Source organism: Tamandua tetradactyla, chromosome 17 (assembly GCF_023851605.1).
Source record: "Tamandua tetradactyla isolate mTamTet1 chromosome 17, mTamTet1.pri, whole genome shotgun sequence".
NCBI lineage: Eukaryota > Metazoa > Chordata > Mammalia > Pilosa > Myrmecophagidae > Tamandua > Tamandua tetradactyla.
Window position 1 is genome coordinate 56,621,869 of NC_135343.1, and position 72,089 is coordinate 56,693,957.

General features: G+C 35.1%; 1 long non-coding RNA gene across 2 annotated transcripts; it reads left to right on the forward strand.

Annotated features, from left to right (window-relative positions):
• Nucleotides 1-3,884: 3,884 nt before the first annotated feature.
• LOC143661629 (uncharacterized) lies at nt 3,885-31,225 on the forward strand. Of its 2 annotated transcripts, none has more exons than XR_013164754.1 (3): nt 3,885-3,943; nt 23,889-23,985; nt 31,031-31,225. It is a non-coding gene; the product is annotated as an uncharacterized LOC143661629 (long non-coding RNA). The 2 variants fall into 2 exon arrangements; XR_013164753.1 differs by lacking the exon at nt 31,031-31,225 and adding an exon at nt 24,594-24,722.
• The last annotated feature ends 40,864 nt before the right edge of the window (nt 31,226-72,089 follow it).

Here is a 72,089-nt window from a genome sequence, read left to right on the forward strand (position 1 = left end):
GTTGGTTATTCATGCCTTTTTAGGAACTTGTCCATTTCATCTACATTGTTGTATTTATTAGCGTAAAGTTGTTCATAGTATCCTGTTATTACCTCCTGTATTTCTGTGAGTTCAGTGGTTATGTCTCCTCTTCCATTTCTGATCTTATTTATTTTGATCTTCTCTATTCTTCCTTTTGTCAATCTTGCTAAGGGCTCATCAATCTTATTGATTTTCTCATAGAACCAACTTCTGGTCTTATTGATTTTCTCTATTGTTTTCATGTTTTCAATTTCATTTATTTCTGCTCTAATCTTTGTTATTTCTTTCCTTTTGCTTGCTTTGGGGTTAGTTTGCTGTTCTTTCTCCAGTTCTTCCAAGTGGACAGTTAATTTCTGAATTTTTGCCTTTTCTTCTTTTCTGATATAGGCATTTAGGGCAATAAATTTCCCTCTTAGCACTGCCTTTGCTGCGTCCCATAAGTTTTGATATGTTGTGTTTTCATTTTCATTCGCCTCAAGGTATTTACTAATTTCTCTTGCAATTTCTTCTTTGACCCACTCGTTGTTTAAGAGTGTGTTGTTGAGCCTCCACGTATTTGTGAATTTTCTGGCGCTCCACCTATTATTGATTTCCAACTTCATTCCTTTATGATCTGAGAAAGTGTTGTGTATGATTTCAATCTTTTTAAATTTGTTAAGACTTGCTTTGTGACCCAGCATATGGTCTATCTTTGAGAATGATCCATGAACACTTGAGAAAAAGGTGTATCCTGCTGTTGTGGGATGTAATGTCCTATAAATGTCTGTTAAGTCTTGTTCATTTATTGTAATATTCAAATTCTGTGTTTCTTTATTGATTCTCTGTCTAAGTGTTCTGTCCATTGATGAGAGTGGTGAATTAAAGTCTCCAACTATTATGGTATATTTGTCTATTTCCCTTTTCAGTGTTTGCAGTGTATTCCTCACATGTTTTGGGGCATTCTGGTTCGGTGCATAAATATTTATGATTGTTATGTCTTCTTGCTTAATTGTTCCTTTTATTAGTATATAGTGTCCTTCTTTGTCTCTTTTAACTGTTTTACATTTGAAGTCTAATTTGTTGGATATTAGTATAGCTACTCCTGTTCTTTTCTGGTTGTTATTTGCATGAAATATCTTTTCCCAACCTTTCCCTTTCAACCTATGTTTATCTTTGGGTCTAAGATGTGTTTCCTGTAGACAGCAAATAGAAGGATCCTGTTTTTTAATCCATTCTGCCAGTCTATGTCTTTTGATTGGGAAATTCAGTCCATTAACATTTAGTGTTATTACTGTTTGGGTAATATTTTCCTCTACCATTTTACCCTTTGTATTCTATATATCATATCTGATTTTCCTTCTTTCTACACTCTTCTCCATACCTCTCTCTTCTGTCTTTTTATATCTGTCTCTAGTGCTCCCTTTAGTATTTCTTGCAGAGCTGTTCTCTTGGTCACAATTTCTCTCAGTGACTTTTTGTCTGAGAATGTTTTAATTTCTCCCTCATTTTTGAAGGACAATTTTGCTGGATATAGAAGTCTTGGTTGGCAGTTTTTAACTGCCTTTAAAAGAATTTAAATTCTTTTAAAAGAATTCTTTTAAAGCATTTAAAAGAATTTAAATTTCTTTTAGTAATTTAAATATATCATCCCACTGTCTTCTAGCTTCCATGGTTTCTGCTGAGAAATCTACACATAATCTTATTGAGTTTCCCTTGTATGTGATGTATTGTTTTTCTCTTGCTGCTCTCAAGATCCTCTCTTTCTCTTTGACCTCTGACATTCTAACTAGTAAGTGTCTTGGAGAATGCCTATTTGGGTCTATTCTCTTTGGGGTGCACTGCACTTCTTGGATCTGTAATTTTAGGTCTTTCATAAGAGTTGGGAAATTTTCAGTTATAATTTCTTCCATTGGTTTTTCTCCTCCTTTTCCCATGTCTTCTCCTTCTGGGACACCCATAACACGTATATTTGTGCGCTTCATATTGTCATTCAGTTCCCTGATCCCCTGTTCAAATTTTTCCATTGTTTTCCCTATAGTTTCTGTTTCTTTTTGGAATTCAGATGTTCCATCCTCCAGTTCACTAATTATAGCTTCTGTCTCTTTAAATCTACCATTGTAGGTATCCATTGTTTTTTCCAGATTTTCTACTTTGTCCTTCACTCCCATAAGTTCTCTGATTTATTTTTTCAGTTTTTCTATTTCTTCTTTTTGTTCAGCCCATGTCTTCTTCATGTTCTCCCTCAATTTATTGATTTGGTTTTTGAAGAGGTTTTCCATTTCTGTTCGTATATTCAGCATTAGTTGTCTCAGCTCCTGTATCTCATTTGAACTACTGGTTTGTTCCTTTGACTGGGCCATATCTTCAATTTTCTGAGCATGATCCGTTATCTTCTGCTGGCATCTGGGCATTTAATCAGATTTCCCTGGGTGTGAGACCCAGCAGGTTGAAAGATTTTTCTCTGAAATCTCTGGGCTCTGTTTTTCTTATCTTGCCCAATAGGTGGCGCTCGTGTTGCTCATCTTTCTGCGGGTCCCACCAGTAAAAGATGCTGTGGCTCCTTTAACTTTGGAAAACTCTCGCTGTAGGGGGGGGTCACCAGCCGAAGCAGCTTGGGGGGGTGCCAGTCCAAATCTCCCAGCTGGCCCAGGGATCTGCGCGTGGGGAGGGTCACCAGCCTCCGTGGCTTGGGGGATCGCCTGTCCAAATTTCCCAACTGGTCCAGGGTGCCAAGTTTGGTGGGGGGACACCGGCCTCCGAGGCTTGGGGTAGCGCCTGTCCAGATTTCCCAGCCGGCCCGGGGCGCCAAGTATGGCGGGGAGGCGCCAGCCACCATGGTTTGGGGGAGTGCCTATTCACCATTCCCAGCCGGACTGGGAAGCCACGTGTTTGGAAGACACCCCAGTCGCCGTTCTCCGCGGCCTGGGGATCTCCGATCCAATTCTCCCAGCTGGTCTGGGGGGCCGCGTGTGTGGGGGGGGCGCCAGCTGCCACGGCTTGAAGGGGCCGCCTGTCCAATTCTCCCAGCCAGCCTGGGAATGAGGGAGAGACGGACTCCGGCCGCCTGCTGCCCCGGCCCGGGAAAACCCGTGCCCCTCGGCGATCTCACTGGAGTGGGTTCTCCCAGCCAGTCAGCCGCTCCAGAATGGGGTACACTGTCTTCTTGGTCTCTGTCGTGGCTCCAGGAGCTGTTCTGTATCATTTCTACTTCCCTAGTAGCTGTTCGGGAGGAGGAACTAAGACCCGCGCATCTTACTAAGCCGCCATCTTCTCCGGAAGTCCTCCAGCTCTCTTTTTGAGAGCCAGATCTTCAAAGGAAAAAAATCATGCCAGGGGGTAGGGGTGATATACAATAGTATGTACTGGCAGGAGTCTTCAAGCAGGAATAGCCTTTGACAGTAGGCTTAGTGTTGTTTATCATATCTCCATGTGCCTTCCAGTGGCTGAGATGTTGGTCCATTTGTGACTGTTGATTTAGCCACCACATCAGGTTCTACCAAAAGAAGCTGAGGGACCTCTGAGTCAACAAGTTCCTTTTATATGTAAAGTTCTTCTGAGGACTGACAGCTTTCTGATTAGTAACTACTAATCAATTATTACTAATATATATTAATGTTACTGACTTCCAGGGGCTTTTCTAGTATTAAGAAATATTGTTGTACATCATGTGCTTTCACAATCATATTGGGGTCTTAATGGACCACCCCTCTTAGTCATGTTTATGAATTTTTGCTTGTCTTGCTTTTATTTTGGATGTTTTTCCTGTTACTTTCGTATGTGAACATGAATGGGACATTGCAGAATTTTTATGTCATAATGTGGTTCCTCAAATCCCTCTGTCATTTCTTCATTGAGATCGAATGTTCTCTATCAGACCTTCCATTATTACTCATAGTAGTGACCTCAGGGCTTGACAGTGGGGGGATTTGGACCACAAAAATCAGTAAGTTTTGTTGAATGAGCAGTGAAATACTTTGCTTTGCTGATGATCTCTGGGTTTAAACTTACTCTGATGTAAACAGTCTGTAAAAGACAGTTGACAGCTGACTTTGAATAGACACCATCCAAAAAAAAAAAAAACTGCTCAATAGGAAACTTATAGCTTTGAAATATAGTGACGTTTTTGTCACTGAAATTTTCAAAAAAAAACAATCCAAAACCAACCCATCCCGACTTCCCAAATGGAAAAATTACACCTGATAAAATGTTGGTATTTGTTAGTAGAGATGTGATAGATAAAATTTAAGCATAAACTAGGTTCTTTGTTTATAGACCCTTAAAATTCTGTCCTAACCTTAATGTTTGTAATCACTGAATATGTGTCACTTTATTATTGCTAAAGGGTTTGTTTTATTTATTATTTATTTTAGTGTTTATAATCTGTTACTAATGACATATGGTAGCGTACATAGAAGCATCAAGTTTGTATACATTTGACATTGCATTGTTATGTGACATAACTTTTTTGTGGCTTTGAAGGTAATGCATAACCTTTGAGTTTTACCTTAAAATGAGGGTTAATAATATTTTGAATGGCCTGGATATTGATAATGGTAAAATATTTCAAAGTGTGTATATCAAAGTCAATAAAATTCATCTGGACATTCAAATTGTACCAGGTTCAACTAAGAGAAACATATTGTTATACCTGCCACCTGATATATGGTACAAAATATGATTTGGACACAATTTAACAAATATTTGTGTGTTCTGCTTAAAGTTTATTTTACTGCTGGTTTTGGAGAGGAATTTGGTTTCATGAACACAAAACAATACAAAACAATATGAAAGAACAAACAAAATACACCTACTCATAGATTCATAATATATACACCAAGTTCAAAACTCTGAAGTTTAGTATCTTCATCTATATGACATGGATAATAACATCCATCAAATAAAATTTTAGTTCATTGTGAGAATTAAATGTGATAATTATTAAGTCCATGTATGCGAAAGTTTGATTGAAGTGATATTTTGCTTTTCCCTCACATTTGATGTATTTGAATTTATCTCTTATTATAGAATCTAAAGAATAAATTATTTAATAACTACCCATTTAATTTCTCTGAACCATTTCATAAAAGATAAAAATGTTGTAAGAAGTCTCTAAGTCCCTAAACAACTAAGGCCTTTTTTAGCTAAGAACTCACTCATTTTCTACAACAGGCATATTCTAGCTGAGATAATTAGAAATGTTTCTATTCAGTATTCCCTAAATGTCATTGAATCTATTGTTTATTTGCAAACTTTGCATTTGAAATTTTATTTATTCTATTTACTAGGATTGCCCAGTTGGCATCATATTTTATTTGAAATTCTTATGTATCATTGTAGATATATTCCACCAAATAAAATCCACTAATTTGCTAGAATTTTAAATTTTTTCTTGAGATATTTTTCCCTGCTACTAACAACTGTTCAAGGATTTCCATTCTGAACAAAAACACAGGAAGCCTCTTCATCTATTCTGTCTGAGAGCTTATTGTTAAAATTCTATCCACAATGTGAATAGATGGCAAATATATCCATACATTAAGGGTCCTGTACTATTGTTGATCTATTACTGAGAAATAAATGGCTATTTACTGTTCTTGCTTAAATGTAATCCTAGTACTTGGTTTAGAAAAACATTTTAACTAGTGATGAATAAGAATGATAAAACTTTCCATCAAGAATTTTATACCCATTGTGATGACCTTGGTTAGTTTTTTTGGTTGTGGATATAGATAAATGTATTCTATTGTTTTTAAAGTTATATTTTATTTTTAGAACAGTTTTAGAACAGAAAAATTGAAAACATTGGAAAGAAAATTCTCAAGTACCTCACATACCTCTGTTCCTTATTATTAGCATGTTCCATTAGTATGATACATTCAACACAATTAATAATGGATATTGATAACATTATTAGCTAAAGTTCACTGCACAGTCATAATTCTTTGGATTTTGCTAGTGTATTTTTCTGTTCCATGATTCCATTCAGGATACTGCAGTACATTTAGATTTCAGGTCTCCTTGAGCTTCTCTTGGCTGTGAGTTTCTCTGGCTTTCTTGGCTTTTGATGATCTTGACTTTTTTGAGGAATACTTGCCTAATATTTTATAGGATGCTTCTTTACTAGAAGTTGATGTACATTTTCTCTAATGCTTAGATTAGGCGTACAGCTTTGGGGGAGGAGACGAAAGACAAAAAGAGCAATTTTCATTGTATTATACCAATGTGATTTGTGATATTTTACATCACCTGTCCTAAGTATATTTGTCATATTTCTCCACTCTGAAGTTACTCTTGTTTTCTACCTTTCTATAATCTATTCTTTGGAAAGAGTTTGCTATTTACAATCCACACTTATGGAGTGAGGATTTGTGCTTCTCATAATTTATTTGGGATTCTGTAAAATTTGTCTTTTTTATCTCATTCTTTCTTGCTTTATTTCTTCATTCATTCATTCAAAATTTATTTATATCAATATGGCTCAAGAATATTATGTTTTTACCTTCGGGCTATATGCGCATTGAACTTTATTTTAATAATTAAATTGTTCCAACTTTTTACATTGGGAGCCTTCATTTGACTCCTGTATTCCTTTGACATAACTCCAACAATGTCATATTTGTTTGATTGTTTGTTTTTTTATAAAAACTTCCTTACTGGCGCTTCAAGATATTCTAAACTCATCCTGTATATTTTCTGTCCTAATTCTAGAATCAGCCATTTCTCTAATGAACCTTTGTTCCTTCTATTGGAGAATGGTATTAGAAAGTATGATCTGAGTGCTGCGGACGCTTCTTGCTACTGGGATGTTGTTGTTTGTAGGCCCTCTCAGTTCACAGAACAAGGAAATACTTATGTGGCTATTAACCCTACTAAACTCTGTGTATATACATACCTAAACATATTTCTGTGGCTCTGACCAACTGTATCTGTAAAAAGATAAACCTGAGTTCACATGGATGTCTTCAAATCTCATCTGTTACCAAGTGATTATTCTAGCCTCCTTTCTCAATCATCTGTAAATTTCCACTCCCACCATAACATGCTATCCATTTATAAATTATTCAATTCTAGTGTACATACATGGTAGTATTAGAAGTGTTACCCTGTATCTCCTGGGAAGCAACTTTACCAAATAGAGAGCAGTGCACATGTGCAGTTACTTTTATCTTCAAGTATACAGACTCTATTCATTTCCACAGTTACTTAGCTCATCTCCTTTCATACATTTTAAATATAGTTAGATTCATCAGTCATGGTCTGCATATCTTCCTGGGATCCCCAAACTACTAATTATTCCTTTAATTTGCATATGTTACGTTCATTCATTGTGCTGTAAATGTGAATTTTGACAAATGCAAAATTCCATATATCCAATGTAAATTATCTTATAGAATAGCTTCACAACTCAAAAAATCCTGTGTGCATCACTGATTCAACTCTCTCTCCTCTCCACCCTGACCCATGGAAACTACCATTATTTTATTACCTTTTGTGTTTTACCTTTTCCAGAACATCATATAATTGAAATCATACAGTCCGTTGTCTTTTCAGACTGGCTTCTTTCAAAGCATTTACGATTCACCCATACATTTTTGTGGTTTGGTGACTCATTGTTTTTTTAACACTGAATACTATTTCCTTTTATGGATATACCATAATATATTTTTTCATTCACCTGCTGAAGGCCATCTTGATTGGTTGAAATAATTGGCAATTATAAATAAAGAAGATACAAAATTTGTATGCAGGTTTTTTGTGAACATAGTTTTCAAATCAGTTGGTAAGTACCTAGGATTGTGATTACTGAGTCATGTGATGAGACTCTGTTTTCCTTTGTACGAAGCTCTCAAACTGTCTTCTAAAGGTGCCGTATCGTTTTATGTTCCCAAAGACAATGTGTGAGAGTCCCTGTTATTCCACATCTTCACCAACATTTGGCATTGTTGCTGTTGTTGTTATTATTATTATTTTATTTGGATTTTATCCATTCTAATAGGTGTGTAGTGGCATCCAAATATTTATTCAATGTTCAATTCCCTAATGACAAATTCTTTGAGCCCTTCATTTTAAGTATAAGAACAGATGTTACTTGAAAGAAAGAACTGTTTCTCTCTCTTTGTGTGCATATATATATATGTGCACAAACATACATATGTACAATTAATTACCACATTCAGAGATACCCAGTGCTATAGTTTTGATGCATATACATACCCACAGTTCTTTATGCATTTAGAAAATAAGTGTAATGAATTTATTATCTGGATTTTGATAAAGCCTTTCAGTCTTGTGCCATTTTCATCAGGTCTGACAGGACTTGTTCATGGTTTTATTATATGGTGTCACTGTTGCTTTATTTCAGTTCTCACCAGCTCTTCACTAATACTCCTGTTAACATTTCCTATGGCCAGTTTTGAGAGACCTCATGGAAATCTTGCATTAACGTTTTCATTTTCTTTCAGAATAATTTAAAAGAGAACAAGCAACACTGACTTTTTTGGATGGCCAATCATAGCAATAATACAATTTAGAACTTGCAATTTGGTGAAAATAAAGGGCGATCAATTTTTGAGAAAGCTTGGTATCTTAGGATGCTTTCTAAGGAGAAGGAAGTTAAAAATGATTCATAATTGGTACAAGTTCCTTCTTTTCAGTTATTTTTCTTAGGAGAATATGGTAAACCATTACATGGGGTGGAGAGAGGGGGAATTAATTTCATTACTAAAGAAAAATATTATTAAAATTTCTCAATGCATTGTATTTTTGTATTGTTTACTGGTTTGAGATCAGTAGGCAGGAGGAAATTGCAAAAGTTTTTTGGCTAATGTGTACTAGAAAATTTCTAATCATCCATTGCCCTTTATGTTATGTGCATTTATTTAACTTTGCTATACTGTTTATATTGTGTACATTCTGGACAAATGAGTTCTAATTTTATAAAACCTAGTTCTAAATTAGCAAACTAGCCCATTTTGTATGCTTTGTGCAAAAATTCATATAAAGGCCGTCTTCTGAAAATGACTTTTGGAAATGAAATTGTAAAACCACATCTAAATGAACATATGTGCCTGTAACTCGTCCACTGGGTTGCGGTTGACAGAAGGAATGGGGAGAAATGAAGAACTCAAGACAGGAAAGTTTCTACTTGGAAGACACTTTTAGATATAAGCACTGTCACCTGTGTATAATTTAATTCAACATTACTCTGTGTAGAGTGGACAGATTTTAAGTCCTTGCTTAAACTATCTTTGTCTTTCTAGATGTTTGGAAGTGCACACAGCATGTTGGAAGTGGAGGTAGTGAAATAGCACATTTTATAGATATTCTTTGGTTAAAATTCATATGAAAGATCATTTGGAAGTGGAACGGTCAAAACAGCTCCAGACCAGCGCACTTTATGTCTGTGCTGTTTCAGGGAGGAGGGAGGAGGAAGTGCCAAGGGCTCTCTGCCAGTAAAGCTTTTGGTCAGGCATCATCATCCAATATGTTCTGTGCATTGTGTTTCACTTTACTGTGTATATAGCATAATATAATGGGCAAATGACTCCTAATTTTACATGATCTAGGCTTTCTAGATGTTGACAAATTTGCCAGTGTATGACGAAGTTAGTCAATGAATACATTTTGTTACATTTGTGTAAAAATTTATAGGGAAGATTTTGCTCTGGAAATGACAAAATTTTACTTATGGAAAAAATAATTGTTAAAAATCCCTCCTACGCATGGCAGGTGCAACCACTGGGTTGATGGACTTTGGAAGGGAAAGTGTCCTAGAAAAGAATGTCCTTATTTAGAAGACACTTTCAGATTACATCTTTTGTTACATGTTTGTGGTTTATCCAATGCTATTCTGTATATTGTGGACAAGCAAGTCCTTGTCTGAAACAGCTGGTCTTTCTAGATGCTTAGAATTACACAGTATATGTTAAAAAACAGAGAGTGTAAAATAATACCTTAAATACTGTTTTCTGTTAATACATAGGAATGGCTGTATTTGGGGAATGACATTGTTAAAACTGATATCTTCATGCAGTGTGCTGACAGCATGGTGGTGGGGGCATGGAATAAAACTCAGAGGAAAGGGTTCCCTATCCATGGTTTGTTAAAGAAGTTCAGATTGTTGGACCTTTTTCTTTATAGGCATTTTGTTATTTCTCTGTATTAAAAGACAAATCCTAATATCCAAATAATATTTTTAAAAGGGGTAATAAAATAAGCACTACAGAAATATCTTTGTGTTAGTTCCTGAGAAGGACTGTCTTTTGTGAGTAACCTTTCCTAATATACCTCTTGGAGTTAGATGTATTTGTGTACTTAGACATAGAAATGGTGAAGGAGGGAGAAGAGGATGGGCAAATGGAAGGGTTTTTTGCTAGTACCTCTATATCTAGGAGATACCTTTAGATTATTACCATAGTTTTATGTGAATTTTTTTGTAAAATACTTATGTTTATTGTGAATAGTATTCATTCTTTATTTCACAACATCTAAGACTTTTCGATGTCTTGAGGTGATAATGTATGATGAAAAATAGAGCTGGTAGAAAAATAGAGCTGGTGAGTTAATGAATTTATATATATCTTTTTATTAAATTAGTAGAAAAGAAGCATCTTTCACATGGAATTGCTAATTCACCTCTGAGCAGTGTATATCAGGACTTGTTCATTAGGGTAGCTGCAAAGCAGCAGAAAGAAGCTCATGGAGAGCAATATAGGCAGATATGTTTATTTCAGTTTTGATGTAACCATTGCACGTGCACTTTTTTTGGCTATAACATAAGAAAACATTACCAAATAATTAAATGGAAGCATACCTTTTTGCTAATATTTCAATGTAGATCTGATAATGAATTCTCTTAGATGTATAATACTTATTGTCCTCTAGCTTTATGTCTCATTTTAAATTGAGCATTAAGGAAAGGCAGGATTTGTAATTCACCAATATGTCTAGAAGCCAGTTTCCATTTTTGTCTTTTATGAAATTTTGTCCCCAAGAAAGACAAGTATACATTTTTTTTCCTCCTGGTTGAGTTTGTGTCATGTAGTCTTGGTTATCACAATACTCATGGCTTTGGGGCTTTTGATGAGAAAGCATGATACATTCTGCATCATCACAACTGCATAAAAATGTATACTCTGTTATGTATGTACCCATAATGGACCTAAAAGGATATGTCAAATTGTAAACTGGCTAGATTCTGAATGACTTTTGTGCTCTTCGCTTTTTGTGTTTTTCAGTTTTCTATATTGCACAATTAACTTAAAAGTTTGAAAACTGTTATTTTAAAAACCTTCAAAAAAGTTCACAATGCAAAGTTCTTACAGAGAAACTTTATTTTGCTGAAATTAACGTGATGTTATTGGTATAATTTAAAACTTTAAAAGCATTTTATCACATTTTGTCTTGTGAAGTATCAGTAAAAATAATTCCAGGATCATGAAGAGATGATCAAACTAAAGAAAAAGTGTTCCAAACAAACTATGTAAAATCTATAAAGTTATAATTCTTCAATTAAATATAGATTCAATACTTTGTAGTATAATTTCTCATATTGGATTTTAATTTTTAACTAAAATGTCAAATAAAGATCTCAATTAAACTTAATATAAATGCCACTAGGGAAAAAAAAGGAATAATTTCATCTCCCAAAGAGTGAACAAATACTTTTCAGCTTTTGTTTCCTTTCATCCTAAGTATATTCACAGCGATGCTAACATTTATTCCTCCTAAATCTTTGTTTCTCTTAAATCCTTGGAAGAAATAATTCCTAATGCTATATTAACAATTATACTATGGAAAACTTGGTTAAATGCTTGAGAAAATTAAGCATTATAGATGTTAATACTGGTCTTCCTCATTGTTAGAATAACCATCTTCTACTTTGAAAACTGCCAGAATGCGGCATACCATTCTAAACTTCTAAAAAGGGTAATTTATTAAGTTGCAAGTTTACAGTTCTAAAGCTGTGAAAATGTCCAATCTAATGCATCCATGGAAAGATACCTTGCTTCACGAAGGCCAGTGAAGTTCAGGGTTTCTCTCTCAGTTGAGAAGGAACATAGCAACATCTCTCCAGGTTTCTTCAATGGCTTGTCCAGGGCTCTGTTCATTCTGTTGGCTCTGCCAGTTCTGGAAGCTCTTATAGCAGTTTTGGTAGCTCTTGTAGCTCTCATGACTCTAAAGCTTTTTCCAAAGTAGTTCCTTCTTAAAGGACTCCAAAAAGCACCCCCACCTTGAATGTGTGGAGACAAATCTCCATGGAAAACATCTAATCAAAAGTTTCCACCCACAATTATGTGGGTCATATCTCCATGGAAGCAATAAAAAAGATACAACCCAGCAATATTGAATGAAGATTAAAGGACATGGCTTTTCTGGGGTACACATAGATTCAAACTAGCACATTCCACCTGTTGGACCCAAAAGACATATTCTTTCCAAATGCAAAATACATTCATTCTATCACAATATGAGAAAGCCTTAAGCCATTTCAGTAACAATACAAATACAATACAAAGTCAGAAACATTACAAAATCTCATCAAAATCAGCTATAGATATAGTCTGTCCTTAGGCAAAATTTTCCTCTGGCTCTGGCCCTGTAAAACTCAGAGCACGTTATTTGCTGTCAATATATGAATAAGGACATATATAGGATATGTACTCCCATTTCCACAGGGAGGGGGTCACCGGACTGAAGCTGCTTCAAAAACCTACAGGGCAAACCCCATTATATTTTAAAGTCTAAGAGTCATTTATCTTCAAGGTTTTAGAAAGCAGCAGTCCCACCCTTTCCAAGGGCTTACACAGTGGCCCACCTCTTTCTTAATGCAACCTTGGGGGACATTGGGGAGACTACCTTTTTCTTAGCTCCACACTCTCCAAGCATCAGGGCAACACCCAGGTTATCTGCCATCCTGGGGCACAAGTTCCTTCCCTTCACGACAATGTGGTGGCAGCCAGGTTCTCCCTAGTCCCTAAGGGATGTGCTTCCCTCTTTCCAAGTCCTAAGGCAGCAAAACTCTTCCACTGCATCGAGGTGGAAGGTCCTTCCTCTGCCTTCTGGGCAAACTCACCCTCTCTTACTTGCTTGGGTCTGCTCTCCTGGCAAGAGGTCTCTTCACTTCCAACCTTAGCCTTCATGGTTCTTTCTCTGAAGTTATTTCTCCTCCAATGTGTCCCTTTTCTGCCCCATTAGTTCAGACTGGCATTGGTTCCCTTTATACAGCTCCCACAACACTCTTGTTTGTTTCCTATGCAATGGGTTAGGATCATGCCCATCAAATAAAAGGACCCTCCATAAATCCTTCCTGGATAACTTCATCTTCAATCTTGGCTTTTTTCCAAAATGGTTGAATAGTTTTATGTTTGGTTAAATCTTCAGGTGGGGAACTATTCCCTGGGGTCTCCCTTTGTAGAAGCCAAGCATTGCCCAGACCATCAATGTCTGAGTTCAATTGTCAGCTTATCTCTTTCCTGTCACATTTCACTATAATCTACAAGGAGAAACTAGGCTATACTTTTTAATTTGGACAGCTCTTCTGCTAAATATCCAGGTTCATGACTGTTAACATCTGCCTTCCAGCCAAAGCCACTAGTTAATTTTGCTAGATTATCTGCCATTTTAAAGCAAGGATCACCTTCCTTCCAGTTTGCAATAACACATGCCTCATTTCTGTCTAGAGCCTCATCAGAGGTATCTTTACAGTCCACATTTCTACCAACAGTCTTTTCAAAGAATTTTAGGCCTTCCTATCAAGCTCCTCAAAACTGTCCCAGACTCTTCCTTTTATCCATTTAAAAAGCTGTTCCAACATGCTTGGTAATTGCAAACCACAGCAGCACCCCACTTCTCCAATACCAAAATCTCTTCTAGTTTGAAAGCTGCCAGAATATGATATACCAGAAATGGAACAGCTTTTTAAAAAGGATAATTAATTACAGTTTAAGGCCATGAACATGTCCAAATTAAAGCAAGACAATAAACGTGTCCAATCTAAGATATCCAGGGAAAGATACCATGATTCAATAAGGTCGATGAAGTTCAGGTTTTATCTCTCCACTGGAAAGGCACATGGCAATGTCTGCTGGCTTTCTCTTCAGACTTCTTCAATCAATGGTTTTTCTGGGACTCTATCCATTCTGTTGACTCTGCTGGTTCTGGTGACTCTTGTGGCTCTTATGGCTTTGTAGCTTTTTCCAAAATGGTCTCTCTTAAAGGGCTCCAGTAAGCAACCCTGCCTTGTATGGGTGGAGACATACCTCCATGGAAATCATCTAATCAAAATTCTCCACCCACAATTGGGTGGGTAGCATCTCCATGGAAAATTAAAAAAAAAAAAAAAAAAAAACTCCCATCCAGCAATACTGAATGAGGCTTAAAGGACATGGCTTTCCTGAGGTACACAATAGATTCAAAGTGGCATACTATTTTTATGTTTACAAAAGCACTTCAGGAACCATTAAACATAAAAGTTTCATTTGAGAGGTCTAAATCTAACTGAGGAGAGATGTCTTCCCAAACATGGAGTGTTCGAGATGATTGATATTAATTCCAGAACAAATACATCATAAATGCAGTTGAGCAGAAAACAATTCAAATCTTGGAGATCAGGCCAAGAAGATATATCAAATTCTTCCCGTATCACACAGGAGAATTATTAAAACTGCCCAAGAATCATAAAATTATTGAAGAATAATGCTTGTCTGTAGTATTTGTTTAGAAATCAGATACTATAAAGATTAATGCTAAGTTGTAGATTTCTTTGTTATAGGAAAAGTAACATCAAAAGGATATGACTATTATTATGGAACATTTAAAGAGTCAATGTTTAGTATCAATCATGTTCTGATTCTCTTATTATTTCTTCTATGGTTCTCCTCACGGACAGATTAACCTCTATTTCTCAAATGTTCTTGGAATCAGCTTTGCAATTTCATTGCTTCATTCATTAATGAAAGAGTTGAATATAAGTTTGACAAGTTCATTGTATACTGAGGAAAGCCATGTTTTTCACTTTTTATAAAACATACTTTGACAAATGAAACAGCTCTCTGAAACATTTTCCTTAATTTATTATTACAATATATTACATGAAGACATGCTTGTAAAAAAATACATTTAAAAACTAAAGTAAGAAATAATCCTCTTTGACCTTCAAAGTCTCATCCTTTTCCTCATAGATAATAGTTCTTATCAGTTTTATGTATTCTATTCCATGTGCTTTCATAGAGAATGAAAATATACACATATGCTTTTATCCAACTATAAATATGAATATATAAATTGCTTTGAGCAAAGATATGTATTCTCCTGTGTAGTAAAAAAATTAACCTTATCCAAAAAGAGCTCTAGATTTTTCCCTTGGCACGTGGGAGGTACAGAGCAGGTTGCTACAATGGTGTGTCATGAGAACAGACACCAGTTCAGAGCACAACAGAAACTTTCATCAAATGTTGTCTTTATTATCTGCACAGTATAAAGAATCCAGTAAGGGCAACTGATCTTTTTGTTACTTGCACAGTTCAAAGTCCCTAAGAGAAGGGGAAAATGTCCCATCATGGACCATCCCCAAGGGTGGCGAAAACTGCTCTGGGTCAGGGCTGGTAGATGGCAGCTCCACAAGCTCTACTTTACACTAGAGAAGAGAGAGACTAATCTGTACTGTTGCATGGATTTCATCCACATCAGGAGAGGGGGCCGTGTCACTGAGATTTCCTGTTTTTTTAAGGATCTGAAGCTGCTTGTTCCTAGTTTTTAATTTAGTCTGATAATAATATACATTTATATTTTTTCTTGCCCTCTCTTGATTTTAGTGCATGTGTTAAAGGGCCTCACTAATTATAATGTTTCCATTTCAAATTTCAATATGGATACCCCAAAATTTATTGAACCATTCTCTTATTATGTGAGTACTATTTCCTCAAGACCAATTAATATAGGATATTATTGCTAGTTTAAATGCTTTCCAAACAAATGACCAAAAAATGATACTAATTCCCTTTTTTTTTTGGTATGCTGTATGGTGGGAGTTCTATTTCATTCTTGAGACTATCCCCTTATTGTAGCACCATTTGTTGAGTTTTCATTTGTTTTTTTCAATTGTTTGTTTGCTTGTTTGTTTGGGAAATGCATGGGCATGGCCCGTGAGAATTCTGCCACTGAGCCATGGTTGCACTGCCCCCAACTCCTTTTCTAAATTCACGTTTCCTCAAAAAATGCAGGTTAAGCATATTTTCAGTTTCCTATTGGCCTTTTGCATTTCTTCTTCGATTTGCTGAGTTATATTCTGTGTTCATAGCTCTATTAAGTTACTTGTCTTTTCATAATTTATTTTAATGAATATGTTATATGTGCTCGATATTTATCATTTTCAAAACATATATTGTAAGTACTTTTTCTAGACAATTTTTGCTTTAAAAATTATATTGGGTGGGCCACAGTGGCTCAGAGGCAGAGTTCTCACCAACAAGTTCAATTTTCGATGCCTGCTTCTGTAAATAAATAAATAAATAAATAAATAAATAAATAAATAAATAAATAAAAATTAAAAATTATATTGATTGTAAATGTAAAGATTTTCTTTGTCATACTTTTTATTGTCTAAATCTGTGAATCTTCATTTTACTTCCTAATTTTTTTCTATGTTGTTTGTTGGGCTCACATTTCATTCTTTTTCCGAGTGAAAATTCCCTTATTTTAGCACCATTTGCTGAATGTGTGCCTGGTTTTTCATTTGTTTGTTTGCTTGTTTGTTTGTTTGTTTGAGAAGTGCATGGGCCAGGAATTGAACCTGGGTTTCTGGCATGGCAGGCAAGAATTCTACGATTGAACTACCCTTACACCCCTCCTATGTCTTTGGTCTATTTTTTTATTTTTTTATTTTGTTCCTTTATATGTAAAGATTAATTTTTTCATCTCATATTTGTTATATATCTATCAAAAATTTTAATGATAGCATATTTTATCTGAACTATATTTTATGGAATATATTATACAGGAAAAGAATTTTATTTTCCAGATTGAGAGCCAATCATCCCAGTAGTTGTTGTTGTTGTTTTTAAAAAGTGATTAGATGTGAATTTACATGTAAGACAGTATTCCCATTTATGCATATAAATTTATGTGGACTCTGTCCTGTTACATTGAACTATTTCCATTGACAAATAGAGAACTTTACCTGAATCTTGGTGTCCTGAGTTTTCTTATTCAGAATTTTGATATGACCTTTTGAAAAATAGATGAAGATGTGTTGGCAGTTAGAAATGAAACACATTGACAATCAGCAGAAATTAGGGTTTCAGTTTTTGTAATATTAAATAATCTTGTTCATATTGGAATATAACTAAAAATTTCCCACACAGAGAACTTTCCAAGCTTGTTTCATGTTCACCAGGAAGAGAGAAAATTCTTCTCATAAACAGTAGAATTTGAGGGAGTTCAATTTTTAGACTGTCTCTGTCAGATGAATTATTTTATTTGTGTTTACTTTTTAATATATAAACTATGCTGATAATGGAAATGCTAGTTTCCTTTTCTTCTACACCAAATAATTTCCTTTGAAATTTCCTAAATATATAAAGTGTAGTGCAAATTTGTGCCACCAGTACTTCAGTTATCTTTTTGATTCCTGGACAATTACTACTCTAGATATATACTGCATAAGCTGGTAATATTTTCCTAAAATGTATTTTGAGAGTGTCTGAATAATATCTTATTTAATATATAGTTTATTCACATGAAAAACAATAATTGACCATTTGATTCACCCTATCCAGACATGATATATAAATAATATATATATTTTAGGTTTCAGCTTAAGAACCTTTTTATAGTTTTCTGGTATATTTTTGTCACATATATCTTGCTAGAATTATACATAGTTATTATAGAGTTTGTATATTTGTTATTGAGGATTTTATTTTTATCTGGCAGAATTCATCACTGCTACCATTTTGGAAAATCCTATTTTTATATGTTAATCTTATATGGGAATATTTATTTTACACTAATATGAATAAGTTTACATTTAAATGTTTTGTGTATTTTTTTCATAGCAAATCATGTTGCCTACAGTGTTTATTCAATTAATTTTCCTTGCTTATTTCTTCAGATAGAACCTCCATGGAATTATTGGATAGTGCAAGTGATAGTGAATATTCTGGACTTACTTCTTTTTGATGGAGTTTTGTACCTAATTTATGTTTATTTTAAAATCTATGGTATTTTTAAAAAAAATAAAAGCTAAGGCATAGCTTATAAGTTATTTTTCATTACTAAGTAGTGAAATAATAGGGTTATTCACCTTGGTTCAATTATTGAAGAGAATATACTCATTTACGTATAGATGAGAAAATGTCAGTGCAATACTGGGAAAAGCTCTACTTGGTCATAATGTAATATGCTTAATTATACCTTATATATGCCAAGTCTTTTAACCAAAATTTAAAATTATCATCTCAAATTATTATCTACACATTAATTCTACAATCATCTTGTCTAATTTTAGGTAGTAGGATTATCTTTTTTTTAAATACTGGGGTTGAAAGTTATCTATATTTTTCTATGTTCTCAAAATTTATATGGCATAGAGCATATTTTCTTCAGAATTTGGTTGAATTCATCATAATATATTTGCCATATTTTAAAATGTGTCTTTGATGACCTTCAAAATGTTCCAAAGTTTGTGCACGCATCTGTTCAGGTTCCATACCTGGTTTTGTGTTATTTTATAGTTTATGATCCCTAAATTATCAATATATTAATCAAGATTTTCAAATTTATAATTCTATACATTTCTATGTATCTTTGATTATGCCCACTCTCATTCTTTATCTTTAATATGATGTTGTCTTAGTAATGTGTATTGTTCTCTCTGAAAAGCTATTATTTACATTACAAATTAATTATTTAAAAAAATTTTAGTTTTCTCTGTTTTGCTATTTTCTTCTTTAATTTCTTCAACTTTTTATGACATTTAGTTTGATGCTCTCTACCTGTTTCTTTAGTTTACTTGATAATTTATTTTAGTCTTTCTTATCCTTTAGTATTTTTTAAAAGGCATATCATCTGCCTTCTTTCTTAGGAAGCTTCTGTGTTTTTATTATGTAGTCCTCTTAATATAGTTCATTTTCATATAGTTCATAATCATTTCTTGTAAACCTTTGAAAAACATTCTATAAAAAGAGAGTGAATTTGCATGGATATGTGTACACATACTGTCAGCAATCATTGGTCAACATCAGTATGGTATATTTTAAATTACATGCGTATCGAAATTGAAGTTCCTAAAATGGCAGGATTTTGATCAAAAGAAAGTAATTAAAAATAAATTCATTCAAAATTCTAAATCTTTTCTTCCCTTAAGTTTTTTATATTAATAGTTGTTATAAATAAGAGCTGTAACCTTGGACAAAAATAATTCGAATTCTAAGTCTAACAATGATGGAGAACCAGGGTTGTCAAGATGATCAGTTGTCCCTCGAAGTGACATTTGCTACTCCTGTCCAGACATACATTGACAGATGTGTATCACAGCGTGTTTTGCAACTCCATGGAGCTATATTAGCCTGGTCGCATGTCTGCTGTGAGTCAAAAAGGACATGTTTTCTAATCCTAATTCTGACATGAAATGAGGAACAAATAAAGAGAGCTTGGTGGTAAAAATATAAAATGCATATTCTCCCCACAGTTGATAAGAGTACTTAAATTCTTTCTTACAAATTATTTCAACACCATCAATACTACTTTAAAAAATGGAACTGCATGTTAGGAACATTATATTAGTTTCTCTTATGCACTACTTATAAACCATTCTTTTCTCTCACAAATAGTGGCAAAGCAGTGTACATGATGTATATGTTTCTTTATATATATTTCTATGCCACACCATTTCTGGTTATCATATAGCTGCCTCCTACCACCCCAATTACAATTTTCAGTTCTGTTTGAAAGCCTGTACACAAAAATACAATTCTGAATTTTTTCTTAATCACAGTCGTGTCCCCCGATATAAATTTTAACATACTGCAAACTAGCCCAGAATGGTGATTCTGGGTTTCCCTACTTTTTTTGGTTAAAAAAAATGTTTTAAAAGAGTATTTCCAAAATAACTTCTATACTCACATCAGAATACAAAACAGAAGCCCCTATTTTTTCCAAGCTACTCAGATCTCTGATGTAACCAACTATTGCTGTAGCTGATAAACATATTGACTATGGTGAACTGCTGCTAGTGGCTCTCAAACTTGATTGTATTCTGGAAATGGGAAGGGAAATTTATAAAACCTTGATGCTCAGGACAAACATCAGACAAATTAAATAAGCCTCTCTACAAGTGGAACCCAGCCACCAGTAGTTTTCATGGCTTCATACCTACCTCAATGCACAACCAATGAGAATCACCGTGGTACTCCACAAATCTAAAATCTTACCCAAGAGTAACTATGTCTCTAAGAAGCTGGGGTTGTGTGTGTTTCATCATTTTATCATATTATGGGTTAAATTTCACCCCAGAAAGATATGATAAAGTCCAGTTCCTCAAATGTGATCTTATTTGGAAACAGGGTCTTCATAGATATTAGGCAAATTAAAATGAGGGTGTGGTGGAGTAAGGCAGACCCTTCAACCAATCTGATCGATGTCCCCATAAGAAAAGGAAATTTGGACACACACAGATGGGGGGATAATCCCATGTGACTAATGAGGCAGAGAACCTTATGTGCTGCCAACAAGGCACCACCAGCAGCCAGGAGAGAGGCACGGAGCAGGCACTTTTCTACAGACTTCAGAGGAAGCATGACCCTGATGACACTTAGAATTCAGAATTCTAACCACCAAAACTATAAGAAATAACTTTCTATTGTTTTAAGCAATCCAGTTTGTGGGGCTTTGCTATAGTAGCCCTAGGAAATTAAGACATCCTTCCCATCCCACTATTCCTAACTTTGCAACTCATATAGCATAAGGCTATAACTTTTGTTTATTGAAAATGTTTACGTACAAAATATGTTGGATGCTGGCAAGGAGGACTGGGTAAGGGGATATATGTGTGCATATTATTTTCCAGGTCAGAAATGGATAAGTAACTCCTTATGCATTGTCAGAAAATTAAAAAGATATAGAAAAGGGTGTAAAGAGAACAGCTTTAAAGAAAGTAACTGACAAAAAAGAAGACTTCAGCCAGATGATTAAGGTCAACATCAGCCGTGGGAAGTCAGGTTGATAGCACATAACTTTGACATTTTCAGGTTAAAAAGCACTGTCTTAGTTTGCTAAAGCTACCAGAATGCAGCATACCAGAGAAGGATTGGCTTTCAACAAGGGGATTTATTTAGTTAAAATTTTATGTTCTTCTTTCATCTAAGTTTCTCTGTCACGTGGGAAGTCATATGGTGATGTCTGCTGGCCTTCTCTCCTGGCTTCTGGGTCCAACAGCTTTCCCCAGAGCAGTTCCATTCTACATCTCCAAACATCTGGGCTAAGCTCCAAGTGCTGAATTGAAGTATGCTGAGCTAACTGAGTTCTCTTCTGACCTCTCTCTTTTAAAACTCCGGCTAATTAAATTAAACTTCACTTATTGTGGAAAGCACATCCCTTAGCCAACCACAAGTGTCATCAGCCATAGATGAATTTCACATACTGATGATCTAAGTCCACAGAAACAGGAAAACGGATCATCATCACCTGGCCAAGCTGACACTTGAACCTAACTACCACAAGCACCCAGAAAGCAAATAACCTCAGTTTAATAAGAGGAACGATATCTGGAAAATGTCAGTTGAGGGACATTCTATAAAATACCTGACCAGTATTCCTCAAACCTGCTGGTCATCAAAAATGAGAAAAATCCATGAAACCATCACAGCCCAAAAGAGTTTAAAGAAGCATGAACTTTAAATGTGAATTGGAAACTTAGGTAGGATGCTAGAACAGAAAAAGGACTAATAAAATGCTAAGGAAATCTGAACATATTTTGGAACTTAGTTAATGATGTGTCACCATTCATTCACTGTGACAGATTTATAATACTAATATTAGATGTTAATATGGGAATTCCTTTCTATAATAAAATCTTATTATGCTTTCAAAAAAGAGATAGAGGATGCAAAAAGCATTTTATCTACTTTACGAAGGCAATATTAAAGTTGGCTTTATTTGAAAATTAAATATGAAATTGATACTGCAAAATTACAGTTTTCAATAGTTCGGCCCACCCTATCTGGTGTGAAACAGAAACGAGTCTTTTGGTAAGAAGGTGAGTCTTTTTCAGATGCACATACAAGGAACTGGAGGAAATCTTTCCACGACTAGTTTGATGTGAGAAAAAGACTCAGGTTTTCATAGCTCAAGGAGACAAAGACAGGGCAAGGGTCAAGCAAAAGACAGAAAAGTAAAAAGAACAACAACAAAAAAGCAAAAAAAAAAACTTAGTAAGGGTCATAAGATTAATTAAAATTGATTAATGGTCAACTGCTTCATTCTTGTTTAGTAAGTATATCTCTTATTATTCTACCTCTGGCAACTTTAAGCTGTGCCCTTAATCACAGTGAGAGTTTATACACTGATATAAAGCTCCCATGGGAAGAGACTTGTTCCTTCTTTCTTTGTTGACCATCTCAGCTTCTCGGACCTTTGACCTTCAGGTCAGGAAGGTGATGATTTACTGGGCCAGATGGTGTTTCTGGCACTGTTCCAGTCTGATAGATGTTATCTCGTTCCTGAAAGTGAAGCTGAGAAGATACGGTTAATGTAAGTAGAAACAGAGGGTAAACTTTTCAGATTAGATCAACAGCAAGCTATTCCAGGAGGGCTTTAGACCTGAGATGAATCAAAGCTGCCCGAGTGAAGAGATTATAATAAACATGTTCTAGCTCCCAAAGTCTGTACTAAGCATTTTCCAGCAAAAGAATTATATCGAGCATCTTTTAAACTATCCAGCTAACAAAATAATGAAATTACTTATTCTGTGAACATAGTATGCACGGCAGTGGCAATTCACAGGTACTGGAAGTATCTACTAGGTTTACTGTTGTGCCAAAAACTTCCTTGTATTTGATCATTCTTTATTTAACTAAAACTTTTTATAAACTTCATGTGAATGATTTCCTAATCTATATCTCTCCATATGATACTCAAAATCATATTTCCTTTTGCTGCAAACTTTTTTTTATAGATTTGTTTCTCCTATATTTGCACAGAAGTAATACAGAAGGAACTGTGGAAATCACTATGTCCTTCCACCTGAACAAAACTGAATTTATTATTTCCTCCTTATCCTCTCCCCTCAAAACTGAATCTGCACCTCTCAAAATATCCCTAGTTTTCAAATTCAAGAAAATATTAAATCTATTATTCTTCCAGTCCTACATCTAGAGAAGTAATAAATTCTATTGACTCTTCCACGAAGATATTTCTGCTTTCCATTATTTCTGACATCACATTCAACATCCTGTCCTATAGCTACTGACATTTCTTTGAACATTCAATGAAGTCAGTTTTCTCTACCTTTAATGCAGTCTCAACCTTCACCATGACCTCTTCTCCACCAACACCTGCAATAACTTCCTTTTGTCTGTAATGTAAGGAAGAATTTCTGATCTTGGCATTTAGGGTTCTTCAGGTTCTGATCCCAACCTATCAGTTTTATTTCACGTTTTCTAAAACATGGGTTTTCCTGCTCTGAAGGTCAGCATCTCGTTGTCAGTAAACCTGTCATTTGTATTCATGCCACTGTAACTTTAGGTCTTTTTATCTATCTTGCAGGGATTCTTCCCTGACAATGATGCCTCTTCCCATGGTTACTGTGATGGTCATTTTTCATGAAAACTCTAAATATTTTCTAGCATAAATAAGATAACTGAGCTCAGTTTTGTTCTGCTCTATTCTAGCTGTTATTCCAATTTGAATATAATCTTCATGAAAACAGATGCTGTCTTAAATGGTTTTCAAATATCTGCCTCACTCCAAGGAGTTCTTTATGAAAATGTGAGTATCTCTGGAAAAGGTAAGTAATTATGAATAAATTAACATTCATTTGTATTTCACCAGGGACTACTTTTTATTTTTATAATAGTTGATAGATCCCAGAGGGGTTAGGAAATTAAATTGGGAAGAAAAAGTCCAAAGATTAGGGAAATCTAGGGGAAAATCATAGAAGTCTGGGGTGACAGATCCTGTCAAGCACAGCACCAATTGACAGGTGAAAGCAGTCAGGAAAGTAGAAACTTTCTCATTGAGGAGTTAATGAGAGCCCTTCTAGTGTGATCTCCTGTGAAAATAGGAAACGCTGGCCTGGAGAACCTGTTCTAACGTTAAGGAATAAAATACACTGATTTCTATCCTTGCATGACTCTCAACTAGATATGATTCTCTTGACTAATATTTTCAAATTCCTTAATTGTCAAAAAGAGGTGAAAACAGAGCTTTCATTTTTGAGTGATCCAAAAGGGATTGATAAATCCATTATCCTGACTTCAGAAATACTTCAAAAAGAAGCTCGCCTGGAAGCATATACCCTATTCCTGACTGGGGACCTTGACTTCTCTACTCACGCTTGTTTTCTTTGTTGGTTTGTTTGTTTTGTTTATTCTCAGATACAAATGCATCTATACCTGGAGCTTCTCTAGAAAATCACAAGGGAATATCAAAATTGGGAGTAAGATCTTTGAAGGAAAACTATGCTGCCAAACAACATTAACTTGCTTTAACCTCTACAATACAATTGGTACCTGAAACAATGTTTAGAAGTGATTTTCTCATTGCTAAAATGGTGTTCTTGACTCACTAAAATTTTCCATATATCTAGCTGCATTTAAAAAGACATTAGAAAGACTTAAAAACCAATCAGGGGTGAGGTGCCAAAAAGAAAACAGATATAAATTACAATAAAGTATCAGCCCCAAATTACTGACACTATATTCCTTACTTGATATAAATTAAGAGAGAACTTTGATGTTCCCCCACAAAAATGCATCTTTTGTATTTAGGAAAATAATAATAAAAATAATAATAATCATGCTTTTTTCTTTGAAGAGAGTGCAATTTACTTTTGCTCCTAATAAGAACATGCTGAATTTAGTATTTAACAGATGATTTGAACTTTAACATTTATTTTTTTAAATTTCCTTTGATAAAAGTTGGTCTTCTGAATGTTTGCTTAGTTTTGACTTTTATTTTTTTTATCAAATCAAGATAATCTGTGTATAGCAAAATATTTAAAACTGAACAATATCGATACTGAATTCTTTGAATCTGATTGGAGGACATTCATTTTCTTCCCATAAGCTAGAATTCATAGTATGTGTTCCATAAGCTTTGATTTACCGAGATTTATTTTTCAGTTTTATTAATTTAAGGTGCTCCTCTTCTCCATTTTGTTTTCCTAATAGTTTGCATAAATATTTTTCAATGGTCAAAAAAGTTTGCACCTTGTGGTGCAAGTCTGATAAGAGTAGTATAATGTTACCAGAAGGAGGAACCTCAAAAGTAACATAGCTGCATAAGAGGTAAGGCAGGGACCTGAAGTTTATTTTAAATAACCACAACCAAAGATCTTGCCTATTCAATAGCATTAATTTCTTGTCCAAAAAGTTTTCACCTCAAAGTAACCTGTCATCAATATGACCTTTTATTGCAGATAACATTTAATAACTTCACCGACCTTCCTTCAAAGTGGTAAACCACTGGAAATCATCTCTTTTTAATTATATCTTCTATTATTACCAGTGCATTGAATGCTAATAGGAAGAAGAATGAATAGGGAAAAAGTACTTAGTTTTAGTTTAATATCAAATCACTGATTGTAAAGGAGAAAACAAAGCTATTCTCTAACATATATTAAGTGTATTTTTAAAAAATAAGAAGGCACACCTTTAATTTTATGTTCTAATGGACAGTAAGTAAGCATTTATTCATTAGATTGCTGACTTATAAGATTTCAAGTAAATAATGAGTAGGTTAATGTATTAGTTAGGGTTCTCTAGAGAAACAGAATCAAGAGGGAACACTTGCAAATATAAAATTTATAAAAGTGTCTCACGTGACCGTAGGAATGCAGAGTCTAAAATCCACAGGGCAGGCTGCGAAGCTGATGACTCCGATGGATGGCCTGGATGAACTCCACAGGAGAGGCTCACCAGTCAAAGCAAGAATGGAACCTGTCTCCTCTGAGTCCTCCTTAAAAGGCTTCCCATGAGTAAATTTAGCATCACTAATTGCAAAAGACACTCCCCTTTGGCTGATTACAAATGGTATCAGCTGTGGATGCAGCTGACGTGATCATGACCTAATCCTATGAAGTATGCTCATTGCAACAGACAAGCCAGGGCTTGCCCAATCAGCTAAACACGTACCACAACTTGGCCAAGTTGACACCTGTCCCTAACCATGACAGTTAATAATTAATTAATTTTGCTTTCCAACTTGTTTTGAGAATGTGTGATTTATTATGCAATGGTAAACTTTTTCTGCAATTAATAGAAATTAAATAGATATAGGTGTAAAATGCCCTCCAAACATTGACTAAATAGCCTGGTCATGGAGATTGCCAAGTTGCCATAAGCAATTACAGTATATAAGCACCTTTAATATAAGTAAGGAATTCACAACAGTTATATGAAGTAAAGCACCAGTACCATTTTTCTAGACAGATGGGAAAAATTCCATTTTTTAAAGACCCTTTCCAAGCATTAATACCTGATAGAAAGAGACTTCTTTCAAGAAGCTCAATCTTTTCCATTTTAAAGGGAGGTATCTTTGCATCTTCCTCACCTTTCACATGTAATGTATAGCAAGGGCACATTATAGTTTTTTTAAAATCATTTTTGTTTTAGCTTAAAAGAGTAGAACTAAAGAGATATTATGATTCTTTGTCCTGTTAAATAAGCACACATTTCAATTCCTCTGTGCACACCTCCATTTACTAAAAACCAACAAATCTAAAAAATCCAAATAAAATAATGCACAAAACAGAAATAAAAGCTTCAGCTAAGCGCTCATCATATCTTTGAAAAACCAAAAGACAAGATACAGGAATTTAAAAGGAAACAATAGAATAAACTCGGAAAGCATATAACTAATTACTTATTTTGTAGATGAAATATTTGGCTATAGAATACAATTACTACTAACTAATTCATTAAATAGATTTCAAAGTCAACTAAGTCATTTGGTGATAACTGAGGATCTTTTGCAAAATGGAGAAAGGCTCAAGCTTCTACTCTGCTTAGCCTCACGCATTATGTCTAAAAGCCTTTCCTGCCTCCAACATCATCATAATGACATTTAATAGTTGAGAAGTCAAGGAATACTGATCTGAAATATCAGTCTTCTCCGCCCAAAAGATCCACAAGGAAGTTATGCAGAGGCTCTCCATAAATGCAAGCCAAGGAATGTTTTATGGTTAGGTGGGCTTGGGCCCCAAAGGCTGAGGCAAAAAATAAAAGATAAGTTAGGTGCAGACATTTAGATCACCCCTTCTCCCTAACCTAGATGAGCATATATAATTTTGGTCTGATGCTGATAGTCATATATCCAGAGAGACAGCAAATCAGTCATCTTTACACCAATGTCCCCAGATCATCTGTACAACTAAAATATAAGAGGAGCCACAAATGTAAGCCACATGTCTAATTTGAATTTTTCTACCAGCCACATTAAAAATGAAAATAAAAGAAGCATGTGAATGTCCTTTTAAGAACATAATTAGTTTAATACAATATATCCCAATGATTTCATTATTGCAAAATGAAATCAATGTAAAATTTGTAGGTATGTTATTTTTACATTATTCTTACACAGTAAGGCTTTGAAATCCAATGTACATTTCAAACTATACATCTCAGTAGCCACATTTCAAGTGTTTAATAGCCACGTATAACTGGCTGATGTTATACTGGACAACACAAGTCACAAACTTGCCTCTCTTGGCCTTGGACTTGTTTCTATTTCTACATGAGATGTTGCTGCTACAGGAAAGAAGAAAGATAAAAGGTGAGTGTAGGAGCTGTTTTCCCTCTTATACAGCTGGGCTGTGGCCCCTAATATGTCAGTAAGGTGGAAGGGAGATAGAGAAAAAGAATTATGAAAGACAAAGTCAATTTAGCACTAGTTCCAATGAGCTTGAAACTCGGGAAGAGTAGGGAAAAAGTGAGAGTGGGTGGGAGTAAAGTAAACTCTGACTATTATACTCTAGTAATAAGAAATGTGAAAGCAAACCACATCTATGAGTGATACTTTAACAGGTATCTCTTTAAGCTCTCTATTGAATTCTGATTCCTTTCTCTTTGGGTTAGCTCTTTGTTGGGAGACTCACATTTCTCCATATTTTGCAAGCAGAGGCACTGACCACATTTTTTTTTTTTTTCTGGAAAACAACCTTGGAGGATAGCAAAGTACCTCCCTTAGAGTCAGAAAGCAGTTTGCTTATAGTTTTGGGAGATAGAAATGGGATATGCTGCTGGTACAGGGGCACTGTTGACCATAATTTACGGCCTATTATAAGAAAATATGGATTCTCTAAACTCAGGGTTATTCTCCTGTAATTGTGCTGCCTGCTCAGGTGTCATATGACCCTCCTTGCATTTTCTTGTGGCATTTAAAGCACAGAAAACAAATGCAACAACAACACTCACGCTGCTGATTGCTCAATGAGCAGTAAAAAACTGTGTCAAACCAACATCTGTGAAACTGTGATGGGCTAACTTGCTAGTCTGCAAGTATGATAAAATTCAGACCCTTCACAGTCGACCATCTTGTTCACTAAAATTTTCTAAACTGACAGCAGCAGGAATGTTGAGTAATAAGGTTCATGTGGATAGAATGTCACATTGCTTCATCAGATAATAGGAAATCAGTTAAATATTTATTTAGGGTCTACTGCATTCATGGCATTCCATGTGCTCTAAGGATAAATGAAAAGTGTCTATCTATACAAAATTTGATAAAATATATCACAGTAAATAGTATAATATATGATATAATATAACAACCTCATGGTATCACCAAAAGATGACAGTCTATTTAGAAAATGAATGTATATATGTATTAAAGAAGAAAATTTAATGAAATCATAGAAGATCAATATATATGGATACTGAGCACTGGGGTAAATGAGAAGGGTGATTGAATATTTTAAATTTAGTAAATGGAGAATGTGTTCACTTCGGATGACAAGATCCTTAAGGGAAGAGCAAGAGTTAGGAAAGTGAAAAAGAGGGTGGGAAAAGAGCACCTATGGAAAAATCATGAAAGTGAGAAACTCCAATGAATTTTTGGTTAATGAGTAGGTCAAGCTAGAAGAGGAAAACGTGCAGCCTGAGACACAGGAGCAGGTAGAGATGGAATGGATGGCCGCAGATGGTAAGAGGCCTTTAATCTCAGTCCAGGCAGTTTACTCTTTATTCTTTAATTAATGGAGTCCTTAAATATTTTTGTGGCTTATAAATGAATGTGTTTTTTTTTTTTTTTTTTTAGGAAATTAAGTGCTGTTTCTTTGTCTTTAATTCTCAAACTGAATTACAAGTCGGAGGAGGTTCAGGCCCCCTATCGCTTAGTAGGTGTCATATTTAATGACACTTAAAAGCTGGACCTGGAAGGAATAACCTCCACATGTATCCATTGCACAAAGGTTAAGGTTATACTATTTTTTCATGTTTACAGGAAGCAAATATCACATCAGCATTGATCAATGTCTCTGCCATTAACAATGTCATTTACAAAAACAGAGAAACTAAACCATTTTTGACTGATGTTAGCATAAAACAAAAGTGGCATAGGTACACAGAAAACAGAGGAGATAGAAAAATGCAGATTCAAATTAGTAAGAAATTAAATTTGTAAATGATCCAACTAGTAAAAAAAAAAAACTAAACGAGGCAGTATGTGGCCTCTGTAACTCAGTAGCAAATTACTATTGAACTAAAAACAACAATTAGAATGTTTTGTATTTTTTGCATACCCACCTACCTCTGTGATAATTGCCAATGAAGGAATTACATGGTTCACTAAATACTGAATTCAGCAACTCCATACCACAGAGAACAATCCTAGCTAATTGAAATGTGATGCATTAATTGCTTAGCAATGCAAAGATATTCTTTGTTTTCCTGTACCAAATTTGCACTGGCCAATATGCTTAAATATTATGCTTATTTCATTTTAATAATTATCAAAGAATTAACAATGAACTATTTTAAGTTCTTCCTTACCTTGTAGTGAATTAGATCTACAATTATAGTTGCGTATGTATATATAATACACATGTATCTGTTTATTTGCAGCTATAAATATTTTCAACTATAAATAGTTGCATATATATTGACTTATGGTTATTTAGTTGATACAAAATTGTGCCAGAACATGTGGGAAAGAAGACAGATTTGATCTCATTTCCACTATAGTAGTGACCCAGTACTGTGCATAGACCTCAGCCAGTCAACCCTTGTCTTGGGTCCTAAACTTCAAGGGCTGCTCCCTTTGGGGTTCCATTTCCTAAGTACACTCTGGTGACTAGAATTTTCTGGTTGGCAGAGATATTCCCTGCATATCAAAGTATAAATCCTCCTAGCCAGAAGCATATTTCTCAGAATTTTCTATAGACTGCTCATATGGCAAGGACCGTCAGTGGCCCGTGGTATCATTGTGTAGAGTGATATGAGTCCAGGTAAGGTCCTATATTGTGCCTATCCTTGCTTCTTCCTTTCAGAGCACTCTACAACTATGTACCCTTCAGGCGTGGTAGTTAGATGCCTTGAGAAACCTGGAGACTTATGCCTTTGTTGCCTTCTAAGGACTCTGGTTTAGGTGGGTGGCTTGGTGAGCAGATCACACCCATTGGCCATTATGGCATTTCTTGCTCAAGATTGGAGGCCTGTCGGATTGGGACCAATATGCTGATTTTGATTGACTCTCTTGTTAATCAGTGGACAAGTTCAGGGATCTGGTCACCATTGGTCTGTCGCTGACTCATTTACTTGATCTGTGTGCACTTGACTCTCTTCCCATCCTGTTCTGATTGTTGACTTCTCTCTAGTCCTACAGCAACCAAGACAGGTGGACTTGATGACAAGCTCACTCACCCTGTGAGTTCCAGACACCGACGGGCAGTCCACGTATGAATGCAACCTCTTCTCTCGTCCCTCAAAGGGGCCCATGACTATCATAACCAGAAGTTGTATGTGGAAGGCCAGGATGTGGTCGACATTGAAAGAGATTACATTCTAGTAACACAGTGCTTAAACATACCTCAGGAGGAGTTATTACTACAAAACCTGTTGTTTTACATGGACATTATAAAGTTCTGATTGCTAAATATATCATGATCCTGAAACAGATTATTTTACATTTTTCAGCATTCACTGGTTAAGACTGTGTTCTAGTTTGTTAGCTGCTGGAATGCAAATTACCAGAAATGGAATGGCTTTTAAAAAGGGGAATTTAATAAGTTGCTACTTTACAGTTCTAAGGCTGAGAAAATGTTTCTATTAAAGCAAGTCTGTAGAAATGTCCAATCAAAGGCATCCAGGGAAAGATACTTTGGTTCAAGAAGGCTGATGAAGTTCTGGGTTTCTTTCTCAAGTGGAAGGGCACATGGCGAACATGGTCAGTGTTCCTCTCTCATCTGGAAGGGCACATGGTGAACATGGCGTCATCTGCTAGCTTCTTCTCCTGACTTCCTGTTTCATGAAGCTCCCTGGGAGGCATGTTCCTTCTCTGTCTTTGAAGGTTGCTGGCTGGTGGACTCTGCTTCTTGTGGCCATGTCATTCTGCTCTGCTCTCTCTGAATCACTTTTTCTCCAAAATATTTCTTCTTTTATAGGATTCCAAAAACTCATCAAGACCCACCCAAATGGGTAGAGACATGCCATCACCTAATCCAGCTTAACAACCACTCTGAATTAAATCACATCTCCAAGGAGATGATCTGATTACAGTTTCAAATATACAGTACTGAATAGGGATTATTATGCCTTTATGAAATGGGATTTAGAGTAAAACATGGCTTTTCTCAGGTCCATACATCCTTTCAAACCAGCACAGACTGCATATGTAATCATGAGCAGTAGAGCAGAAGAAAAACCTTTGAGAAAGGCTTTGGAAGCTAGTATTTCCTGACTGTAGAATCAAAAAAATCTGTATTGCTCTGATATAATCAGGTTCTGAAGTAGCAAAGTATTGCAAATGTATTAGTTTGCTAATACTGCTTGGAAACAATATATGAGAAATGGGATAGATCTTAAAAAGAGAATTTAATAAGCTACAAATTCACAGTTCTAAGGCTATGAAGATGTCCAAATTAAGGCACCAGCAAGAAGTTACCTTCACTCAAGAAATGCTGATACCATCCAGAATACCCCTGTCAGCTGGGAAGGTGCATAGCTGGTGTTTGCTGGTTGGTGTTCCTAGTCCCATTGCTTCCAAATTCTGATCCCAGTGGTTTCCTCTCTAAGCATCTGCGGACCTTCAGTTAGTTCCTCCAGGACACAACTCTGGCTTGCTTAGCATTTCATGGGAAGGCATATGGCGATGTCTTTTGGGCTCTTCTTATGTCTAAGCATGTGCTCTTTCTGTCAGCAATCCAGGCATTTCCAAAGATCAGTGTCTCTATCAGCTCTGGAACAACTGTTCTCCAAACATCTCTATATAAGGTTTCTTCATCCCTTTCTAAAAGACCCAGTAAATTATCAAGACCTACATTGAAGGGGTAGAGTCACATCTCCATCTAACCAAAAGCCACACCCACAACTGGGCATGCCACATATTCATAGAGATAATCTGATCACAAGGTCATGCCTTCAGCTGGCAGCATAGCATCTCTGTGAAGATATTCTAATAAGAAGGGTTTCCACCCTACAATATTGAATCAGGATTAAAGGACAAGGCTTTTCTGGGGTACACAACTCTTTCAAGCCATCCTAGAAAGTAATACAGTGTTGTTCTTTGCTAATGATGGAAATTATGAAAATAAGCAGGAACAGCACACTTAAAAACAAAGAAAATGGAAACATGGTTTCTTACCCTAAACATGATGAAATGATGTTGGAACACTAAAGATAATGTTCACAGCCATTGAATATTTAGTTATTAATAAATTAATTATTTAAAGTAATACTTAATGTTTCTTGCGTGGGCAAGCTCATCTAATTACCCACATTCAGAATTTCAGAATGTCACATAAGGGTGATGTGACTTAAGCCTCAGGAACAAAAAGGGGGCTTCTTTTCTCCTACAAAGGCAGTTTTTACATAAATGAAAAATGGAATTTAGATACAACATGGCAGACCTGTTGCCTTCAAGCAATCTCAGACAGAAACAAGATCTTAGTAGCTATACTATTGTTTCCGAATCCAGTAATTTTATATAATATTGAATCCCAATGAATTACAGGCCCTTTCAATAAGATTAGCTTTGTTTGCTTACTTGAAAAAGACAGTGCTGAAAATGCCCTCTCAAAATGCTTTGAGACGGACAGGAAATGGTGGCACAATGGCAGAGTTCTCGCCTGCCATGCCGGAGATCAGAGTTTGCTTCCTGGTGCCTGCCCAAGCAAAATAATAAATACAAAAATAAAATGCTTTGAGTTGGTGGAAGCAAAAGAGGGAGAGGAGAAAAAGACATATTTAGAGGCAGAGGTAGAAAAACACGGATTTGAAAAGAAAGATATTTCCCCATCTCAAAATATATTTACTAATTGCATCAAAGTGGAAAGAATTCTCTTTTAAGAATTAAAAAAAAAAAAAAAAAACAGGAAAGGAAACTTGTCCTTCCAGCTATGATGGAGTAGCTTGTAATTGAATGATAAGAGAACCTGCAGTTATTTCATGTGGCAAAAGCACAGTGTTGAGATTTCAAGGAAGCCCTGGCTTGAGGGATGAGGAATCCTGAGAATAGAAAGGTCCAGAACGTTGCGCCTAATGCTGTACTGCTCTCCCGTCAAGGCATTCAGATATTCAGAAGTTAAGAAGAGCACAACAGAATGTGCCTGAAAAAGAACAGCACATTTAAAAGTCTCATGGTACTAAAGAAACAAAACTTTGGTGTTCTAAACTTTACCCAAAAGGTGGAGTTTTCCTAAATCCCTCATGCCTTCACTGGGCACCATCTTAAGAATACAAAAAGGAATGAGAGTGTAACAGGGGTAGGACAAAATTTAGAGACTTCAGTGCTTTGTCCTACCCTGTTGTAGCAATATGATTGTAGGGAAATAGCGTCACCTAGAATATCTACCATTAGTCACAATGCCTGGCACTGAATAAAATGTAAAGCCCTATCGAGAAAATGAGTGAAATAAAAATTAAAAGAAAGAAAAAGGGAAAAGGGAAGGGATAATACAGATATTAGAGTTATCAGAAACACCTCTTAGAAAGAACAATTATGGCAATGTTCAAGAAAATAGGTAAGATGAAGAATTTTACTAGTAAACAACTAAAACTAGGAATTCTAGACCAGAAAAGAAAACAATTAAAATTAAGATCTCAGTAGATGGTATTGACAGTAGATGACACCTTAGTAATAGAGGATTAACGGGAGGAAAAGATGGAAGAAGAAAATGTCCAGACTGAAGCAGAAATAACAAAAATAATGATAAATGTAGAAAAAAAAACATTAAGGCTACATGTGATATGAAGAAAAGGTTAATAAAAATGTGTATGACATATCTCTATATAAAGAGTAATACTGCTGAATGTCAAAAGGGAGAGAGAGAATTTTAAAAGCAACCAGAAAATTTCCTTCAAAGGAATAATATAAAGACTAGCAGTTAATTAGTTACCAAATATATTAGAATCTAGAAATCAAATAACTAACATTTTTAAAAATGATGAAAAATAATTGACAGTGAAAATATCCTTCAAAAGTGAAGGTGAAACCAAGAAAAAATTAAAAATGAGGGAGTTAGTCTCTAGTAGGTATGTACTAAAAGGAATCCTAAAAGGAAACTTCCTCACAGAAAGAAAATGTACTCAGAAATGCAAAAATGCAAAGAAGAAAGAGGAACACTTGAAGTGGTAAATTTGTGAATCAATATGAAAAAAATGTTGACCTATACACAACAATAATACTAATAGATTGCACATTTAAAGTACCTGTAGAATTAAAATGCATGACAGCAATAACACAAAAAGTGTGAGCGGCATAGTGGAGTTTTAAGAGAGAAAATTTCTATGCACTGTAATAAATTGAAGAAAAATGTATGTTATTTGCATTTTTAAAAGTATTTTTATTGAGAAACATGCACACACAAACGGTCCATACACGGTGTACAATCGATGGCTCACAATATCATCACATCGTTGTGTATTCATCACCATGATCACATTTAGAACATTTGCATCACTCCAGAAAAAGAAATAAAAAAAAAACCCTCACACATCCTATACCCCTTACCCTTTCTTCTTAGTAACCGTTAGTATTTCAATCTACCTATTTTTTACCCTTTATCCACCCCATTATTTATTTATTCTTCTCCTTATTTTATTACTCATCTGTCCATACTCTGATAAAAGGAGCACCACACACGAGGTTTTCACAATCACACAGTCACATCGTAAAAGCTACATTGTTGTATAATCATTTTCAAGAATCAAGGCTACTGGAACACAGCTCAACAGTTTAATGTACCTCCCTCTAGCCACTCCAATACACTGCAAACACAAAAGTGATGGTTATATAATGCATAAGAATAACTTCCAGGATAACCTCTTGACTCTATTTGAAATCTCTCAGCCACTGAAATTTTATTTTGTCTCATTTCTCTCTTTCCCCTTTTGGTCAAGAAACCTTTCTCAATCCCATGATGCTGGGTCTTGGCTCATTCCGGGGGTCCTGTCCCATATAGTGGGGGAGGCAGTAAGTTCACCTGCCGAATTGGCTTAGAGAGGCCACATTTGAGCAACAAAAGAAGTTCTCTTGGGGTGACTATTAGAAATAATTATGAGTAGAATAAGTTTCTCCTTTGCAGGAGTAAGTTTCATAGGGGTGAACCCCAAGTTCGAGGATTTCTCCTATTGAATTGGTGCCCCCACTGCTTGTGAGAATATCAGGAATTCCTCAGATAAGGAAGTTTAATACTTCCTCCTTTCTCCCCAGTCCCCCAAAGGGACTTTGCAAATACTTTTTTATTCTCTGACAAAACTTTTCTGGGATTTATCAGGGCATCATACTAACTTGTACAAACCAACAAGATCTCACACCATATTCAAGACTACATGTAATTATAGTGTTAATTGAACTGACCATACAAGTTAAATTAGATTAATACTACCCAAAATATAAATTTTGCATCAAATAAACATATCTCCCTTTGATATCACACAGATGTTGAAGTTTTAAAATATGGACAATATCATCCTTTACCCTGTATTCTGATTTACCTTAGTTGTATCCAGGCCAGCTCCATTCATATCTCTAGTTGAAGTCTGATCACTTCTTCAACTTATTAAACAGTTCTGTATGGAGTAATAACTTTCATAGATTCAGTGCTCTAACTAAGTCTCAGGTGTTAGATAAATACGCAAAGAGAAATATGTATTTAAATGGTAATTATTAAAAGAATAGTAAAACAATGTTTACCTAATAAACTAATAGATGGAAATATTAACAATAATAGTAGTAGTAGAAATTTAAAATATTTTATAACTCAAAGAAGACAATACAGAGATGTGATATATAATTACAATAAATGGGAAACAAATAGGAAGATGGCAAATATAAATTCATATAAAATGTATATATGTAATTATAAGTGATTGTGTATATACAATCACAATAAAGATAATATAAGCATTAGTAACATGTGATTATAGTGAATGTTAATAAATATTTCAAATTAAGACAAAAAACCATAAATGTCACATCTGATATATAGTAAAACTATATCCTATATTCAAACAACATACTTTCAATTTAAGACAAAGAAATGAAAAGAAGGATTAAAAAAAAAAAAAAAAGGCCTGCAAGCATTAATAAGAAAGCTGATGAAAGTATCTGCATATCAGGCAAACAAATATTAAGGTAAAAGGCAGTATTAGATTTAAAAGAAAAAACGATAAAAGTGTCAATCCATCAGTAATTTTTATAAACATGTATAAACTGAAAAACATAGCTTCAAGATATATTAAGCAAAAACTGGATATAATGATAGAAGATCAAGTCCCTAATTGCAGTGAGATATTTTTAAACACGTCTTTCAATAACTGATAGGGTAAACAGAAAAATCAGGAAGGATAAAGAGTCTCAGAATAACATGATAAACAATAATGAGGCATCGCACATTAAAGAAAGAATAAAATTATTTTCCAGGCACATTGGATATACATCAACAATTATAAAATTCTGGGGCATAAAAATTTAGAAATTCTCAGAACAAGTTGAAAAAATTTATATCATTAGAATATCATCTCAGAACACAGAAAAATTAAAATATCAACTGTCAAATGATAATTACAATTCTCTAATATCTGCATATTAACAATATAATCTTAAATTATAGGGAATATAAAAAGGTACAATGTAAATTAAAGAGTATTTTAATATGAAAAACAATAAAATATGATGTAACAAACATATTGGATTCCTTGTTTAGAAGAAAATTTGTTGCTTTAAATATATATCTATTTCTAGATTTATGTGAAATATATATTATGTGAAAATATTAAAGACTAAATTGATGGATATAAACATGCATCTCAAATATGTAAAAATTACTAATTTTATCCTCAAATTAGAAGGAATATAAAAGGAAAAGAAAGTAATTAATAATATATATATATATATATGATCATGACAGACGTATTTCATCATCTGAAAAACTGCTGAAGTGACATTACTGTTGCAAGAATGATGAAAGTAAAATTGAAAACTCGTTAAAGCAATGCAAATTAAAATCACAAGGAGATGCCTCATCACACCTCAACACACATCACAATGACTATTTAACAATACTGTTAATAGCAAATATTTGAGTTATATGAGATAACTGGATCTCTCTTACACATGAAATTTTTGTCCTTTTCAAACTCATACACCTTTTTGTTTTTCTCTTGTCTTATTATACTGGGTAGAAGCTCTAGCAGAAGGTTGAATATATGTGGGTACAAAAGACATTCTGGGCCTTTGCCAATCTCAAGAGGAAAGCTTTCAAACAGTTTACTATTTATTATGCTTGAAATTTGCAGCAGGCATTTGTAGGTAAAATTTACTAGGTTAAAGGACATTCCTCTTATAATTTTTTGCTAACAATTTTATCAATTCTGAAATTTATGAAAATTTTATGAATCTTTTTCTAAGTGTTGTAAAATCATATGCTTGCATTCATTACTTATTCATATTTTAAGTAGAGCTAGAATAGCAAAACCTTACCTAACACTTACTCTATATTTCTTAGTACTTAACACGGTCAAATATTCACCAAAGCATTATGGGACAAGTTACTATCACTGATTCTGATTTACTGATGGTGGAAAACTGATGGGCAGAAAAGTATTATAAATTGTCTAAAGTAGAACCGATAGTGTGTGGCAAAGACAGAACTCTAACAGCCCAGTAGATCAATAACATCTATAGTGATCCTCAACTGATATTGGAATTGCAGGAAGGACATATCATCTTAGGGATGTTTTCATTTTTTCAACTACCTGGCACATCTGGAACAGCCAAAGAGATATACCTTTATCTAAGTTATATACGTATTTGTCAAGACATAATCATTTATTTTTTTGTCTATCTTTCTTTCTGATTTCATTTATTGCATTGCAAATTGTCTTCTTATATCCAACTCCCTTCTGCTAGCACTACAAATTTTGCTGTAGCACACAAATACTGGAGCTATCAAAAGAGATGAGTGGAAAATAAAATTAACTGATGTGATATTTGCTAAATTAGAATATTTTTGGTCAATAGAGAGTCTTTTATTTTTCTTGTTCTTCTAAATTCTCAAGAATTCGAGACCATCATAATTTCCTCATTAGTCACAAAAGTGTTCCAGATTGTAGCATTTTCAACACCTCAGCATTGATGACCAAATGTCCATAAAGCAGATGTTTGGAAAAAATATGTACATTCTATATGTGGTATCATACCCAATGGCAATGGAACCTTAAGATTTTATTTTTTGGAAATCTGTTGTTAAAAAGTTTCGGTCTTTGACTCCCTGATTGGAACTCTGGTTTCAATTTGGAAAAGATCTTTTTTTTTTATTACTTTGATGATTCTTTTAAATTATAGCCATCTAGGTATGCACCCAATTGATAATAGTGGAAACCAAATGCTGTGATGTTTCCCATATTTGGTTGCAGTATATAGATGTAGCCAAAACTATGTTGGAATTTTTATTCCTTCTGAATCCTGGTTTAGATTTATGTGTAGGGTGTGAGTGTGTGCACCTATGCTTGTTTTGTGGCTATCATCCCCAAACATTTACTCATGGCCTTAAGAGCAAAGGAATTAAGGCAGGCAATGGCGCAGCCCTGGTTTTCATTTATCATCCCATGTTAGGTTATATCATGAAAATAACCTGCTTATCTTTAGCACATTACTCTATGCACTAGCCTATTTCCTCTTAATATCCCAGACTTTGGGTAATATATTAAGAACTTCATGGGATCTTTTGGATAGACCATATGTTATTAGGTGGGAGAAATACTTCTGACCTCAGTGGAGCCAGAAAGTCAGTGGAGCTGCTTTGAATTTCCTTAAGTAGGGGAAGGTGTTGTCTGCCACTCTGAAAGTGATAGGAAGCTGAACAGGGATTTAATCCAACCATCTGTCCTTGAACTATAAGTATAGACACTTCTGGTTCTAATTGAATAACTGTATTTTGGAAGTATTCTGAGAGAGTCACCTGTTTACTTTGTGAGACAGAAAGCTGACTTTCTTTATGGTTAGCTGAGCATAGAAGAACAGCGATTTCATAAAAATTATATTTAGCAAAGACAGCAACATGACAGTAAATAAATTCACTAGGCCATTCTTAGAATTATCTGGAGAAAAGTTTAGGGGTTTGGGAGCTGGGTAGGCATGGAGAAACCAATTTCTGGAGAGAAGCCTTGTTCTATAAATACTATCTGTTCTAGTTTGCTAGCTGCCAGAAGGCAATATACCAGAAATGGAATGGCTTTTAAAAAGGGGAATTTAATAGGTTGCTAGTTTACAGTTCTAAGGCTGAGAAAATGTTCCCGTTAAAGCAAGTCTAGAGAAATGTCCAATCTAAGGCATCCAGGGAAAGATACCTTGGTTCAAGAAGGCTGATGGAGTTTAGGGAATCTCTCTCAAGTAGAAGGGCACATGGCAAATGCAGCCCAAGTTTCTTTCTCATCTGGAAAGGCACATGGTGAACATGGTGTCATCTGCTAGCTTCTTCCCTGGCTTCCTGTTTCATGAAGCTCCCCAGGAGGCATTTTTCCTCTTCATCTCCAAAAATCACTGGCTGGTGAACCCTGCTTCTCATGGCTGTATCGTTCTGCTTTGCTCTCTCTGAATCTCCTTCATTCTCCAAACTGTTTCCTCTTTTATAGGACTCCATAAACTTATCAAGACCCATACAAATGGGTGGAGACATGTCACCTAATTCAGTTTAACAACCACTCTTGATTAAATCAGATCTCCCAGGAGATGATCTAATTACAGTTTCAAAAACAATGCTGAACAGGGATTAGAAGAAATGGCAGCCTTTACAAAATAGGATTAAGATTAAAACACAGGCTTTCTAGGGTACATACATCATTTCAAACCAGCACACCATCAAATTTAAATAAAAGTATCAATTTATTTTGTGGCCCTAGGCTGAAGTTGACAGGGATATATGGATTATATGCATACCAGCTAGGGCAAAGGACAGAGAAATGGTCTAAGAAAAAAAGAAAGGGTGGCTTATCGTGAGGTGACCTTGTTTAATAGATAATACTATGAAAGATGGTAGGGATAAGAAAGTGGAAGAAATTGTAACACATAATGGTAACATTTCAGTAAGGAGTATGCTTCAGCTCCTTTGATTCTCTTAACTTTCTTATGAAAATTTCTGCCAATAACCAAAGTGCACATTATCTCTGAACATTTACTTCCCCTTATATGTGTTTTGGGGAGACACTTAAAATGGAAGCCATGAAATGCACCTTCTAATTTGCACCAATGTATGATTTTATGAAAACCCCACAAGGAAGACATGGCCAATCCCATCCTTACATACATCTTATAAAACTTGATCAGAAGACTTCATGATCTCGGTGAAATAAAAAAGAGCATCTTGTTTACAATTTTCCTAATGCCATTTAGTCATAGTGATATTTTCCAAAACAAAAGTCTTATTTGAATATTAGTATTTTGATTATTAATAATTATTTCAATAAAAGCACTAAAATATTGTACTGATTAGGCAAATGTTATAACAGCAATTTTTTTTCACAGTCCTGAATCTTAAAGGAACCAAAATTATGATTTCATCATACAGGCGTGAGAGTTGTAAACCCACCAACTCATAAATCCTTTCTCAAAAAGCTCTGCCCATTCCCCCATACAGACTATTATTCTCAGTCCAGTTTTAGGGAGCAGGAGACCAGGGAACACTTGCATAACCAAATCCCTGAAATACGTGGTTGCATGGTTGGTAGATAGGTCTGCCACCTACTGAGTCTAATCCGTGAAGATGCAAATACAGAACAGAAGTGAATCAATGACTTGATTCATTTCGATGAGAAGTTTAAGAAAAAAAATAGCATTTCTGCTCTGTCTTCCAACACCATGGCTGGTTGATGTAAAAGGGCAAAGGTCTTGTTTAGATTTCTTTGTTGGAATGAATTTACCACAAGTTCAACAGACTATAATCTCTCTCCTCTGATTTTCCTCAGTCACAGAAAGGAAAATGTAGAAAATGTTTTCAAATAAATGTCCAAACAAAAGGAGTTGACATTTTCGAACTGAATACAGACTCCTTGACCTCACAGAGCTCAGTGGCAAACTTGGTATAATTTAGCATAGCAGAAAAAAATTTTAAAAGAGGGATAATTTTCCACAAATGTCTAAAAATAAATTTACACCCTATGCACACTAATGTGTACCTTTCTAGAGGAAAATTTTCATGGTTTTTATGTTACATTAGATTCAGCCATCCTGCAAAGTGGGTGGTCACTAAGCACACACACTCACACGTACTTTGCAGAGTGAGATTTCAGCTGCTACTGCATTGCCCTTTGGTAATTAAGGCCTCAAACACAGTAAGGGCAAGTGGAAAACCAAGGAAACTTAAGATGTAAGAAGTGAATGAACAGCAAACAAGACTGGAGACAATTTTGCCCCTTAATGTATCCACCGGTCAACTTTCAACATTAATATGTCTTTCACGTTGATGCTGGAAAGCAAAAATATAACAAATTTAGAGTTTACCCAGGACTTAAATGAGAAAATATATAGAATGCTTTCATCCAAAATAGGGAAGTGACCTGAGAACTAGCCATCTTAAATAAAAACTGCAGGTTTCTCACCTTTAGTCATTATAATCTAACATTGATTGTGGTAAGAATGCAATACTTCTGCGGTGATTTTTCAAACATTGTATAGACAAGTTGTTTCTAGAGAGTTAAAAAAACATGGGAAAGAGACCCCAAGAATGGAAACTCCCTCCAATGGATAACGCAGAAGAGGGATATCGTTAACTTCCATAGGTCTTCTAAGCTCAAAACTCTAATCTTCAACTCATTTTGATAGTTCAGGAACTTAATCATTGATTAAAATTTTTACCATAGTATTTTCCCTTCCAAAGCAGCATAACAAGCAAAATACTTTTCATTTTCTATTTCTATTCATGAAGTATCCTCTCTGTAGTAGACCAAAAAGAATAGTTTTCTCTCTCTTCTTCTTCTTCCTCTCCATTTCCCTTCTCCCTCCCCTCCCACTCCACCTTTCATCTCTTCCTTTCATCCCTCCCACCTCTGTAATCTGGGGTTCAAGCCCACCAAATAGACCCTTGGAATTTTACTCAACTAAGCCCTTTCTTTAGACCTTACCTTAGATTAGACTTCTGTCTTCTGCATGCAGGGACTTTGTTGATGGTCTTGCTAATTTCACCCTATTTTCCCAACCTATTCTTTAATTTGCCTTTATTTATTCTTATTTGAAAGCACTAAGAAGGGAAAAGCAAACATCTTTCAGTCTGGATTACAACAGTGTTCTGTCAGGCATGAAACTGAGTTATTGTTATATATGAAGGACCTGGTCAGCTACTCAAGGATGAAATTCTGTTACTACAATAAAGGATTATTATATACTTCCATACTCCAAAGGTAATAAGAGAGAGCTATTCAGAAAGAAAAACCAAAGTAAACACATAACTGAATCTTTCAGATTACACATCAAAGATTGCAAATACATTCTGTTTGGGCAGAGATGTATCTAATTTTCATTCTGACAAAATAGCCAATATTAAGCATAAAATGCATGAAGACCCTAAAGGTTTGCTAAGTTTCTTAGTGAACTGACACCCTCATCATTATGAAATATGTATTTTTCTCTGATAACACTTCTATTATCAAAATGTACTTTGATACCAGCATAATCATTCAAGCTCTCATTATTAAAGTTTATGGGAAATAACTTTTAACACTCTATCTTTTTTCTTAAAATGTAATGTGTATTGGTTTTAAACAGAATGAAAATGGGTCTTGGTATTTTATCTACACTGTCTAAAACTGTCTTATTTTAATATAATTTTTTAATTTCATAATAGTTTAATTTACAAAAATAGTTGTGAAGGTAATACAGTTTCTCTATTATTAACATTTTAAAGCAGAAAGGTACATTTGTCACAATTAAATTTTTGTGACATTACCTAGTGTGACATATGAATGCAAGAATGAATGAATATTAATCCATTATTATTAGCTAAAATCCATATTTTATTCAGATTTTCTTAGTTTTTACCTAATGCCCTTTTTCAGTTGCAGGAGTCCATCCAAGATAGCACATTACAATTAATTTTCATGTTTCTTTTTGTGCTGTGACAATTTCTCAGAATTTCTTTATTTTGATAACTTTGTTTTTAGGAGTATAGGTCAGATATTTTGCAAAATGCTCCCTAATTTGGATTTGTAGTATGTTTTTCTCATATTAAATCAAACAATATCTAAAGATGATAATACATCATTACCAAGTATGGTTTCTGCCCGTGCATGAATTACATGCTCACAAATTGTGTTAGTTAGATTCAGTTGTCAACTTGGCCAGGTGAGCATACCTAGTTCCAATGGTACGTGAACCTCATCTGTTGCTAATTACATCTGCAGTCGGCTAGGAGGCGTGTCTGCTGCAAGTTTGACTTAATTGGCTGGTGCTTAAATGAGAGAACGCAATGTAGCACAGCCAAGCAGCTCGGCATTCCTCATCTCAGCACTCGCAGCTCAGCCCAGGCCTTTGGAGATGCAGAAAGAAGTCACCCCTGGGAAAGTTGTTGGAACCCAGGGGCCTGGAGAGAAGACCAGCAGAGACCATCCTGTGCCTTCCACGTAAGAAAGAACCTCAGTGAAAAGTTAGCTGCCTTTCCTCTGAAGAAACAACAAAATAAATCCCCTTTTATTAAAAGCCAATCCATCTCTGGTGTGTTGCATTCCGGCAGCTAGCAAACTAGAACACAAATCTAAGTAATTCAACATATAAGAGCAAACATATGATCGTTGCAATAGACGCAGAAAAAAGCATTTGATAAAAAATACAGCATTTCTGATAAAAACTTGGCAAAGTTATGAATAGAAAGGAGCCACTTCAACCAGATAAAAATAATTACAGCCAATATCATACTTAATAGTGGAAGACTAAATGCTTTCCACTGACGTAAGGAACTAGATCAGTACAACCACTCTCACCATTGTACTGGAGGTTTAGCCAGATAAAGAAATACACTACTCTATTTACTGTCAACATGATTGCTTATGTAGACAATCTGATGATATCTAAATACAAATTTAGTGGGCCTAACAAGTGAGTTCAGCAAGGCTAGAAAATACAAGATCAATATGCAAAAATAAATCAGAATTCTCTATACAAGTAATGAACAGAAAAAAATTGAAATGAAAAATCAATGCCATTTACATTAGCATTAAAAAATACAAAATACTTGAGAATAAATCTGACAAAAGATGTGAAAGAGCTGAACATTCAAAACTGTAAAACATTGCTAAGAAAAATTAAAAGTCCTTAAGAAAAGATGTATCATGTTCATTGGTCAGAATACTTGATAGCATCAAGAAACTTTCTTGCTCCCTCCCTATCTGCATGTATGTGCCTGTGTGTGTCCTGTGTGTGTGTGTATATACACACACATATATGTTTTCACATGTATGTATAAATACGTACATGCATATATTCTATCTGTACCTATCTACTCTCTAACACAGAAGATACATTACTGTAGATATTATGAAGCTCCAATCAAAATTCCAACAGGCTTTTCTGTATAAATGGCTATACAGATTCCAAAATCCATTTGTAAATGGCATGGACCTAGAATAGTCAAAACAACTTTTAAAAAGATAATGATAATGTTGGAGAAATAGCAGTATGTGGACTAGTATAGAGGGTCCAAAACTAGACCCAGATACATGCAGATGGCCATATAGATATATTTGGGGGGGGTTACATGGTCTGAGAATTCTGCCTGGGAGGTTGGCATTCTGCCACTGAACCACCCGTGCACCCCTGATGGCCATATATTGATAAAGGTATAAAGGGTTCAGAGAGAAAGAATTTTTAAAAATTTCTTCTGGAAAAGTGGATATCTATAAAAAATCTTTGATATGTTCCTTGTATCATATACAAATATCAGCTCAAACCTGGTCATAGAATTAAATGTAAAACCTAAATCTATAAAAGTGCTGGAAAAATTGTAGAATATTGATGTAATCTTAGTTAAGCAACAAATAATGAGATATGATAGTGAAAAAACAATCCATAAAATTTGGAACAGTAGAATTTTTAAAATTCTGCCTTTCAAAATTGATTTTTAAGAGAAGGAAAAGGCAAGTAAAAAGCAGGGAGAAAATATTTGAAAAAGAATTTATAGCCACAATATATAAAGAACTCTCAAAACTCAATATTAAGAGAAGAAATAATCCAGTAAAAGAAGATCTGTGGTTGGAAAATGTATATGTGTGTGTGTGTAAGGGTGAATACACAAATAGAGAGATATATTCATCTGTACAAATATACATGCATAAATATAATATGAGTATGTGGAAAATTGTTGAACATTATCCTAGGAAAATGCAAATTAAAGCCACAATGAGATATCACTACATGACTACTTGAATATTTAAAAACTAACCATACCAAAAAAAAAAAATACCAAATATTTGTGAGGATGTGGAGAAGCTGGAACTCTCATATACTGTTGATGGGAAAGTAAAATGGTACTTTGGAAAACAATTTGGCACTATTTTAAATGGGTAAACATACCTATTCCATATGATACAGATATTTCAATCTCACATTTTTGTGGAAGAGAAATGAAAGATATGTCCATATAAAACTTCTACATGTGTGTTCATAGCAGGACTCTGCAATAGTCAAGTTAAGAATAAACCAAGTTTATCTGATTTGGTGAATTCAGGCAGATCATTCAATCTGTCTATGTCAATTTCTACATTTTTGGTGGGGGAAAAAGAAGTAACAATAAGGCTGGGGAAACAATTTGACTTTGGCCAAATTTGGCATAGTCACAAATTTCAGCAAGAATGGAATCCATTGCTTATCTTAAATTTGAACTAATTAAATCACTATTCTAGGATATAGAAACCTTCAAATAATGAATAGCAACAGAAATTAGATTGGAAAAAATGTAATGCCAGGTAACAAGCTGTTGCCGCAAAGAGCATTGCATTTGAGAACCATTAGATTTTACACACAACTATTGCATATAAAAAGGCTCTCTCTCCCTCTCCCTCCCCTCTCTCTGTCCACCCCCAATATCTCTAAATTGAAAAGCCATTGAAATCTAGTACTTTCTAATGCTTATCAGTAAGCACATTTGTTAGAATGAAAATTCATAAGGACCAATAAGCTGGTTAATAACCTTTAATTTAGTACAATGTATTATTCTATGGAGTGATTTGGAAGAAAATCACTGAAGAAGAGGTTAAAAATCAGCTTTAATGTTTACAACCTGTTCACCCAGGGAATCCTAAAGGGACAATCCTAGAGATTTGGAAGATTCATGCACACTGCTGATTAAGCCACTGGTGTTGGATATTGAGCACAGACAATGTTTTGAAATGGGAAGATGATATTTTAAAATGTATAAATTAGCTTTCAAAGAGCAAATTGCAGTTCCAGGCCAAGTCTAGAAAACATCCCACAGTAGCTGATTTCCTCATTTCCAATTTATATCACGATTGTGCTATAGTGTTAGATCATTTCTAAGTAATTTTCATATAAAAACAGATGTGGAATGATGTCAAAGTTGCTTATACCTTGTTAGTAGTCATAGGTAGCAGAACAGAGTGAAAATAAAATGATGGAAATGAATTAAGTGTAGAACTGAATTTGACTAGATAAAAGGTAATTCAGGTGTTTCCACTTGCTCTGCACAGTTTTATTTGTGGCATCCAAGGTCCCCTATAATTTAACCCCAAACTGTCTTCCATATTGTACCCACCATTATTCAGGACCAGCCTGCCCCACCTGCACACACTAGCAAACCAACTCCCTGCCTCCTTTGTTCAGTTCTGTCTGTGGCCCTTGCTTGTGAAATTCTGCCTATCTGGAAAAGTCTTTATTTTTGTTTGTTTTAGTGAGTTTGGCTGCTTTCTTTCCTCAAACCATCTGATTACAATCTGTCCATATTTCAAGGGCAAGCTTAGATGATCTGATATCTCGAGGTTTTTCCGTGACGTGTTCTCAGGAAGATCCCACCTCTATAATCACTTGTTTTTATTAAGACGTGTTATAATATGTACCTATCTTTCAGCAGGCAGATGGATTCTATTGCCTATGATTTTTTCATTGGGGTTTTGAGTTATTAATTGACACAGTTCTTCTTAAACTTGTTAGTCTTGCCAATCAATGTATATGTTTTGATAAAATAGGGCATCCAAAATATCCCCCTCCATTTTTAGGTAATACAGTTTAAGCATATAGTAGAGTTAAAATAACTATTTACTCTCGTTTGACAGCAAGATACATTTCTAAGAAAATATTAATTCTACATATGTTCTAAGGAAAATATGTTACCCTGATTTTGGACATTATTCCTACTGCAGAATAAGTCATATTTTAAAGAGGTTTGAAGGCATTCAGCACCATTTGTGAAGCTTTCTTTAGTAAGAACTAAAATATAACTGCTTTCTCTAGGAATAAACTAGGGGAGAATTTCAAGGGATGAAGATTTTATATATATTTAAATAATTTTTAGGAATAATTTTAGATTTATGCAAGACCTGCAAAGGTATTATAGAAATTCTTATGTACTCCACACCTATTTTTCCCTTTTGCTATCATTTTACCCTAGCCTGGTACATTTTTTGTCACAATTAATGAACCAGGATTCATACATTATTATTAACTGAGATTATGCTCTATCCAACTTTATACAGGTTTCCTTAGTTTTCACCTAATGTCCCTTTCCTTTCCTGAGACCCCATCCAAGACATCCTGTTCCATTTAGTTTTCTAAACTAAACACCTAGTACCATTTAGGTTCTTTTGTACTGCGACGTGTCTCAAACTTCTCTTGAATTTGATGTACTTGGTAGTTTTGAGAAGTATAGGCCAGGCATTTTGTAGAATACATTCCATTCCTTCAACTGGAATGTATCTGATGCTTTTCTCATAATTAGACAGGGGCTGTGGATTATTGACAGGAAGAAGGCTAAGAGTACAGACCATCAACCTGACTTCTCATGCTGCTATTGACCTTGATCATCCCACTGAGCTGAAGGTTGCAATTTGACTGTAAAGTACTCTTCGGAAGAAAGTCACTATGCTGAGGCCACACTTAAGGAGTGAGAGTTCTGTGAACTTCCTTGAGGGCACAGAACCTAAATGTGTGTTATTTGAAATTGCATAGAATATTTATGTCCTCTCTCTCATTTGTGTATATATCTATTCACTCAAGCCTTTATTTATACCCGTAATTACTCATAGATATTTTGGGTTATGACCCAGTACTACACTCTTTATTGTCTTGCTCATATTATTCCTTCTTTGGTGATTTCTCCTGGCTCCTGTGTCCCTTTTACACCCTCCCATTTTTCATTCTATGACTATTTATTTGCCTTCTGACACTAAAAACCCCTTCTGTCCCATTTTGCGTATTTCTTCCTCTACCTCTATAATTGGCCATTTTTCCAAGGTGGAAGTACTAATGTTAAGCTCCTCAGAAGTTTCCAATGGTTGAGTAGATGCAGCTATCTATACCACTTCTGAAATGAATTGTTTTTGAGTGTGTAGAAACAAGTCTATAACATCCATCCAACATAAGCTATGACTCTTGTTACAATTTAGAAAACTTTGTGGATTTATATGCATTTATTTTATTTGCCTTTTCTTTCTTAAAAATATAATTTCTTCATCATCAGTATGTTTTTTCCTTATTCAAGGTGCTTCTTTCTTCCTATTAAATAAAAATGAACAGAGAGTATGATAAAGTATTTGTATGAATGGCATACTAGCTCTACTTTGCTCAAGTGTTCTGTCAAAGGTATTCATACAATGCTGCAATTTTCATACTCTAGAAATGCAAATGGCTGGTTTCAGGCATATTACATTTGGTTTGCAAATAGATGTCTTATACTGAATCAGAATTGAGCTAAGTGTATTAAAAAACTAAGAATTGCCGGGCAAATCTCTCTCTACCAATTTAATATTAAATACAATTATGGAAAGTGGTGTTCATTGAATGTCATCTAAAATTTCCTCCCAGCATAGAACATATTTTTAACAGTACACAATAGGAAGGGGAATCTATATTTATATTTTTCAACTTCCCAGATATTTCATATCAATGACAACCACTTGCATAGCTTAGTCTAGTTGAGTTCTCCAGGGAAACAGAACTGACAGGAGATTATGTGTGTGTGTATACATATATGCAAATATAATAAATCTCAGTGTAGATAAATGAAATATGAAATTTAGATAGACAGATTATAAGATTGATGATATGTTTGGCTCACATGACTGTGGCAATGGGCAAGTTTGAGTTTCATAAAGCAGGCTGCAAACTTTGAACTTTGATGAAGGTGTTCAGTTAATTTCCCAGGAGAAGCTGGTTGACTTAAGTAAGGTTCTTCCTTCTAACTGCTGACTTCATTAGTTCTCTTTTTAGGGCCTTCAAATGATTGGACAAGAATTTGGTTGTTCTTTGTTGAAGCAGTCTCCTTAGATGCTTGTAGATGTAATCAGCCATAGATACAATCAACTTGCTGATGATTTAAATCCATGAAATGTCCTCACAGTAACGATCAGGATCATGATTTCTTAACCAAATAAATGGGTCCCATAAGTTAGCCAAATTAATGTATGAACTTCACCATCACACTTACCAAATTTATATTCAAATTAATAAACTTCATTTCATTGTACAATAGGAGACAATGAGAACATCAACTGTTGAAAACCCCAAGATCACTTTGTAAAGTCAGCATTTATAAAATATATACAAATCTTCTTTATACCAACATGCGTGTTCATCACAGTATCTATCAGATTGTCAACTATAGGGAAAAATGCATTAGAAGAGAATAATATTTTTCTTTATCTTTAATTGTGAAATAATATATATACAAAAAACAATACATCTCAAAGTGCATTATAACAAGTAATAATAGAGCAGATTTTACAGTTTGGTATGGGTTTCAGTTGCACAATTTTAAGCTTTGGCTTCTAGCTCTTCCAAGACATTGAAGACTAAAAGAAATATCAATATAATGATTGAGCAGTCATATTCATTTGTTAAATCCTATCTTCTCTGTTATATCTCCACCTTCTCCTTTGATCTTCCAGTCTTTAAGGGTATTTGGGGTATGCCCATTCTAAATTTTTCATGTTGGGAAGAGCTGTTGATAATATAGGATGGAGAATGGAACTAGTTGATGTACTTGCAGAGGCTGGCTGCTGTGGGTTTTCAGGACGCTAGATGGCCTAAGAACCACCTGGAGGTTATAGGTTTCTTATTGCATGGAATGTTTGTAGAATCTCAGATAGAGCGTAGGTGTTCTTCGGGGTTGACAGGAATGGTTTTGATTGGGGTTTGACAAACTATGGGAAACAGCAATGTCTAGCTGAAGCTTTCCTAAAAGCAGCCTCCAGAAAAGTCTTTTGACTATTTGAACTCACTCAGCTACTAATACCAGATTTTGTTACAATTCTTTTCCCCATTTGGTCAGGAAGGCATTGTTGATCTCATGATGCCAAGACCAGGCTCATCCCCGGGATTCCTGTCCCACATCGCCAGGGAGACTTTCACCCCTGGATGAACGTCCCATATATGGGGGAAGGTAATGATTTTACATGCAGAGTTGGGTTTCGACAGAGAAAGCCATGACTGAGCAACAAAAGAGGTCTTTTGGAAGTAACTTTTAGGCATAATTATAGGCAGGCTTAGCTATTCCACTAAAGAAATAAGCTTCACAGGATCAACGGCTTGACCTATTAACTTGGGAGTCCCCAGTGTTTGAGATAGTATCAGGGATTTCCCCAGTGCTGAAGTTGAATAGTTCTATACTTTTCCTTCCATTCCTTAAGGAACTGTGCCAATACTTTTTAATTATCTGCTTAACATACTTTAGGATATATCTGGTATTTCATTAAGCTATATAGAATTACAAGCCCTCATTCCCATTCTTGGCTCCATGTGTTTGGGTTCTTTAAATGGACTATCCATACATGCTGAGTTAGATTATATGCTGCTGAAAATTTGGGTTTTAGACAATATAAACTTCCCTTCATTTGGTTTCATATAGTAAGTGGAACTTCTAAAATATAGGCAATGTCCTCCTTAGCCCTGTATTCAGATTTATCTTAGTCCTGACCCCATAGACTTCATTGTTATCTCTAATTGAAACTTGATCTCCTTTTTGGTTTCTTTAACAGTTGTTGTATGTGGCAATGCTGGATTTCAGAGCTATTGCGCTCCTACTCTGAGTCTTAGATATCATACAGGTACCCAAAGTTCCAGAGAAATACCAGGTTATATATATATAGCACAATGTCTTTTAGAGGTGAATAACATTTTCATCCCCTAGCACTGAGATGAGGAAACAAAATGTAAAATCAAGGAAGAGAAAAGTCCCTGGTTAGTCTAGGGTTAAACCAGCTTTCCTGAAACATTTGAGACTTGACCATATACTTGTCCAGAATCAGCTATTATGAAAAAAAAAAGTAGTGATGTTTACCTAATTATATCTTTCAGAAATTGAAGCCTAATGCTCAAAGCAATCTAATTGAAAGGAGATATGGTAATGCTTTCTATTTTTATCATGGCAATTACAAATGGAGTGTTTTTAGCCTGATTTTTCTGAAGTATTGAACACTGATATGAAAGTAAGTAGAATTTATTTCCTGAGTAAAAATGAAGGCATTTTAGGTTCACAAAATTCCAGGAGAAAGAAACATAGTGAATAAATTCACTTCCCACTGAATGTTAGGCCTGTATTCCCACAGTTTTCAAATTTATTTGTAGCTTTACTTAACTATAGGGATATTAACCCTTATATTTGAATGTTTGATATAATTTTTATGAATTGATATATTACTGGAGAATTTGCATAGCTATAGCTAATTCAAATATATATTGACCTACAAAACTTACTAGCAGTAATTGCCTATATCAGAATTGCCTCCCTTCATGGCATTTTATAACAACCATTCGTTATGGAAATGATGCAATGAAAACCCTCTGTTCTTTTTCTGTCTCTGTGTGTCACATATATTTTGGGCTCATCAAACGGATTTCCTTTGTATGGTACCCATGTCTCTAATATCACATCTCATAGAGCTTATCACTCTAGATTATTTACTTACTTTGGACATAAATATAATCCCGCCAATAGAACACTACATATATGCACCCAATAAATAATTTTAAATAAAATTATGAATGAAAAAAATATTATAAGAGATTTTGCCTCATTAAGTAAGATATGGTTGTTAAAAAACTAAAAGCTAAAGCATTCATGATATTGAATATGCTCCCACTGCACTATATAGAAACTATAGGTACCAAGAAAGGTTGAATTGACTTGATAAACAAATAATAATTGAATTCTTTTTAGCTAATTTAGCCAGGAATTTAAAATCAAGAACAAGAAACCATGGTCTTATCTTACTGAACTCAAAATTTAAGCAGAGAAGAAAGAAAAGTAAATAGATGATGATGAGAATGTGAAGTAATTTCTATAATAAATGTGAACATAGAGGTAGTGAAAGAACAAAGTTCTAAAAATGGAGTGTTTTTTGGCAATTTTTTCCCCTTTTCTTCTTTTACATGGATAAATGTCTCCTCTAAGGCACTTGGGGGTCAATGGTGAAGGGTGTCTTTATTTCTTTTTGCACTTCTCAGGACCTAGATGGGAAAAAGCTTATATTAAAAGGTATTTCACCAACAAGGTTAGAGTTTACACATTTGTCCAGAGTCCCTCGGTTTTATTAGCAATGCTTACAAATGCTGCAACAAGATATAGTCCTTCACATCATGTAAAGGTGCAAAATTTCAGAGGTAGCATGAGGTTTCAAAGCTAATTCTTTTTTGAGGATTAGAAAATGGGAGAGAAGAAAAGAGGGAAGGGGAGGCAAAAGGCAAGGAGGGGAGGGGAAAGAAGAGATTTCCAGTGATAAATCCACAACTTCATTGAAGGTTGGTACAAAATGCAGTTTACTGTAATTTCGGTAAACTATTTCAGAAACAATTGACAAATATAGCAAAAATATTGTAATTAGAAGTAAATCTTTCTATTCAATAGATCATAATCTACCATAAGCTCTGAAATTTGTATTTCTTCCCAACAGATTGTATCTTACCTTCACAAAATGGACAATCATCATTGAAAGTCCAGGCTTATTTCATGAATAATTAATAAGTTATTATATTACAAAAATCATTATAGGTCCAGGCTCATCTCATGAATAAATAATGTTATTACATTATGAAAATCAGTGTGTCTCATGTTCTGTTTCAGTTGATTGCTGGACTGTTTTTCACTTGATTTTCTGGAAAGTTTTCCAATGTAAAACCAAGAACGAATGCAAAAATACATGAAGACAATTTTTAAGCCATCTATATTGAAGAGAGATGAAAATATATACTGTCAAAGTGGAAAAGTCTTCAAAGAATATTTAACTCCATGCCTTATTTTATCTGTTTACTTCGTAAAATCAAATCTGTTCTTATGCAAAGAACACCATGTTATGCTTCAACAATGACTTCGCTTCACTTCAGTAACAAATTTAAATAGATTTTATGTTGATGTTGTTAACTCTGTGAATATGGAAGGAAAAGTCTTTAAAATACTGCAGAGAAAGAGGATTGCTCCAATTTGAAACCAAAATGGAATGGCAAATATATTTATCCTTTCTTTAAAAATTAAATGTCTTGGCTGTGACTGCCTGGAAGGATGTGTTGAAGAATCCATATTTGAATTCAAGACAAAAAAACTTTAATTTGCAAATTAGTTCATGTGACTGTTCTAGCAGTGGCATGGTGAGTGAAAACTTTGACATCTGGAATTAAGAGCTGCTTCAAGCTGGTATCATGTCTTATTAAGCGCCTACTAGCGTCAAACAGTTGGTAAAAACTCAATGAATGCTTGCAGATTTGCTGTACAATTGAAGGAATGAATTAAGACCCATTTACTGAGCTCATTGTTAGACTGTAATTGAAATCCACATACCTTTTCAATTTGTACATACATATTTTTTAATATCTCTTTTGTTGGTGGTGCCATTTTATTGATATATTGCTGTTGTTGTTTAACAGATAAAAGAAGGGGCAGTTTAGAATGGTCATGAAACTGATAGGAGATCTGGTAGTACAAAATGGAATGTACCCAAGGTGTTCTTTCCTTTTTTTTTATTAATTAAAAAAAAATTAACTAACACAACATTTAGAAATCATTCCATTCTACATATGCACTCAGTAATTCTTAATATCATCACATAGATGTATGATCATCATTTCTTAGTACATTTGCATCGATTTAGAAAAAGAAATAGCAAGAAAACAGAAAAAGAAATAAAATGATAATATAGAGAAAAAATAAAAATACAAAATACAAAAAATATATTAAAAAAAACAAAAAGCACTATAGCCCAGATGCAGCTTCATTCAGTGTTTTAACATAATTACATTGCAATTAGGTAGTATTGTGCTATCCATTTTTTAGTTTTTGTATCTAGTCCTGTTGCACAGTCTGTATCCCTTCAGCTCCAATTACCCATTATCTTACCCTATTTCTAACTCCTGATGGTCTCTGTTGCCAATGACATATTCCAAGTTTATTCTCTAATGTCGGTTCACATCAGTGGGACCATACAGTATTTGTCTTTTAGTTTTTGGTTGGTCTCACTCAGCATAATGTTCTCTAGGTCCATCCATGTTATTACATGCTTCATAAGTTTATTCTGTCTTAAAGCTGCATAATATTCCATCGTATGTATATACCACAGTTTGTTTGGCAACTCGTCTGTTGATGGACATTTTGGCTGTTTCCATCTCTTTGCAATTGTAAATAATGCTGCTACAAACATTGGTGTGCAAATGTCCGTTTGGGTCTGAGCCCTTAAGTCCTTTGAGTAGATACCTAGCAGTGGTATTGCTGGGTCGTATGGCAATTCTATATTCAGTTTTTTGAGGAACTGCCAAACTGCCTTCCACAGTGGTTGCGCCATTTGACATTCCCACCAACAGTGGATAAGTGTGCCTCTTTCTCCACATCCTCTCCAGCACTTGTCATTTTCTGTTTTGTTGATAATGGCCATTCTGGCGGGTGTGAGATGCTATCTCATTGTGGTTTTGATTTGCATTTCTCTAATGGCCAGGGACATTGAGCATCTCTTCATGTGCCTTTTGGCCATTTGTATTTCCTCTTCTGGGAGGTGTCTGTCCAAGTCTTTTTCCCATTTTGTAATTGGGTTGGCTGTCTTTTTGTTGTTGAGATGAACAATCTCTTTATAAATTCTGGATACTAGACCTTTATCTGATATGTCGTTTCCAAATATTGTCTCCCATTGTGTAGGCTGTCTTTTTACTTTCTTGATGAAGTTCTTTGATGCACAAAAGTGTTTAATTTTGAGGAGCTCCCATTTATTATTTCTTTCTTCAGTGCTCTTGCTTTAGGTTTAAGGTCCATAAAACCGCCTCAAATTGTAAGTTTCATAAGATATCTCCCTACATTTTCCTCTAACTGTTTTATGGTCTTAGACCTAATGTTGAGATCTTTGATCCATTTTGAGTTAACTTTTGTATAGGGTGTGAGATACGGGTCTTCTTTCATTCTTTTGCATATGGATATCCAGTTCTCTAGGCACCATTTATTGAAGAGACTGTTCTGTCCCAGGTGAGTTGAGTTGACTGCCTTATCAAAGATCAAATGTCCATAGATGAGAGGGTCTATATCTGAGCACTGTGTTCGATTCCATTGGTTGATATATCTATCTTTGTTCCAATACCATGCTGTTTTGACCACTGTGGCTTCATAATATGCCTTAAATTCTGGCAGCATGAGACCTCCAGCTTCATGTTTTTTCCTCAAGACACTTTTAGCAATTCGGGGCACCTTGCCCTTCCAGATAAATTTGCTTATTGGTTTTTCTATTTCTGAAAAATAAGTTGTTGAGATTTTGATTGGTATTGCATTGAATCTGTAGATCAATTTAGGTTGGATTGACATCTTAACTATATTTAGTCTTCCAATCCATGAACACAGTATGCCCTTCCATCTATTTAGGTCTTCTGTGATTTCTTTTAACAGTTTCTTGTAGTTTTCTTTGTATAGGTCTTTTGTCTCTTTAGTTAAATTTATTCCTAAGTATTTTATTCTTTTAGTTGCAAATGTAAATGGAATTAATTTCTTGATTTCCCCCTCAGCTTGTTCATTCTAGTGTATAGAAACACTACAGATTTTTGAATGTTGATCTTGTAGCCTGCTACTTTGCTGTACTCATTTATTAGCTCTAGTAGTTTTGTTGTGGATTTTTCTGGGTCTTTGACGCATAGTATCATATCATCTGCAAACAGTGATAGTTTTACTTCTTCCTTTCCAATTTTAATGCCTTGTATTTCTTTTTCTTGTCTAATTGCTCTGGCTAGAACCTCCAACACGATGTTGAATAATAGTGGTGATAATGGACATCCTTGTCTTGTTCCTGATCTTAGGGGGAAAGTTTTCAATTTTTCCCCATTGAGGATGATATTAGCTGTGGGTTTTTCATATATTCCCTCTATTATTTTAAGGAAGTTCCCTTGTATTCCTATCCTTTGAAGTGTTTTCAACAGGAAAGGATGTTGAATCTTGTTAAATGCCTTCTCCGCATCAATTGAGATGATCATGTGATTTTTTTCTGCTTTGATTTTTTGATATGGTGTATTATATTAATTGATTTTCTTATGTTGAACCATCTTTGCATACCTGGGATGAATCCTACTTGGTCATGATGTATAATTCTTTTAATGTGTTGTTGGATTCGATTTGCAAGAATTTTGATGAGGATTTTTGCATCTATATTCATTAGAGAGATTGGTCTGTAGTTTTCTTTTTTTGTAATATCTTTGCCTGGTTTTGGTATGAGGGTGATGTTGACTTCATAGAATGAATTAGGTAGCTTTCCCTCCACTTCGATTTTTTTGAAGAGTTTGAGCAGAGTTGGTACTAATTCTTTCTGGAATGTTTGATAGAATTCACATGTGAAGCCGTCTGATCCTGGACTTTTCTTTTTGGGAAGCTTTTGAATGACTGATTCAATTTCTTTACTTGTGATCGGTTTGTTGAGGTCATCTATTTCTTCTTGAGTCAAAGTTGGTTGTTCATCATGCCTTTTTAGGAACTTGTCCATTTCATCTACATTGTTGTATTTATTAGCATACAGTTGTTCATAGTATCCTGATATTACCTCCTCTATTTCTGTGAGGTCAGTGGTTATATCGTCTCTTCCATTTCTGATCTTATTTATTTGCATCCTCTCTCTTCTTTTTGTCAATCTTGCTAAGGGCCCATCAATCTTATTGATTTTCTCATAGAACAAACTTCTGGCCTTATTGATTTTCTCTATTGTTTTCATGTTCTCCATTTCATTTATTTCTGCTCTAATCTTTGTTATTTCTTTCCTTTTGCTTGCTTTGGGGTTAGTTTGCTGTTCTTTCTCCAGTTCTTCCAAGTGGACAGTTAATTCCTGAATTTTTGCCTTTTTTTCTTTCCTGATATAGGCATTTAGGGCAATAAATTTCCCTCTTAGCACTGCCTTTGCTGCATCCCATAGGTTTTGATATGTTGTGTTTTCATTTTCATTTGCCTCAATATTTACTAATTTCTCTTGTAATTTCTTCCTTGACCCACTCGTTGTTTAAGAGTGTGTTGTTGAGCCTCCACGTATTTGTGAATTTTCTGGCACTCTACCTATTATTGATTTCCAACTTCATTCCTTTATGATCTGAGAAAGTGTTGTGTATGATTTCAATCTTTTTAAATTTGTTGAGACTTGCTTTGTGACTGAGCATATGGTCTATCTTTGAGAATGATCCATGAGCACTTGAGAAAAAGGTGTATCCTGCTGTTGTGGGATATAATGTCCTATAAATGTCTGTTAAGTCTAGCTTATTTATTGTAATGTTCAAATTATCTGTTTCTTTATTGATCCTCTGTCTAGATGTTCTGTCCATTGATGAGAGTGCAGAATTGAAGTCTCCAACTATTATGGTAGATGTGTCTATTTCCCTTTTCAGTGATTGCAGTGTATTCCTCACGTATTTTGGGGCATTCTGATTCAGTGTGTAAATATTATGATTGTTATGTCTTCTTGTTTAATTGTTCCTTTTATTAGTAGATAGTATCCTTCTTTGTCTCTTTTAACTGGTTTACATTTGAAGTCTAATCTGTTGAATATTAGTATAGCTACTCCTGCTATTTTCTGGTTGTTATTTTCATGAAATATCTTTTCCCAACCTTTCACTTTCAACCTATGTTTATCTTTGTGTCTAAGATGTGTTTCCTGTAGACAGCATATAGAAGGATCCTGTTTTTTAATCCATTCTGCCAGTCTATGTCTTTTGATTGGGGAATTCAGTCCATTAACATTTAGTGTTATTACTCTTTGGGTAATACTTTCCTCTACCATTTTGCCTTTTGTATTATATATATCATATCTGACTTTCCTTCTTTCTATACTCTTCTCCATACCTCTCTCTTCTGTCTTTTCGTATCTGTCTCTAGTGCTCCCTTTAGTATTTCTTGCAGAGCTCGTCTCTTGGTCACAAATTCTCTCAGTGATGTTTTGTCTGAAAATGTTTTAATTTCTCCCTCATTTTTGAAGGACAATTTTGCTGGATATAGAAGTCTTGGTTGGCAGTTTTTCTCTTTTAGTAATTTAAATATATCATCCCACTGTCTTCTAGCTACCATGGTTTCTGATGAGAAATCTACACATAGTCTTATTGGGTTTCCCTTTTATGTGATGGATTGTTATTCTCTTGCTGCTTTCAAGATCCTCTCTTTCTCTTTGACCTCTGACAGTCTAACTAGTAAGTGTCTTGGAGAACGCCTATTTGGATCTATTCTCTTTGGGGTGCGCTGCACTTCTTGGATCTGTAATTTTAGGTCTTTCATAAGAGGTGGAAAATTTTCAGTGATAATTTCTTCCATTAGTTTTTCTCCTCCTTTTCCCTTCTCTTCTTCTGGGACACCCACAACACATATATTTGTGTGCTTCATATTATGATTCAATTCCCTGAGCCCCTGCTCAGATTTTTCCATTATTTTCCCTATAGTTTCTCTTTCTTTTTGGATTTCAGATGTTCCATCCTCCAGTTCACTAATTCTAGCCTCTGTCTCTTTAAATCTATCATTGTAGGTTTCCATTGTTTTTTTCATCTCTTCTACTGTGTCTTTCATTCCCATAAGTTCTGTGATTTGTTTTTTCAGACTTTCCATTTCTTCTTTTTGTTGATCCCATGTCTTCTTCATGTCCTCCCTCAATTTATTGATTTGGTTTTTGAAGAGGTTTTCCATTTCTGTTCGTATATTTAGAATTAGTTGTCTCAGCTCCTGTATCTCATTTGAGCTATTGGTTTGTTCCTTTGACTGGGTCATATCTTCAATTTTCCTGGTGTGATTTGTTAGTTTTTGCTGGCATCTGGGCATTTAATCAGATTTCCCTGAGTGTAGGACCGAGCAGGTTGAAAGACTTTCCTGTGAAGTCTCTGGGCTCTGTTTTTCTTATCCTGCCCAGTATGTGGTGCTTGTCTCTCTGCGGGTCCCACCAGCAAAAGATGTTGTGACTCCTTTAACTTTGGAAGACTCTCGCTGCTGAGTGTGTGGTGGAGACAGTGGAAAGGTTGTAGGTTGGTTTTAATGGCTTCAAATTGTGAAGTCCTTGTATCTGAATTCCTTGAGAGAGGGATTCCACCTGAGTTGTGTTTCACCCTTCCCGCGGGGAAGGTTCAGGTGGTAGAGAGCCCTGAAAGCAGCCTGTTTCTGCATTGGGGCGGTTACAACCTGTGTAATCCCAACGCTGAGCCCAGAGGCAACAAAGCCTCCGTAGAAATAGCTGCAGAAGGCTCTGTTTTGCCCCCTTTCCTCTTTTTCATTTAGCCCAATCGGCAACTTCAGCCTTGATCAGTTTCGACTAAGCTGAGGGCCTATTTTTAGTAGTCAGAAGTTGCTCATTAATGCCACTATTGGTGTTAGGTTGGGCTCAGTCTCTGCTACTGTTGGAGACTCTTTCCTTTCCCTCTGGGAAGTCATCTGTTGGGGAGGGGTGCCAGCCGCCGCGGCTTGGGGGACCGCTGATCCAAGGCTCCCAGCCAGCCCGGGAAGCTGCATGTGTGGAAGGGGCTCTGGTTGCTGGCCACTGAGGCTTGGGGAACCGCTGTTCCAAGGGTCCCAGCTGGCCTGGGAAGCCGCACGTGGGGGAGGGGCACCGGCTGCCACGGCTTGGGGAACCGCCGATCTGAAACTCCCAGCCTGCCCGGAAAGGAGGGAGGGAGGGGCTCCGGCCGCCAGCCACCGCAGCCTGGGGAAGCACGTGCCTCTCGGGGACCTCACCGCAGCAGAGTCTCTTAGCTGGTCCAGCCATTCCAGAATGGGGTACACTGTGTGTCTGGTCTCTGTTGTGGCTCCAGGAGCTGTTCTGTACTGTTTCTAGTTCTTTATTAGTTGTTTTGGAGGAGGAACTAAGACCTGCATGCCTTACTAAGGTGCCATCTTCTCCGGAAGTCTGTTCTTTCCTTTAATGGGAAAAGTTTTGGACTTTGGGTGCATGATTTCATACCTTCCCTCTAAGGCGGGTTTTATGTCATTTTATTCCCTTCATGAGATTGCCAACTGACACTCTGGAAAAGGAGAGGGCAAAGCCTGGCAATGAGAGGCAACATCTCACTTGTTCCAACCCAGGAACTCTTCTGGAGAGAAGATAGAATGACAAGGGGAATGTTTAAGCCAAATTAGTTAATTGCGGGAAGGAGGCAGACATTTTTAGTGGAGTGGAATGCCAGTAATTATAATAAAAGTTCATGGAAAGAGAGGTTACCTTAATCTATACTTCTGAGAATATTGGAGAAGTGTGATGGAGCAGTGATTTTCAAACAAAACAAATAGTGATTTCAGCAGACAGACTCAATGTCTAATAATCAAAGTTAGGACTCAGAAGCAGTTTTCTCTTCTCCACACCGATTTAATAACCTTCTGAGATAAATCATATTTTATTGTAAAGTTGGCAAATAACAGCGCATACTGAGAGATAAGGAGGGGATTGGTTTTGCCTTTTTATTAAGTAACTGGAGGCAAATAGAAGTCATAAAAGAGTGTCAATAAGTGACTGGCTCCACAGAAATCCTATTGGAGCAGCATCAAATATGTCCCCCACAGGCACACACGCACACACACACACACACACACACGTGTGTGCATACATATACATGCATACACTCATAATAGAATATAGAATTTTGTTACAGTTCACCTTTCAATACAAAGCCAAGATCAGGAAATCTTGCCCCTTAGAAGATTTTCCTGAAGTTTATCTTTATTGGTAGTGAGGGAAATGTTCTCTATGATGGATCTGGATATAAGCATTTGTGTATTTTCAAATTCAGAATTTGTTTTGACCCCAGCTTCAGAACATGTACTTCAGGTGAGAAATTCTGTTTCTATCCCACTTTGTGGGAGATCACCTTAAAGATTTTTATAGGGAAAATTTTCTTCTGCTAATTTGCTTTTCCAAAGAATATCATTTTGAAAAGGGAAAATAAATTCTCTTTCTCACTTTTCTTCTCTGTCTAGATAGAGATAGATATAGATATAAAAAGTAAATGATGCATAGATAGATATAGTTACAAAGCGTATATATATTTATACATTTTTTATATATGTTATTTTAATAGTTTAATCATAAACCCTTGATAACCTACAACATTCTGGCTTCTGTGTAAAATTGTTTATGGTCTTTAATAGGATAAAAGACCATTATAGACTTCCTGAAAGAAGGTGGAGGAAGGTAGGTTGGATTCATCCCTGCTCCATAGAAAAAGATGTAAGTTGGGGAAAAATGACCAGAACCACAGTCCTGGGGGATAACGTTTGAAGAGGATCTTCCTTATTTCATAGGGAAGAGAGAGGTGCGTGATTGGGACAGGAAGAACATGGTGGATCAGGTTAACTATGATCCCCACTGGGAGAGGGCAGCAGTGCACAGGGAAGTGCGGCTCAGACCACCCCCCTGCTCCAGCCTGCCCCAGCTACTGGCTGGAGAAACCACTCCATACAACTCTGGCAGTACCTATGTGAAGCCCACAGGTGTGTCTGGCTGTCCACTAAGGAAAGTTGTGTTCCTCAGCACTGGGACAAATTGCCCAGGTAGGCACTGTGAATAGCTGTCCCTCTGGGTGTGAATGAGCAGCAGATAGACTGCATACCAGGTACTTATATCAGCTGATCCTCCAGATGTTGCAGTTAGCTCCCCTGTCACATGCACATGGATTGACCATCCCATCACCACAGCCAGGACTAGTGCCCCCGCCATGCCATGCATGCCCTCTTCCCAGCTGACCACTGCAGTCAGTAAGGGGCAGGCTTGAGGGAAAGAGGAACCTCAGGACTGCTACCTGCTGGAAAGAAGCAATAAGCACAGCATGGCAAATTTCCTACCTTCACAGATTTTTTTTAAAAATGTATTTTCCATATTATTATTATTATTTATAGGTATATTTTATATATTTATACTTTTATTTATTTTTTAGTTTTAATTTCTTAATTAAAAATAATGTATTTCCCTTCTCTGGATAGCACTCTGATTTCATTTCCAATATGTCTTGAGTTGTCTCATTCTGACTTCAAGGCCTCCTATTGCTGAGATGGGTTTATTTATTTCTTTTATTTATTATTATTATTTATTTGGGGGGAGGTGCACGGGCCAGGAATTGTGTCCAGTGTTCTACATGGTAGACAGGCATGCTGTCACTGAACTAACCATGCACACCAGCCTAGCTTTCAATAGACCTTAAAGTAGAATTGTACCCCCTACATGAGATCCAGAAATTGTTTGGCAGTGTCTTATCAATGCAAAATCATGTAAATACAAAAATTTTAGTTGAGTAAGGGAAACCAGCTTGCAAAATAAACTATAAGATAACCAAATGCTCAGAACACAGCAGAAAATCACAAAGCATGTGAAGATCCTGGTACAAATTGCCCAGCCAAATGACTAAATCAAAACACCAAAGGGGACAGAATATAAAACAACTACTCAAGGATATTTAAAAAGAAATAAAAGATATCAGGAAGACAGTAGAAAAGCATAAAGAAGAATTCAAAAGATTAAATGAAAAAATGGAAGACCTAACAGTGATGAAAGGATGAGGTAGAACAAATTAGAATATATTAGAGAAATAGGATAGCAGATTTGAAGAAACAAAGGGAAGAATACATGAGCTGAATGATACAACAATTGAACTAGAGTGCCCAAAAGAACATATGGCGAGAGAAATTGAAAAAATGAAACTGTTCCAAGTCAAAAGAGGCACACAAATGTAAGAATAACTGGTGTCTCAGAAGGATAAGAGAGGAGTAAAGGGCTTGGAAGATTTGATGAAGATATAATCAGGGAAAACTTTCCAACCCTTATAAAAGACATAAATATGGAAATCATAGTGGTCCAATAAACCTACTCCAAGACACAAACTCATCAAACTGTCTAATATTGAAGAGAAACAGAAACTCCTGAAAGAGGCACAAGAAAAGCCATCTAGGAGAATGCCAAGGGAGCAACAGCCTGGGGCATGAAAGTCAACTGTGATAGAGAGAATCCAGGACCTCCTATTTCTTGACCCTGAAAAAAGAGACACCTCACCCTATTTATTTTGGAGGAACCACACTTCATATTCTTGTTGACTGGACTTGGTTTACTCCAAGCTTTTGTCACCAACTGCATTCATGGGTGTTTGTGAAATCTAGGAGAAGAAAGTTGACAGCTGAGCTGCTGACAATGCAACCATGGGGGTTTCTGAACTTCACAGATGTAACTGTAGACTTCATTCCAGAAGAATGGGTATTGGTGCACATATCCCAGAGAAAGAAAGCTGTTCAGAGAAGTGATGTTGGAAAATGTCAATCATCTGGTCTCTGCAGGATGTGAGGTCTGCAAATCAGATGTGCTTTCTCAGTTGCCATGAATTGAGGAAATGTGGAGGGAAGGAATAGGATTTCTCCAAAATCAGTGTACAGAGAGGAAAAGTACCTGTAAAAAGCAAGAAATTGTAAATAACGAATGGCTAAACAAACTGTGATATATACATACGATGGAATATTATGCAGCTTTAAGACAGGATAAACTTATGAAGCATGTAATAACATGGATGGACCTAGAGAAAATTATGCTGAGTGAGTCTAGCCAAAAACTAAAGGACAAATACTGTATGGTCCCACTGATGTGAACGGACATTCGAGAATAAACTTGGAATATGTCATTGGTAACAGAGTCCAGCAGGAGTTAGAAATGGTAAGATAATGGGTAATTGGAGCTGAAGGGATACAGACTGTGCAACAAGACTAGATACAAAAATTCAAAAATGGACAGCACAATAATACCTAATTGTAAAGTAATCATGTTAAAACACTGAATGAAGCTGCATCTGAGCTATAGGTTTTTTTTTTTTTTTACTATTATTACTTTTATTTCTTTTCTCTATATTAACATTCTATATTTTTTTCTGTTGTGTTGCTAGTTCTTCTAAACCGATGCAAATGTACTAAGAAACGATGATCATGCATCTATGTGATGATGTTAAGAATTACTGATTGCATATGTAGAATGGTATGATTTCTAAATGTTGGGTTAATTTTTTTTTTCCGTTAATTAATAAAAAAAAATTTAAAAAAAAGCAAGAAATTACATTCATGCAGCTTATCTACAGGAAAGAAAATTTTGACATCATGTCATTGGTAAGCATTATTGGTGTAAACTTTAGTTTTCAGAATAAATATTTTGATTTTTTATAAAATAAAAAGGATTTATTCAACTATCTGTAATTAATGTTTGAGTCAAAAACTAATCCATCAAAAGTCTATGATAGTTTGAATTTACAGAAAATTAAACTGAACACAAAATTCTTGAGTCCTTTTAAAAAGATGATTGCATAAGCATAGTTCACATGCATAAGCTATGAAACATAATGCAATTCAAAATTGATTAGATACATCTGCAACTTAGATGGTATAAGACAGTAAGTGTCCATGCATGAAGATGAATAATATGTATACAAAACTAACAAAGGAGAGATTTTAATTGGAGATTTTCACTGAAGGATTAGTTGAGAATTCATATATAGGGAAATGGAGAAATGCATGTATATGGAAAAATGCTTGACAATCTCTCATCTAATTCCCCACAGCAGGTATCTCACACTCAAAAGAATTATTCTCAATGTAATTATTTGCAAGAAGATTCAACTCTCAGTTCCACAACTACTTAGCATGCATTAATTCCCATGAGAGATAAACCATATTTAATAAAGCCGCTAGGAAAATCCTTCAGTGGCCAGTCATCTTTTAATTAACATAAGCAGATTCAAACTAGGAGTAAATCATATGACTCAATTGAAGTACTAAAACCTTTATTAAAACCTCTGACTACAGACAATACAATAGAACTCAAACTGGAGGAAAACCTTATGAATGTCTTCGATGTTGGAAAACATTCATTAGATTTTTTGTTTTTTTTCACCTTAGACACCATGAGAGAACTCATACCAGAGATAAACCCTGTAATGCAATCTTTTTGGAAAAAACTTCAGTGAATACTGTGATCTTCAAATACATGAAAGAACTCACACTGGAGTGAAACCTTATGAAAGTCATCTATGCGGGAAAACTGGCAGTCAATGTCCTCATCTTAGACAGCATGAGACAACACACACACTGGAGAGAAACCCTGTGGATTCCATACATGTGGGAAAGCCTTACTTCATTGTTCTACCTTCAGAAAACATTAGAGGACTCACACTGGATAGAAACCCCATGAATGTCATCAATGTTGAAAACCTTCAGTCATTAGTCTCCTCTTAGAAAACATGAGAAAAATCACCTGGAAAGTTATCTATCTGGGCTAGCTTTTGCTCAGAGTTCTGCCATCAGGCAACATAGGAGAATGTACAGTGGGCAGAAGCCATAAGAATGTCTTCTATATGGGAACATCTTAATCTTTATATCCTTAGATAATGTGAATGTAGTCAAACATGAGAGGAAACCTACGAATATTATCAATGTGGGAAAACCTTTAGTACATATTCAGAACTTAGATGGAATGAGAAAACTAACACTACCTGTTTTGAATATAGAAAAGATTTCACCTATAGCTTTAACCTTTAAACACACCAGAGAACTCACATACTGAAGAAAAACTATGTTTGTAACCCATAAGTAGTGTTTTTAGTCTTCAGTACTATTTTAGTCAATATAAGGACATTTAACAGGAGAGAATCCATATGTATGTCATCTTCATAGCAAAACCCTTAGGAGTTGGTCTGATTATATACCATATGAGAGAACTCACAGAATAAATCTACTGGGTGGAAAGTTTTCATCTACCACTCTGATAAGCAAGCAAGAGTAATTATATGTGAGGAATTTTATGTTTGTACTCAATATGGGACTGCCTTAATTTGTAACTTATTCCTTAAATAAATAAATAAAATGAGTCAACTACAAAAAAAAAAAGTTATCGATTACACACAAGGGAAAACACATAAGACTGAGTCCAGACTACTCAACCGGAACCATGGAGACAAGAAAGCAGTGGTATGATATATTTGAGATCATGAACAAGAAAAGCTTCCAGCCAAGATTTCTTTATCCATCCAAGTTTTAATTCAAAATCGAGGGAGAGATTAAAATCTTCAAAGACAAACAAAGACTGAGAGAACTCATCAACAAGAGACCTGTCTTAAAAAAAAATACTAAAAGAAGTCATGACAGCTGAAAAAAAGGGAAAGGTGAGGAAGGTCTGGTGAATGACACAGAACTGAAGAGTACCAGTCAGGGCAACTGAAAGGATAAAAAGAGAGAGAGAGAAAAGGATGTACAGATCTGATATATAAATAGTAAAGGATAAGATGGTAGATTTAAGAACTTCTTTTACAGTAATAACTTTGAACATTAATGGACTAAAATCACCAACTAAAAGATCCAGATTAGCAGAACAGATGAAAATATATAATCCATCTCTGTGATCTTTATAAGGTTTGCATTTTACAGTGAAGAACACAAATAGTTTGAAAGTGAAAAGATGGAAAAAGATGTTCTGTGCAAGTTATAACCCAAAGAAAGCAGAAGTAGTTTGCTCAGTGTCAGAATTCTCGCCTGCCATGCAGAAGACCTGGGTTCGTTTCCCAGTGCCTGCCTGTGCCCCCCTCCCCCCAAAAGGAATAATATCAGCATTGAGTAAGACAGTAGAAGTGCCACAACTTATAGTGCAGAAGATCCGCTTAAATGTCTTTTTTTAATATGCTGTTTGGCGGTATCACATTTCATTATTTTGCCATGTGAGTATCCCATTACTGCAGCAACATTTATTGAAATTTTGTTTGTTCGTTTTTGATGGTTTGTTTTGTTTTGGGGAAGTGCATGGGTCGGGAATCAAATCCGGGTCTCCCACATAGCAGGTGAGAATTGTAGCACTGAACTACCCTCGGACCGTCTCTGAAATGTCTTTTTATACTTTTCAAACAAGACTACTTCGTTTTAAAAATCACCCTCTTTGCTTCCTATTCCTCACCCAAACCTAACGTAAGTAGCACTCCAGTAATCAATTTAATATGCAAAGGTGATTCTATTTACAATAGCAAGAAGCTCACATAATATAGTTGGAAATTAGCCTAACATCATATTTGCAAGAAATTTTATAAGAAATATAAAAGGAGATCTTAATTAATGTAAAGATATGTTGCATTTTCTGGTAGAAAATCTCAGGACGGCAGAGATGCCTGTTCTCCATGAATTAATCTATAAATTCAGTGTAATCACAAGCAGAATTACATCTGATCTTGAAGGGGAATAAAAATTATGGGGATATAATATGAAATCTTTTTTTTAAACAAACTGATATTGGTATAGAAGTGGGCAAATAGTTCATTGTAACTTTTTAAAAGGCGTTGTGATCTAAACTGATGTGTAATGAACTGAAAGTATTTGAAGTGTACAATTTGATAAATTTAGACATTTATGAAACCTGTGAAACTATCACCACAATTAAGATAATGAACATCCACCAAAGTTTTCTTGGAACCCTTCCTTGCCATTCCTGTTCCCTTCAGCCCATCCACAAGCAACAACTAATTACCTTATGGCAGTAAACATTAGTTTGCATTTTTTCAAATTTCATATAAATTGAACCATTCAGCATGTACTATTTATGCCTGGCTATATTTACTCAGAATAATACATATTTTAGCATATCTGAACAGTTAATCCATCCTATTTCAGAGTAGCGGTCTGTTAAATGGCTCTAGCATAGCTTGTTTCCATTTTTAAATTCATTCTTCGCTGGCATTTTGAGGGTTTCTAACAGTACTATTATTAGTGAAGCATCTATGAACATTTGTCTATAAGTTTTTGCATGAACATATGATTTTTTTTTGCTTTGGGTAAATACTTAGCAGTGAATTGGCTGGGCCAAATGCTAAGTGTGCTCCAGCATTTATGAGACGGCCAGCCCCTTCATATTCCTGCCAACATATTGTGTGGTTAGTATTTTTAATTGCAGCCATTATAATCTATTCTAATAAATGTGTCTAATTGTGGCTTTAATAAATGCCCAGCGGTGATGAAAATATTTTACGTACTTATTTGACGAATAAATCTCTTTTGATGAAAAACGTCTGTTCAAATCTTTTGCCCTTTCTATTTAATTGGGTGATTTGTTTCCTTACTATAGATTCTTGCGTGTTTTTTAGATACTCTAGGTACCAAATCCTTATTATGAAAATTTATAAACATATTAGATATATGATTTACAAATATTTTCCCAATTTGTCTTTTATTTCTTTAAGAATCCTAGAATGAGCTGGGACTCAGCATCAAGGAATTGAGAAAACCTTCTCTACCAAAAGGGGGAAGAGAGAAACATGACAAAATGAAGTGTCAGTGGCTGAGCTATTTCAAACAGAATCGAGAGGTTATCCTAGAGGTTATTCTTACCCATTATATAGATATCCCCTTTTTAGTTTAAGGTGCATTAGAGTGGCTAGAGGGAAGTGCCTGAAACTGTACAACTGTAAGTACCCATGTTTCTTGAAGATGACTGTATAATCATACAGCTTTGGCAATGTGTCTGTGGTTGTGAAAACCTTGTGTCTAATTCTCCTTTTGTCTATGTTATGGACAGAGGAGTAAAAAATATGATTAAAAATAAATAAATAAATGCTAAAATAAATTAAGTAGATTGAAGTACTAGTGATCAATGAAAGGGACTGGTAAGTGGTATAGAAAAAAATAGGGGGAACAAAGGTTAAAGTATATTGGGTAAGTTTGTCAACAGATGAGTAGAACATATGGAATAAAAATAAATAATGGGGGAACAAATGTTAAAATAAATTTAGTTTGAAATGCTAGTGATCAATGAAAGGGAGGGGTAAGGGGTATGGTATGTATAAAGGTTTTTTCTGTTTTGTTTTTATTTCTTTTTTAGGATAGATGCAAATGTTCCAAGAAATGATCATGATGATGAATATGCAACCATGTGATGATATTGTGAATTGCTGATTATATATGTAGAATGGAATGATCAAGGATTAAGCATGTTTGCTTTTGTTTAGTGTTTTCTAGTATTTTTAAAAAATTATAAAAAATATATTGGGTAGATGGAAATACTACTGGTCAATGGGGGGGGGTGGGGTAAGGGGTATGGTATGTATGAGTTTTTCTTTTTTATTTCTTTTTCTGGAGTGATGAAAATGTTCTAAGAAATGACCACGGTGATGAATACACAATTCTGGGATGATATTGTGAGCCATTGATTGTACACCAAGTATGGAATATTCATACGTTAAAAATGTTCATGTTTGTATGTTGTTTTGTTTTGTCAATAAAAATAAAAATAAAAAAATAAAGAATGTCTTTTTAATATAGAACTTTAGTGATATGTCATGTTTTTCTTATGAAGATCTTGCTTTTGGTGTCATATCTATGAAATCATTATTTAACCTAATATCACAGAGATGTCCTCTTATGCTTCTTTCTTGAAGTTTTATGCTACTAGCTTTTACATTTAGTTCTCTGATATATTTTAAATTAAATTATTTATATTGTGTAAGGTCCGTCATATCATTTCAATTTTTAATGCAATTTTATTGAGATATGTTATATATTCATATACCATATAATAATTCAAATTGTACAATTAGTGGTTCACAGTAACATTTCTTTTTTTGCAGGTTCATTTCATTGCAGATGAATGTCCAATTGCATAAGCATCTTTTGAAAAAAGACTATCCTTTCCTGATTAAATTTGTTTCTGCCCCTTTGTTGGAAGTAGTGGTCTGCACATGTGGACCCTCTGTTGACTCTGTATTGAAGTATTTGAGTATCTTACCAGCACCCACACTGACCTGCTTACTGTAGTTTTATAAGTTCTTCAATAGAAAGTCTCACTCATCTAACTTTGTTTCCTTTACAAAGTTGTGTTAGAGATTGTAGATCTTTTCAAATAGCACATGAATTTTAGAAAGGGTTTGCCAATATCTACCACAAAACTTCTGGAAATGGTTTTGTGATTGCATCAAAATTACATATCAATTAAAGTGAAAATGACATATTACAAATATTGACTCTTCTGATTCATAAGCTCAATATATCTCTCAGTTTAGTTAGATCCTCTTTAATTTTTGCCAGCAATATTGTGCAGTTTTCAGAGTGTAAACTTTTCCTAGTTTTAAGTTAGACTTACACTTCATATTTTAAACCTACTTAAAATGGGATTTATAATTTAATTTCTAATTTTCTGTCTTAGTATATTGAATTAAATTTAATGTTTGTATATGTATGTTTTGTGTAATTATATATTGAAGCCTTGTCAAACAGACTTTTTTTTTAGTAAATTTGTATTGATTCCATTAAATTTCATCATGGATGATACTGTAATCTGCAAAAAATTGGCTTTGATTTTTCTTTTCCAATCTGGGGAAGTATATATAACATTTTCATAGAAGTCTTTTATTTGTAGTTGTAGTCTTTTTAATAAGTGAAGAAGTTTCCTTCTATTCTTAGTTTGCTGGGAATTTTATAAGGGTTGGTTGGTGGGTTTCATTAAATATGTTTTCTGCATCTATTCTGGTGATCTTGTTTTTGTTTTGTTTTGTTGTTGCTATTAGGGTGAATTACATTGTTTGATTTTCAAATGTTAAGCCAAACTTAAGGTAAATCT